General features: G+C 38.9%; 3 protein-coding genes across 5 annotated transcripts; all 3 read left to right on the forward strand.

The window, feature by feature from the left end:
- Positions 1-1,195: 1,195 nt before the first annotated feature.
- fam117aa (family with sequence similarity 117 member Aa) lies at positions 1,196-17,153 on the forward strand. Of its 3 annotated transcripts, none has more exons than XM_067381696.1 (8): positions 1,196-1,698; positions 6,267-6,415; positions 10,590-10,685; positions 12,304-12,423; positions 13,322-13,507; positions 13,593-13,719; positions 13,987-14,140; positions 16,317-17,153. In XM_067381696.1, exons 1-8 carry the CDS (start codon positions 1,581-1,583, stop codon positions 16,582-16,584), a joined length of 1,218 nt encoding a protein of 405 aa, XP_067237797.1. In that variant the 5' UTR covers positions 1,196-1,580; the 3' UTR covers positions 16,585-17,153. The 3 variants fall into 3 exon arrangements, with proteins under 3 accessions (XP_067237797.1, XP_067237798.1, XP_067237799.1); XM_067381697.1 differs by having other exon boundaries at positions 13,391-13,507; XM_067381698.1 differs by lacking the exons at positions 1,196-1,698; positions 6,267-6,415 and adding an exon at positions 9,821-10,036.
- A 2,302-nt stretch (positions 17,154-19,455) lies between these two features.
- Positions 19,456-33,020, forward strand: slc35b1 (solute carrier family 35 member B1). The gene is made up of 9 exons (XM_067381703.1): positions 19,456-20,103; positions 24,552-24,655; positions 24,817-24,947; positions 25,026-25,056; positions 27,300-27,460; positions 27,557-27,683; positions 30,414-30,520; positions 30,662-30,815; positions 32,269-33,020. The coding sequence occupies exons 1-9, from the start codon at positions 19,982-19,984 to the stop codon at positions 32,319-32,321; spliced, it is 990 nt and encodes a 329-aa protein (XP_067237804.1). The 5' UTR covers positions 19,456-19,981; the 3' UTR covers positions 32,322-33,020.
- Positions 33,021-35,908: 2,888 nt separating this feature from the next.
- On the forward strand, positions 35,909-39,948 carry ndufa4a (NDUFA4 mitochondrial complex associated a). Its single transcript, XM_067373047.1, has 4 exons — positions 35,909-36,068; positions 37,500-37,588; positions 38,102-38,162; positions 39,632-39,948. The coding sequence occupies exons 1-4, from the start codon at positions 36,027-36,029 to the stop codon at positions 39,686-39,688; spliced, it is 249 nt and encodes an 82-aa protein (XP_067229148.1). The 5' UTR covers positions 35,909-36,026; the 3' UTR covers positions 39,689-39,948.
- The last annotated feature ends 32,141 nt before the right edge of the window (positions 39,949-72,089 follow it).

Raw genomic sequence — 72,089 nt, forward strand, 5'->3', positions numbered from 1 at the left:
CTGAATGAGTTTGATGGTGCTCCGTGGCTAAAGCTAACATTACACACTGTTGGAGAGATTTATAAAGAAGTTGTGTTTATGCATTATACAGACTGCAAGTGTTTAAAATTGAAAATAGCAACGGCTCTTGTCTCCATGAATACAGTAAGAAACGATGGTAACTTGAACCACATTTAACAATTTACAAATATCACTAAAAATATCATGTTACCATGGATCATTTCAGTTATTATTGCTCCATCTGCCATTTTTTGCTGTTGTTCTTGCTTGCTTACCTAGTCTGATGATTCAGCTGTGCACAGATCCAGACATTAATACTGGCTGCCCTTGTGTAATGCCTTGAACATGGGCTGGCATATGCAAATATTGGGGGTGTACATATTAATGATCCCGACTGTTACGTAACAGTCGGTGTTATGTTGAGATTCGCCTGTTCTTCGGAGGTCTTTTAAACAAATCAAATTTACATAAGAAGGAGGAAACAATGGCGTTTGATACTCACTGTATGTCATTTCCATGTACTGAACTCTTGTTATTCAACTATGCCAATATAAATTCAATATTTAATTCTAGGGCACCTTTAAGGTAGTCATGTTGACTATTTTAACAAAGTTTTATGGACATTGAATGTGGTAATTTCTTAGCCTTCATTGGAGGACAAAAAAAAAACTCGGATTTGATCAAAAATATCTTAATTTGTGTTCTGAAGATGAACGAAGGTCTTACAGGTGTGGAACAACATGATGGTTGATTAAAAATTAAAATGACAGAATTTTCATTTTTGGGTGAACTAACCCTTTAAGTTAGCCATGAGACCTGTTAACCTACCACGTGTTGTTCTGCTCACTGCAAAGCCCAAATGACGTCCAGCACCCCCTCGCTTGACCTAATGGGTGTAGTTATGTTTAGCGATAGGGTTATGATAGGAGTAGGGTGTGGTTTGACAGTATAGCTCCACCCATTTCGTTCAGAGAGGTGGAGCTAGACGTCAAGCTCCACTAACCCACTGCTGGAGGAAGAACTCTAGAAAGTATGAATTTTAATGAAGTAGGCGGGGATAGTCGATTTTGAGACCCGCCCATAATAGATCGATGCTGCCAGCGACCAATAAGATGCGAGTAGTATTTTTCAGCAGCCAGTCAGAGTGGAAACATGTGTTTAGACGCTGTGCAGTGCTCTGAATCCGACACGAGCGTGTAGGTTGGCTGTTGTCAGATTTTGCACTGAAGAATTGGCAGCAGCCCATACAATGTAGTTCTGCTCCTCAGCTATAAGTTTACTAGGCCAAGTGGAATGAACCGTTAAGGACGGTGCATAAAAGTTTGTTTTTTCACACCGACAAAAACAACGTCTTTTGTTGAAGTAATTAGTTTAGCAAGACTTCACTATCATCACAAAAGAAAGTAGCTGACTAGCTAGCGAGTGTGCTAAATCAAAATATTTCCAAAAAAAACTTTAGTTTTTTGACGGCTAAGCTGGACGTAAACCTTTGCTGGAGTATCAGCTTTAGGTAAACGCTGGAGTTTGCGAGATTCGTCAACTTTTTAAAGACTTTTTAAAGCACTAAAGCGACTGTGGGAATGTCGTGTCGGAGTGGAGTGGCCCGGGTGGGTAATCAAGGACTGCAGCCCCTCCGAGCCACGGTCCCGTTTCAGCTGCAGAACCGAACAGCACCGCGCTGCAAAGACACCAAAACAGGTAAAAACCACAAGAAACACACAAAAGCGATTTATAAATCCATCCTGTTTAATTAGTAATATGCTCAACTGTCCTATGCACTCTCACTCAGCTCCTTTGGTAGGTATTATCATCATAAAAATAACACAAAATAAAAATGTGAATGTGAATGGATAATCTGCAGAGGTCCTGTGGTTTAGTTGCTCTCAAGGCTTCAGTCCAACAGTGTTCAAGAAGTTTCCCAGTGCACTGAACGACCCCCACCTTATTCCCTACATGTTTTGTGGCCAAGATGGTCACAAAGCATGGCATGGGATTGAATAAACAAAGCAGGTCTGTGGTATCAAGACACTTTTGATGTCTATTTTGGATGTTATTGTTGGCCAGCAATATTTTATGAACTCTAATCACTGTTTTGGCACAAACTGTGTGTTTGTGTGTGTGTGTGTGTGTGTGTGTGTGTGTGTGTGTGTGTGTGTGTGTGTGTGTGTGTGTGTGTGTGTCCAGTACTCGGGAGGTCTGTTTTTCTTCACCTTAGATATCTGTAGTCAGCATAAGGAAAAACAAATTACAACTGTCACATTCCTGTGATCTGCTGTTACACACCGGCATGCAAATTTGGAAACTGTTCTTGCATTGTTTTGTGTTGCTCAGGAATTCAATTAAATTGAACTTTTAATTGTAGCTTCTTTAGTATCATATATCTGGGTCCTAAAACCTTTTCAAGCCCTCTTGGTGGTAGTTTTAGATAACAACAATTGTTAGACCAGTGTTGAAGGGTTTTCTATGATTGGCTATACTGAACAATAGGTCTATGTTTTTAGTAAACTTTGGTCTTAGTGTGACATTTTTCATAGGTGTCAGGCTGTCTCGGGTATTTTACATCAACATTTCATCAACTAGGTGAGAATTCTTTGAAAGTCTTGCCTTTAGTTTTAGGACAATGTGTGAATCACAAAGGGTCTTTGATTCAACTAGATCTTCACAATGCACAAGGCTGGTGTAGAGGAGTAGGTCTTCCACACAACAATCTACAGACAGAGATAGAATGACCAAAATAACTTTTATTTGTTATGATTTACCAAGGCGGTAAACAACAAATCCCTCTGGTCTCTTAGCATTTGTGCTCTTGCTTATTGAGTCACGTGCACTAGCCCACGCAGAACGAGGCAGAAAGCTCCACAGAACTGGAACAGCAGTCATTCAAGAAGTTCTACACACCCCCTCCTCACAGCTTGCGTGTTCATTAAATCTTAAGACTCACTGGCATTGCTTTCAGCTACCAATATGAGTATAGTATTCTCAGCTTGAAGTCCTTTTGTGCAATATTCAGCAGTTCTTCCCCAAAAATGAATGCTGAATGTGATTTTAAAAAAAAAAATCTTTTTTTTTTCTTCATGGTCTATTCTCATGTGTAATCTGTTTATTAAAGGACATAAACATGTTCTTAAGCTTATTTAACCATCACTGAATTTAGCACAATATCATAGCATGTGTTTTTATGCTTTGGGTACACAAAGGAGCACAAGCAGTGGCCAGAGGTTGTGTTTATATCCTTATTACATTCGCTGTAAATGTAGTCCATGTGCCAGGATGTGTATTTTTATATCCTGCCCACAGTGCTTGTAGAAGAAGAGTATGATTTTGAACTATGCAGCTCATTGGCAGTGTTCATCAGAACTGTGAAACATACATTTTTGCAAATTAAGTACATTGTTACCTCATTCTCATTACGGAAATGCAAAAAAAGAGAACTATATTTGAAGTATTTATACATTATTATGGTAGAAATTTTTTGGACTGTGTTAATTTATGTTGATTTAAAATGTCCAGATACATTATTAGAATTAATGGGAAGGGAAAAAAAAAAAAAAAAAAAAAAAAATTTATATATATAATTTAGGGCTGTGAATCTTTGGGTAGAAAGCAAAACATTTCGATTCAAGATTCATATGTGTTCAATTCGATTGAAAAACGATTTTTGCAATTTCAGAATGATTCGATTCGAGACGATTCCCATAAAAATTCAATTTGATACGATGATATGTATATATATACGATTTATATGTATTCATTAGGGTTATTGAAATGCTTCCTCTATTGTCTTAGTCAGGGTGCGAATTACACAGCGGCCTTCAGGAGGTCCGAGAGTAAGGGCAAAAAACATTTTTGTTCAATTGTTAATGTAAGTTCATGTTAGTTCTTAACGATGCGACATAACTTTATTTTAATAGCCTAAAAATTGGCATTTGTAAGAGCTGTGAGGGCTCGACTGACGCGCACAACGTCTCCCATCAATTTGCGCATGTAGTAATTTAAAGTTTATATATTTTAAAGCACTGAATCGCGATTAATCCGAATTTTGGCATTTTACATCGATTATCGGCCTAAATAAATGATTCACGATTCAAAAAACATGTTTCAAGATCGATGCATCGAGAAAACAAGTGAATCATAACACCCCTACATATATATATAATCTGAAAGCTAAATAACTAAGCTTTCCATTGATGTATGGTTTTTTAGGACAATATTTGGCCGAGATACTATTTGAAACTATTGAGCTATCTGAAAATCTGGAGTCTGAGGGTGCAAAAAAATCGAAATATTGAGAAAATCGCCTTTAAAGTTGTCCAAATGAAGTCCTTTGCAACACATATCTACTCACAAAAATACATTTGATATATTTATGGTAGGAAATTTACAAAATATCTTCATGGAACATGATCTTTACTTAATATCCTAATGATTTTTGGCATAAAAGAAAAATTGATAGTTTTGACCCATACAGTGTGTTGTTGGCTATTGCTACAAATATACCCGTGTGAATTGGTTTTGTGGTTCATGGTCACATATGTATATATATTATTATATATTAGTATTACATTACTATTTCTTGCATTACAGTCAAGTGAGAATCAAGTGGAAATGTGCTTAATATGCAAAAAGTCTTAATTTGCCAAAAAAGAGGCTTCTATTTATTTATACAAAAGTATATTCCTATGAGATTCACTTATACATGTATTCTTGCTTAATATCAGACTAACCATACCTCAAACCTTACAGTGTCACAATCTTCTGTACATAGTCACCCAACCTGCTTGATACCACACCCTCAAACTCAGTGACAAAATACACTTGTACTAGACAAGTCTGCCTTGTTTAACACCCATGAGTAAACTTCCACCATCAAAAGTCTCCCAAACCTACTCCAAAGACCCCAGGGGCTGGGAGGAGGTGAATGGTTTAAGGAAGGACCTGACAGGGTCGGAGATCAGGTGTACCGTTATTAGTTTCTATGACATGATCAATACACAGAAGAAAATGATCCCATGTACATGTGAATATGATCCTTTGGAGTATATTGGGGAAGAGCCTAATAACAACCTTGTCTACAGTGTGTTGAAGTAAGCACCAGGATGTTCAGCATCCGTTACAACAACAGTGTCTATTTATAATGAGTCTTTCATGATTGGAATGTGTCTCAGTGTGATGTACAAGTGGCTGAAAGTGCCAACTCATGGGCAAAATGTGAAAGGATTATAACACACAAACAAACATAATCAGAAACACAATTAATGTCAGAGCTGTAGCACAGCTGTTAGCACATGGGGCGCCTGATCTCATTCGCCTCATTTCTGGCTCAGTATGGTAAATCAGGCTTTAGTAATTCAGTTTCTGTTAAAATGTAGCTCCTTTTGTCAGTTCAGTCTACTGAATTTAAAATGAGTAGACCATCTCATTCATCATACTTTTTTTTTATATTATGCATCATACTGTTTGCATTAAAAAGAGACAACGCAAAAAGTCTGAAAATGTCAAATTAAGCACATTTCCCACATGATTCTTACTACCATAATGCAAATATAGTAAATAGTAATGAAATGCAAATAAGATATTATTATATTATTCAAATTAAGTATTTATACATTTAATATATACACTGAGCAAGTGGGAGATAGCAAAGACTATAGAATAACACAAGACGTGTCACTCGTATTGTTTTGAATGGGAGAAAGTGTAACGCGCAATATGGCGGAATAAGTCCCGCCTTCTAAATAAGAGCCAATCGCCGACTGGTAAAGTCATCGCGTCACTTCAGCGGCCGTTAGAATCACCGGTTTCTATAGAAACACTCAGACGCGCGCCTCCGAAGAGACACACATTTAGGTCTGCGCATGCGCTTTAGCTTGATCCAGCCTGAAAAAAATATAGTTTTTTTGTCATGATTCGAGCGTTTAGAAACTAAATTTATGAGTCGGTTGTTGTTGTTAGATTTAATTGGTGATTTCAAATATCAAATTTAATCGTAAGGTTGACGAACAGTTTTGGAGAATCTGATGTTTCCCCATTCAAAGAGATAGGAGCTGCATGATGCCCAGGATGCCCGAGAGACGTTTCAAAGATGGCCGCCGAGTGAAATGACTTGTTTTAAAGGGACTTTGGAGATAGTATTCCATGCTATGTGCTTTTTTTTTAAAAATGGTTGAATTCCATTTATTTAAAAAATAACAACAACAACAACAGCAAAACTATCTTACAGTCTTCATTCTCTCTCTCTCTCTGTGTCCCCTGTCCTGTCTCTGTAGCCGAGTGTAAGACAAAGGGCCGCCCGCCGAAGCCAACCTTAAGACGCACCTTGTCTCTCGACACTTTGGTGGGACCGTACCTACAGGGCAACTGGCCTAGAGAACCAGAGTGTCAGCCCATTACCTGCGTCAATGACAAGGCCACACAGGTGAGAACCTCTGGTGTCATCTTTCCCACATAAACAGTTAAATTTTCAGGATTGGGAGGACTATTCCTTTAACCCAGTCTGTGATGTGAAAAGCAAACAAAGGAGATCCTGTCTGACCATATGGAGTGAGGTCTTTAATACTCAGTGGGGAGTAAAACAAACTGTTGTTTTGATCTGCCCTGTGTTACACGCATACAGAATTATGCACAGTTGTTTTAACACTTGTGTTGTTTACAAAGTATATTTCTCAAATTGCTGTGGGATGGCGTGTTTAAGACAGCTGAAGTCAAGCGGTTGCTAATGAAAGATCTTGGCTTTGGGGAGAAAGAGTTTGGCTGTTAATGGAAGGAGTTTAGGAAAACCCAACTGGGAATGGTGGCCATATTGTTTTTTCCAAATGGGTTCCATATGGGTTCCTGGAGCACTGCTCCAACATGCCTGCTGGGGTTGGCCACATTCAGTCAAACACAAAAGGTGAAAGTCTCTTTGCTAGGGCTGTTCATTTTGATTTCATTTGGTTACGGTTTGATTCTGATTTGATTCATTTTGAATTGTTTAGATTAATTTGGAAACAATCTAACGATCAAAAGTTTGGGGTCAATAAGATTTGTTTTTTAAAGAAATTAGTACCTTTATTCAGCACTGACACATTAAAGTGAGAGTAACAACTTTTATAATGGTACTTTAAAAGCTGTTTAGTTTAACTTTCTATTCATCACAGAATCTTTAATGCAGCACAACTACATAAGAAATGTTTCTTGAGCACCAAATCAACATATTAGAATGATTTCTGAAGGATCATGTGACACTGAAGACTGGAGTAATGATGCTGAAAATACAGCTTTGCATCACAGGAATAAATGACATTTTAAAATTTTATCAAAATTGAAAAGAGCTATTTTAAATTGTAATAATATTTCACAATATTACTGTTATTACTGTATTTTTACTTATCTTAACTTCAAGCTTCTGAATGTTAGTGTATTTTAGTTATAATATTCATTTTGCTAACATATGAAAGAAATTCTGCGTTAATGCCATAAACTACAGTGAATTAGCGATGCACGATAATGGTTAAGCTGATAATAACGATTATTTTTCTCAAATTATAATCACAATTATTAATCCTGATTATTGCCATTTGAGGGATTTCATGAGCATGGTTTCATTCATAAGCATGGTTTATTTGACCTCTAATAGTTTCTTGATTTATTATATTTAGACAAATTTTATAAATCATATGAATTAAAACAAATCTCTACATTATGAAAACTTCTATCAAAACAAGAATCTTCTTTCAACAGATAAAAAATCCTAATTATTACTTCCAATAGAGTTCATGACGTAGAAGGTTTGATTGCAGATTTAGTCGCACCAACGAACACAAACTGGCTGAACACTTTCCTTTAAGCAGAGTATTGCAATGGAGATCAAACTCCAACAAACATGTTTGCTGGAGTTTTCAGATCATCATCACATTTTCTCAATGGAGAGCACATGGTTGCCAGTTTGGGAAGAATAAGTAAAACACTGGGCAGAAAAATGTATCTATTTAAGAGAAAAGATCAGATTGGGTTATTTAAACTCATGAAAGCTTGTGGAGGCTTGTTACCAATGCAAGATGCTCCAAATGTCAAATGGGGAAAAAAAAAAACTTTCAGGATGAACTACCTGTGGGCAAATATCATGACGATTATAATTAATTAATCGTGAGAAGCAATAATCGCGATTTATTTTTTTAAAAGAACTGGCTCATAAGAGTCATTTGTTTTTGGGACTAGAGATGTGTAGATGTAACATTTTGCATCAGACCACCTCGTTGCTTTGCTGTTTTCTGAGAGCAGTGTCTGTTTGGATGGTCGTCGCTTCCTTATAGATGCTGCATCCAGGCTGACTGTGTCTCTCAGCAGGAGATCTGCTGTGCTTGCACTGATGACCGGTCATCCAAAAAAAGGTTTTGTTTAACATGACCTTCATAGTGACCGTCCCCCTCTACCCCTGCCACACACACACAATGCACAAGCAGATAACCCCCATTCACACACTACTTTCATATATTCACTTTGCCATCATTGAAAAACAAATGCAGCTCACTTTTTAGTGGATATTCAACAATTATCAATTGTACAGTCTTAAAGCATTAGTTCACCAAAAAATGAAAATTATCCCATGATTTACTCACTCTCAAGCCATTTTAGGTGTCTTTCAGACAAACACAATTGGAGATGTATTTAAAAATATCCTGGCTTTTCCAAGTTTTATAATGATAGTGAATGGAGCGCTGTGTTTGGAAGCCCAAAAAAATTGCATCCATCTATAATAAAAGTAATCCATATGGCTTTAGTGGGTTAATAAAGGCCTTCTGAAGCAAAGCAACGGGTTTTTGAAAGAAAAATGTCTGTATTGAAAACTTTATTAACTATAATAACTAGCTTCCGGCAGACGGCCGTACGCATCAATTTGCGGAGGAAGAGTACGCTCTGACCCGACGTATGATATAACGACGAACATAGAAGCACAGAGGACAGAATTAGAAGTCTAAAATTAGATTTTTTTTTTTACAGAGAAATGTCGGAGGATTTCAATATAAGAAAAGAGGAGCTTGAGTTTGTTGCCCAGCCCTGTTTTTTTTAAAACCGCGAGAGGCATCTAAGCTTACGATACTCCAATGTTATAAGTCAGGTCTTCCACCGTTACTCGATGCGTACAGCCGTTTGCCAGAAGGTAGTTATTATATTATGTAAAGTTTTCAATATGGATATTTTTCTTACAGAAACCCCCCGCTTTGCTTCAGAAGGCCTTTATTAAGCCCCTGGAGCCATATGGATTACTCTTATGATGGATGGATGCAGTTTTTTGGGCTTTCAAATACAGCACCCCATTCACTACCATTATAAAGGTTGGAAGAGCAAGGATATTTTTAAATATATCTCTGATTGTGTTTGCCCGAAAGAATATAGTCATATATTATGTTCATAGGATGGCTTGAGGGTGAGTAAATCATGGGATAATTTTAATTTTTGGGTGAACTACCCCTTTAAAACAGTCGACTCTGCCCAACCCCCCATTTGAATGGCCGTCCTATCCACTTGAGTGCAGATGGGGACTTCTGAAACTTTAGCCAGCATCTAGCATGCTGCGCATACAGACCCTCGAACTGAATGTCCGTTTATAGGCCTAATCCCACGGCAGCCTGATGTGGGCGGGCGGGCAAGCGGGTGTCCAGGCAGAAAAGAATCAGGGCTGAATTTAAATTTAAATCGACTCGCATCCCTGCCCCCACTCAGCCATGTGAAACCTCCAGCCACTGAGCGGACGCGCTTAGTCCCGATCTCGCACCCTGGGGGCCGGAGGTGATGACATGTTTTAATATGGCTTGCTCAAACTGCGTGTTGTTACATTAGCATCCCAACCGCACAAGATATTTGTGACAGAGACAGGAAGAGAGGGACAGAGACATAGGAGGAGGACCTTTTTTGGGTTACAATAAGCTCTGAGATGGAGCTAAGTGATTGGGTCACTTGGAGAAAAATCATTCAGTGTTCTGCGATACAGTGTGCAAGTGTGCACTAGGTGGGCTCTCACTTCTTTCCAGAGTCAGCTCAGCAGGAGATCATGACGGTATGCACGCGTCTGTCTTGGTTTTTTTCTTCCACATCTATGAAATGTGGTGCAGCGGAGTCGGTGGTTTCTTATCGTGCACAGCTGTGTGTGTTGAGCGTATATGTGTGTTCCAGGTGTGTCACACATTCTGTCCCGTATTCAAATACGCTTAGTGAGGCGCGGAAGCAACTTTCAGTTCCATTTGTGAAATACAGAAAAACATGTCAACACTTGGTGAAAGGTGCGCACCATTCTCAGGAACGGATGCTTTCGCTCGAACTGGTGCATGAAAGAACAGCATCGCTTTGCATTGTGTTCGTCTCCTTTAAAGGAGGGTGTGTTATAAGCTGTCTTGTGTTCAGTGGAAAGGTCTGGGTTACTTTATGCAAAGTCGGAGGGTGTTTGGGATAGTTGGTATTCGGAGAGGGGAGGTTCAGTTTTGATTATCCTGAATGAGCTGAAGCTTTGATGTCTCGCTGAGAAACCATTGTTGGTGTGAGCAATTGAATATCAGTCACTTTAAAATAAAGACACTGTGGAAGTCAAATAAACACTTTCTGTCTTTTCTTAGACTCCCAGTTCCTGGATAGAGGAGACACGGGGGCGGAGAGGAGGCGGCGGTCACAAGCGCTCCGCATCATGGGGTAGCGCTGAACACCTCCGAGAGGTGAGTACTTGATGTTTGGTGGAAAATGTCGTTTGCTATTTGAGACAAAAAGTAGTCTCAAATAGCAAACAACTTAAGTAGAACTGTCGATTGGCCTGCATTCAGATCTCAGGATAATTTTATTTCTTATTAAAACGTTATAATTGTTTAAATCTATTAATTCCAAAGATTCGCAGCTGGGATATACTGTCAAATTTGCCCTTCCAGTCTCTATAAAATGATTTTAAAAAATCCTTGTACAGTAATTTCAAATAACTGTTAAAAAAGTAGGTAGATAACAAGAAAATTACAGTATATATATATATATATATATATATATATATATATATATATATATATATATATATATATATATATACATAACATTATATTATAAATAAAAAGAAAATAATTAAGAGATGAAGTACCATTGTATTTGTATCCAGATATTGGCATTATGACATGATTATATAATATTTAAAAAGTTTAAAATTCAATTCTCACCAAAAAAAAACAAAAAAAAACTGTATTGTGATATATGCACTACTGTTCAAAAGCCTCACATTGGTAAGAAGCCTCTTACGCACACCAAGGCCGGATTATTTATTTTTATTTAATGTAACTGGTTTCTATTTTAATATACTTTAAAATGCAATTTATTCCTGTGATGTCAAAGGTGAATTTTCAGCATCATTACTCCAGTCTTCAGTGTCACATGATCCTTCAGAAATCATTCTAATATGATGATTTGCTGCTCAAGAAACATTTATTATTATTATCAATTTTGAAAACCGTTGTGCTGCTTAATATTTTTGTGGAAACTGATTTTTTGATGAAACTGAATCTTTTGATGTATAGAAAGTTCAAAGGAACAGCATTTATTTTAAAATCAAAATTATTTGCATTTATTAGAAATCCTTTGTAGCTCTAATCTGCTAAATGTGACTATAAGACATGAGGATATTATGAACATTAATATGATTTTTTGTATATTGTGAAAAGTGGTATACAAATACATTTAACTTGCCTTTTTTTTCATAAATGTATTTTACTGTCACTTTTGATCAATTGAATAAATGCATCTTTAAATAAAAGTATTAATTTCTTTCAGGGGAAAAAAAAAAATTCATACTGACTCCAAACTTTCAAATGGTGTGTACCACTATGTTATATATAAATATTTAAATTGCTGTTAAAAGATTTTGGTCATGCCACCCACATCAATTTCACTATTACTGAGAAAAATAACTGGAACTACTTGAACGCCATCAATGGACTGCTTCAGAGGCGGTCTGATAATAATAACTTAGAAACTTTAATGATCTTTGAATAGACCAAATAACAAGCACTAACAACCCAATTATAAACTATTATTATTTAGATCTATTATTCAAATTAATCCGAGCCACTAAACATTTTCAGGAACCATTTTGTGCTAATTGTAATTCTAGCCTCTTGTTTTACTTCTGTTGTACCTCAGCTGCTTTTTACAAGTATATCCACAGAGAATCCCCTACTTTTGAACAGAATTAAATATAACCTTTGCTATAGGTCAATATAAAGGTCATAGCAGTTAGGTTTCCCCTCTCTTCTGCACATCATAAGTTTATGTCTGATACATCATGTTTCTCACCTTTAGGTTGCTAAACTTCGACAATCCTTACAAAAACGCTCCAGACATGCACCTCCTGCCATGGACTGTGACCACACGCAACAACACATACACAACAGCCAAACGCACACACCTGGAAGTACACAGGTAAACATGAATGTACATACAAACCTGATCAATTTCAGAATGTATCTTGTCCAGCTTGTTTACAGTAGTGACATCAACAGAACAGTTAAGGGCATTTATAAAGGTTGTCGTGTTTATGAGCTGAGCCTCTCTAATGTGCCCACATCTCACTAGCAACAGCGATTTAAAAACAGAGCAGCTTTACTTAGATGGTGTCAGTGAGCTACAGCCATTGATATGGCGAACACACACACACACACACACACACACACACACACACACACACACACACACACACACACACACACACACACACACACATTATATAGAAGTGGCTCTCTTTGTACTCTAGTAGACTAAAATAGAGGTGAGAATATGCACAAACCTGTTAGCATTATATTCATGTTTATTATATTACATATACATGCAGGTTAATCTTATGTGTTCAGGTTACATTTAACTGCAAAACCAAAAGATTTATTGATCTAATTGCATATATAATAATATATAATGAATTGCATTTTCAAATGTATTCAAATTGAAAACAGTTATTTTTAAACAGTTATAAAAATTTCACAATTTAGCTGTTTTTGCTGTTTGTTGGATCAAATAAATAAACACACACACACACACACACACCCATATATATATATAGTAAGTAATAAGTAAAGTAAGTAATGAGAAAAGGGGGTAAATGTGATTAATTGTCATGAAAATATTGTCCTAGTGGAAAAATCTTAGTAGTCTTTTCATTTTGTTCATGCAAAATGTATTCATTAATTGTATTAATTGCATTAAATGTATTCATTAATTAATTCTTAATTTTGGGATGAAATAAGACCAGACGTTTTCTATGAACCCCAAGAGATATTAAAATTTGTAGCTTTTCTTTGTCACTTGTACACATTTTGTTTTATAGGTCTCTCTGATTTTCATGTGTGTGTGTGTGTGTGTGTGTGTGTGTGTGTGTGTGTGTGTGTGTATACAGACGATGCCTCTCATTCCGCTGAGCCGATTGGCCCCCAGACTGAGACGCAGTGTGGAAGGACTGAACCTGGAGCTGGAGGGAGTCTTTGTGTCTGAAACGGCAAAGGAACAGCACAAAGTTAGTGTGTGTTTGTATGTACTTGTGTTTCTGACCTACAATTTCAGCTCAAAATCATCTGTTACCATCATCTGTGCGTTTTTAGATTCTCGACGTACCAGATGGTCACAGAGCCCCTGTCCCAGCTCAGAGGTACAGCAGCGCTTCACAGAGTGACCCTTCTCCTGCCCAGCTGTCCCCCTCACACTCTCCCTGCACCATTACAGACGCCGGTCAGTCACTCTCATTGGTTGATTCAACCAGCGATGTGTCCAATAGTAATAGTAAATGTTATATCCAAAATATATAGGTCTACTTTTTTTTTTAATGTTCCATGTGAAACAAGACGTGTGTTCATAGACTAACAATTAAAAAAAAAAATAGCACTGAATTTTATTATTTTATCAACACATGGCAGTAAGTCTGTGTGAAATTGTTAATTGTGTAATATATGTTTGGCTGATGATTCTCTTTATTGGTCTATATGTGATTGTGTTTAGATATGGTTGTATGCGGGCCGCTCTGTCCTCCTTCCTCTCCTCCTCTATGTATGTCTGAGCCGCCATCATCATCTCCTCGCCCAAACAAGACGTACGTCTTCCAGAGAGAACCTCCGGAGGGCTGCGAGAGAGTACGTGTGTCTGAAGAGGCCATGTAAGTTCAGCTCTGGTTTGTGTAAAAAAAAAAAAAAAAAAAAAATGAAGCAGGCATCTCAATCGAACACATTAATATAGTGTTATTAATAGTGTTAAGAAAATTATAAAAGTCTATTCAATATTCTTGTCTGCTGCTATAATTTAAATTACATTATCTTGATTTCTCAGCAAATATTTATAATCTGGGAAGATTATTAAATTAACATTCATTTAATCAGTGTCCCTGCCGATCCTTAAGAATTCTTAAATTCAGTTGTATCAAATTTAAGGCCATAAAAGTCATAAATATCTCAAAGGGTTAGTTCACCCAGAAATGAAATTTTTTGTCATTAAGTACTCATCCTCATTTCGTTCCACATCTGTAAGTCCTTCGTTCATCTTCAGAACACAAATTAAGATATTTTTGATGAAGTCTGAGAGGTTTCTGTCTCTCCATAGAGATCCAACAAAACTCCAAGGTTCAGAAAGCTAGGAAAGACCTCATTTAAAGTTCTCCATGTGACTCCAGTTGCTTAAACTCAATTTTATGAAGCAACGTGAGTGCTCTGTTCCTGCGAAAAAACATAATTTTCCATTTTTTTTTACAAAATAATATTATCCAAAGCGTGTTCACACAACAATGCCAGTTCTCGTGTGAACACAACACACATGCGTCGTGATGCTCTTGTGACACCCGCACATGTGCGTTGAGTTGACGCATGCGTCTTCAAGCTCTTGAAGCGTTGCACATCAATATTTTTGTGAGTGAATTGCACGATTAATCGCATGCTATTCTCACGCGCATTTCTTCAGTAAAGCCGGTTCCTTGATTACCGCTAAATCGCCATCACCTGCTTTCAAATGAAGCGGCATTTAATAAACAGAGCCGTAGTTCACTGATAAGACACGCAATATCGCGTTCATATCGCAGATGAATCGCCTGCGATAATGAACGCGATATTGCGTGGCTTGTCTGTGAACTACGGCTCTGTCTATTAAAAGGCGCTCCGTTTAAAAACAGGTGATGGCGATTTAGCGGTAATCAGGGAACCGGCTTTACTGACGAAATGCGCGTGAGAATAGCATGCGATTAATCGTGCAGCCCTAGTGAATTGGTAAATTATGTTGTTTTTTGCATAAACAGAGCACTAAAGTTGCTTCATAAAATTGAGTTTAAGCCACTGGAGTCACATGGAGTACTTTAAATGATGTCTTTCCTATCTTTCTGGACCTTGGAGTTGTAGTTTTGTTGGATCTCTATGGAGAGACAGAAACCTCTCAGATTTCATCAAAAATATCTTAATTTGTGTTCTGAAGATGAACAAAGGTCTTACAGATGTGGAACGAAATGAGGGTGAGTAATTAATGACTGAATTTTTATTTTTGGGTGAACTAACCCTTTATAAACTTTATAAGAAATGTAATCATCTTAAGAGGTCTTAAGTTTGGGGACAGAAAAACATAAACAGCGATATGGCTTAATGTGATAATCTTTACAAGGTGATGATCATGATTTAATTGCGAGCACTGCATGTTTCAAAGTAAAAATGCGGCACTGTTGCACGTTCTACAGGCTCACGCTTTCAAAGCAGTTCACAGTCAGTGAATACCTTGCATTTATTTCAAGCGATTGCTTAATGATCTACTGTAAGTGAATAACGGCATTGTTTACCTTATGGTTTTTACATCATACCTGCAAACTGGCCACATTTCTAAAGTAGCTGCATATACTGGGGTCACCAGGGTTTCCGCTATATTTCAGCTGTTCCATAAGCTCCACCTACTGTCAGAGACTGAAACTGCATTTTCATTCAGCCAGTGGATCGAAAAGGGGCAAATGTGCATTCTAAAAATCTAAACGATTAGATTATAATTTTGACTCATCCCTTTTTTTAAAAAATGTTTAAAGGCTAAAATGTGAGGTTTATCATTTTATAAAGCTTTTTGTTTTTGTCAAAACCTGTATTATTTGAACTGTAAAGTTGTTTAAATCATGTTAGCGTTTTAAATGGATCTTGCTCTACCCAGTCTGTACTCACTTTATTTGTGCAGGTCTTTAAAAAGCCTTGCATTTGACTTTAAAAACCCTGAAGATACACTGTTAATTTGCATATCATGCAGTTATTTTCATAAAATCAATAATTTGATCAATCGATCCTAATATTAACTATTCTCAAAACGTCCATTCTTTTCAGTCTTGCCTGTCATGGAAATGCCCCTCTTCAGCCTTCCTGTCCTGACCCTAACAAGGTGAATTTCACGCCTCACGGTGGCTCCGCCTTCTGCCCTGTCAGTCTCCTCAAGCCCCTCCTCCCATCAATGGACCTGTTATTTCGTGGCCTGTCCGTTTCACCCGTCACTGGCTGTTCGGCTCAAAGTGCCGCCCCCTGTCAGACACCGGGACATGCTGTGGGTGGTTATTTGAGCGGTCCCCTCCCAGACCCTACCAGCACCTCTCTGTGAATGGGGGACATTCACAACAAAAAGAAAGAAAAACAAAAGAAAGTTGTGCCTTTGTTCCTATCATCAGAGACTTTGGCATTAAAGCGTCTCTAAGAGAAGTAACTTTTTCACAGCGCATGCCATCCACCCGGTAAATGATTTGTTTTGATCGGCACAGAGATTAAAAAGATCATGATGGAAGAACAAAATGGAGAACTTTTCATCAACCAATACGATGGTAGACTCTCTCCAACATGATTTGCTGGGGACTTTTTGTCCTGAGGATACTCCACTTGGCACTTGTGATCATTTTGTTTCACATTATAGCATTTACCTATTGGTATAATATCTATAAAACTATATTGATGACTATTCATCATCTGTGTAAGAATATATTTTTAACTCTGTCAGAACAGAAAATGGTCATTCAGAACATTCATTATCATATTTTGTCTATCCGACAGACTATCAAACATATGTGTTTCAAGCCTGACCCACTCCATGACAATTTTACAGAGCTGTGGATCAGTTTCTTAAGTCAGTATTTAAAGGATTAGTTCACTTTCAAATTAAAATTTCCTGATAATTTACTCACCCCCATGTCATCCAAGATGTCCATGTCTTTCTTTCTTCAGTCGAAAAGAAATTAAGGTTTTTGATGAAAACTTTCCAGGATTATTCTCCTTATAGTGGACTTCAATGGAGCCCAAACGGTTGAAGGTCAAAATTACAGTTTCAGTGCAGCTTCAAAGGGCTTTAAACGATACCAGACGAGGAATAAGGGTCTTATCTAGAGAAACAACCGGTCATTTTCTTAAAAAAAAAAATAAATTATATATATATATATATATAAGTATAATAAAGTATAAGTTTTAACCATAAATGCTCATCTTGAACTAGCTCTCTTCTTCTTCTTCTCTATTATAATCCCGGCAGTGTAGATGCTGCTAAGTGTAATTAGGTCAGGTCAAAGTTTGAACTAATTGTCATATACTTGCACTAGCATATTGTATATGACAATTTAGTTCAAACTTTGACCTGTGGAGGGCAGTAATACACTTAGCAGCATCTACACTGCCATTGTTTTTGTTTTTTTTAGAAAATGACCGATTGTTTCTCTAGATAAGACCCTTATTCCTCGTCTGGTATCGTTTAAAGCCCTTTGAAGCTGCACTGAAACTGTAATTTTGACCGTTTTGAGTCCATTGAAGTCCACTATAAGGAGAATAATCCTGGAATGTTTTCATCAAAAACCTTAATTTATTTTCGACTGAAGAAAGAAAGACATGAACATCTTGGATGTCATGAGGGTGAGTAAATTATCAGGAATATATTATTTGAAAGTGAACTAATCCTTTAACAGACAACATGAAAGAGACACTCATAGTCCAGAGAGTCTCTCATCAGCTGGTGGCATTTCATCTTGACAACTGATGTTTTTGAAGGCTGGGTTTGTTTTGAATACGGTCTAGCATTTCTATCTAGTAGTTAAGAATCTATGCTTTTACACATGATTTGAACTGAACTGTAGGTGTTCAATGAATGCCAACAAATGTTCAGAGAGGGAGTAATAGGGTGAATCTTACAAAGCTAGTCAAGAAAATCTCCCAGTCATATATTACCTCCAATCAAAATATGCATTGTCATGTTTTTAGGACAATTAAGCACATTTTTGTTACTGTATTAAAGTTTTAAAAACATACAAATATATACAAAATATAGGTCTTAAAATATACTATATAGTAGTAAATAATATCTTTTGAGGATGTATTGAAATATGATGGGGATATTTTCTTTATGCACTCTTTGAGATTCACCGAACCAGAGTAACTGTGTTTACAGTTGTGTTTTAATGAGGGAAAGGCTGAGGCCATTATTGCTTGTTTATTCTGAGGTCTTCATGTATTGTGGGACACTCACACTTAAAGTTGATTTAGACAAGAATAGGACCCCATCAAGGGTTTATTTTGCTATGTTTTACTTTGTGAATTTTACCACAGTGTTCATATTGTTCAGTTCATTTCACACACACTTTACAACAGGACACAAGCAAATTTGCTTGCATTCAGGTTCAATATGTGCACATCACAAGGAATGAAACTTCCAGCGAATGATTGTTTGCTGACACTGCACTGTTGTTATTATTATTATTATTATTATTATTATCCCATATTTTTACATGGATTGTGTCTCTGTGTCATCCATTTGGTTTTTTAAAGTTCTCGCTTGTTACCTTGTTCTTTAAGGGTGCTGTTTTAATGAAATTGTTACTGTTATTTTGTTGGGTACAGTACACCAAACCTTTTTTGTCTCATATATTGTAAATTGATGTTACTCAATTTTGGCTGCCATAAATGAGAAACGAGCTCAGAGAAATGAGAGTGTGTTTAATTATGCATTCTTGAGCACAATTATTACTAATTATTTATATGTTTACATTAAAATTAAATACCTCTTTAAATTGGAATTAGAATTCTAGTTAAAGGGTTGATATCATAGAGGTTGATATACTGTAATATTTGTATGAATGAGACGAACACGTGATGCTTGCAGACGAACTCGAAGCCCCGCCCTCTTAAAGATTCCAGCCCTGTGATTCGCTGCATTTCGGCAGCTTTTGCTTATTTGGACCAATTGAAGTAATACACATACCATTACGTAGAAACCTAACTGCTTATTTTCAAGAAAGGCCCCACAGATTTATTTACAGGGAGTTGTATTTAATGCCCAAATTAAAGTAGCAGGCAGATTCTTGCACAATCATATACAAAAATAGAGATTGAGCAAAAAAGCCCTATGATGGGAAGGAAATCACCGCGGTTTAGCAAAAAAACGCCATGCACTTGGCTTAATAGTGTATTTTAAATTTGTTTTGATTACAGGCATATCAGCGGAGTCCATGGATTTCCTCGGGTCCTTCTCCTCTAGTGTCATTTGACGCGTCAAATGAAAACATTTATTAGAGACTGCCCAACAGTAATTATTCTCTATAATCACTACATGTCAACAACTCAGCACCTCGAGTCCAGCATTAGCTTCCTCGCAACATCTGGAAACAAAAGCCGCGTTTTTAAACTCGTTCGTCATTTCAGGATGCGGCTATTTGAACACAGCTAGCGTTAGCGCGCGCTGCATTCACATTACTAGTCTGTAAATAAATAAAATAAAACATAATACGACTGGACGTGTAACATCGTTGCTATTGTGAGTCGCTTTAAGACTACAGATGTAACGTTAATTTCAGAAGAAGGAGAGCCTCATCATCATTATCATCATCAGTTCAGGGGAGAGGGGGATCTAGAGTCGCGTCATCATTTCCGGGCTACCGATCGCCGGTAGAGTGGATCGGGACGCAGAAGTGCGGGGTACGGGGAGCGGAGCGGTGTCCGTGTCCATACCGAGACTGCTGGACGATAGCATGGCTGCCGGAAAGGCAACGAGCAAACCGTCTCTCTGGCAGAACGAGCGGCTCCGGTTCATCGTCTGTTTCTGCGGGGTGTTCGTGTGTTACTTTTACTATGGGATACTGCAGGAGACCATGTGAGTATAAAACAGCATTGCATTTGAACACCCTACATGGCTTTTAGTTACATAAGAAATTAAAAACCTTTAAATCATCAGTTGCTGTTACTGCTGCACTGAATCAGTCTCTGTCCATGTGGTTGTAATAGCCAGCAGAGAGTGGAAACGAGCCTTGAGCTATTTCACCTTGCTGGTTGACACTCTCTGCATTCTTACAGTATATAAGACAGTATAATATACTATGGTAAAGCCTGATAACAGTTCGCTTGTTGCCAGCCTCGTTCAGAGGCTCTGATTTATCGCACACAGTTGTTTTATTGTTCCCTGTGTGTGGCAAGCTGTTTTCACATGTATTCCTTCCTTCTCAACCTATTTGACTCCAAGGTTCCTCCTTTGTCCAAGACAGTAGTTGATGAGCTGATATGTACTTTTTTTTTTTGTTTTTTTTTAGCATTTAATTTATATTTTGTTAATGTAACTCATTTAAATAATTTCAGGTCTTACTTCAATTCACATTTATTTGGATAGCGCTTTTCACCATACGTATCCTTTCAAAGCAGCTTTACAGAGAATGCATGACAACATTACAATTTAGAGAATGCAGTTAGCAAATAATGTAGTAATTTAGGCAATTAATTTACAATCACTGTTAGCAGATTAATTGAAGGTAGAAGCAATGAGCTCCTGGAAAAAGGAATTACATATTAACAATAATTAGCATATATAGAAATTTGGGAATGTGCATGTTGATCCAGATGTGTCATCTGAGGTCCTCATCTGAGGTCTTCTTAAGAGGCTGGATCCAAACTGAAGCTGAAGTCCTCTCTACTCACACAGAAAAGCAAATGGAGAATAATTAGCGTAGCTGCTGTTCATAACATTAAGCAAAGATAGTAATGTGCAAGTGATCTGGTATGAGATGCATTATGTGAATGCTTGGCTAAAGAGATGCGTCTTTAATCTAGATTTAGATTATTTTGTCCCACCTGGAAGTTTGCTGAGGTGCCAGCAGGCACCGACTGTCCCTGCTTGAGAACCGCTGCTTTAAAATTGTAGTGTTAGTGTAATTACTTGTAGGTAATCTAAGAGTCTCTTTTGCAGTTTCACTAGCAACTATTCATTAGATAATGGTTGACTTCTGTCGGGAACTTCAGACTAGTGTGTTAGTAATTATTCATTAGCTGCTAGTACTAGTATTTATTCCAGTTTTAGGTACTAGTATCCATCCCGGTCACTGTGATTTTGCCAAGTAAGTCATGTTCCTGGATCAACATCTTTGTTGATCCTGGAACAACATTCCAATCGACCAATCAGATTTGAGGGACAAGTTTACCATTTATATCAAGATTAGTCTTGCAGGTGCTTCCACAACAGTGTTATTCAACTGGAATGTTGTTTCAGGATCAACAAAGGTACTAGGTACCTTTTATACAATAGGTACTAGTATTCATCCCCATTGTTAGCTTCTATTAAAAGTTCACCACATTTGAATAAGAAACAATTTTGAGTCTATAAAACAGGTCAAAACTCCACAAAGTACAACAAGCTTGTCAATGAGAACACTAGTTTGAACAGCATACACACCAGGGCATTTGACTCGCACATTTTTTTTACATTGCTTGCAATCGTAATGCAAGCGTAAATTAAGCCTTAAAATAAAATGGTTATTGAGCCATTTCTGTCATATACAATAAAAGATTCTGCACAGTGACAGGAAATAAAAATGAGCACAAAAAAGCTGACTACCTTACACAACACCGAAAGTGGACTTGCGCTGTAGAGTAGAGCAGACGAAAGGTGTGTCCCAATTCGTGTACTTATGCACTATTCTACGACGTTTTTAAGTATAAATAGTGCGAGTAGTGTGTTCACACAGAAAATTCCAAAAAGAAGAGTACCCGGATGATGCACTAAAATAACGGAAAAAACGAAGTGTGGAATGTTGGACACTTCATGCACTCAACTGTCGCAGCTTTAATTACGTATTGGAGGGGGAGGGGCTATCAGACTTTGATGTAAAATGACAAAATAACCTTATAAAATTCACACACTACACGGATGAGTACATAGTGCATAAGTGTATAGTGTCGTTTGGGATGCAACTTAATTCTTTCTATGCATGCTGCAACGGTCACAGTAACTAAGAATAAGTACTAGTGTGTAATGGTTAGTTGGCCTGAAATGCATACCAGTGACAGTTGGAATATACAGGTGCTGGTCATATAATTAGAATATCATCAAAAAGTTTATTTATTTCACTAATTCCATTCAAAAAGTGAAACTTGTATATTATATTCATTCATTACACACAGACTGATATATTTCAAATGTTTATTTCTTTTAATTTTGATGATTATAACTGACAACTAAGGAAAATCCCAAATTCAGTATCTCAGAAAATTAGAATATTGTGAAAAGTTTCAATATTGAAGACAGCTGGTGCCACACTCTAATCAGCTAATTAACTCAAACACCTGCAAAGGCCTTTAAATGGTCTCTCAGTCTAGTTCTGTAGGCTACACAATCATGGGGAAGACTGCTGACTTGACAGTTGTCCAAAAGACGACCATTGACACCTTGCACAAGGAGGGCAAGACACAAAAGGTCATTGCAAAAGAGGCTGGCTGTTCACAGAGCTCTGTGTCCAAGCACATTAATAGAGAGGCAAAGGGAAGGAAAGGATGTGGTAGATAAAAAGTGTACAAGCAATAGTGATAACTGCACCCTGGAGAGGATTGTGAAACAAAACCCATTCAAAAATGTGGGGGAGATTCACAAAGAGTGGACTGCAGCTGGAGTCAGTGCTTCAAGAACCACTACGCACAGACGTATGCAAGACGGGTTTCAGCTGTCGCATTCCTTGTCAAGCCACTTTTGAACAACCGACAGCGTCAGAAGCGTCTAAAGACAAAAAGGACTGGACTGCTGCTGAGCGGTCCAAAGTTATGTTCTCTGATTAAAGTAATTTTTACATTTCCTTTGGATATCAGGGTCCCAGAGTCTGGAGGAAGAGAGGAGAGGTACACAATCCACGTTGCTTGAGGTCCAGTGTAAAGTTTCCACAGTCAGTGATGGTTTGGGGTGCCATGTCATCTGCTGGTGTTGGTCCACTGTGTTTTCTGAGGTCCAAGGTCAACGCAGCCGTATACCAGGAAGATTTAGAGCACTTCATGCTTCCTGCTGCTGCTGACCAACTTTATGGAGATGCAGATTTCATTTTCCAACAAGACTTGGCACCTGCACACAGTGCCAAAGCTACCATTATCTGGTTTAAGGACCATGGTATCCCTGTTCTTAATTGGCCAGCAAACTCGCCTGCAGTAATTCAGGCAAAAGGAGCCTCAACTAAGCATTGAGTGCTGTACACGCTCATACTTTTCATGTTCATACTTTTCAGTTGGCCAAGATTTCTAAAAATCCTTTCTTTGCATTGGTCTTAAGTAATATTCTAATTTTCTGAGATACTGAATTTGGGATTTTCCTTAGTTGTCAGTTATAATCATCAAAATTAAAAGAAATAAACATTTGAAATATATCAGTCTGTGTGTAATGAATAAATATAATATACAAGTTTCACTTTTTGAATTGAATTAGTGAAATAAATCAACTTTTTGATGATATTCTAATTATATGACCAGCACTTGTATTCTAGCTGAAACACCGATATCACAGCCAAAACAATGTCAGAAAACTCAAATGTTCAAATTAAATGACAGATCGATAGTATTTCTGTTTGGCTAAAAAATTGCAGGCTGCCCCCTTCTCTAAACTGACCATCCCAAACTGTGAGAGATAGATCATTAATCAATAATTAAGATCTGATATATAACAAAATTTAATTCTGAAAACCTTTCATTTAAAGACAGGAACACACCAAGCCGATGGTCGGCCGTTTTTGTTCATCTGCCGATGTGAACCAGTCGGCTGAAGTTGGTCCTCGTTGGCTTTTTTTTTTTTTTTTTTGGCCGATTCCACATGTAGAATTGGCATCGGTCAGTTTACTGGTGTAAACCTTACTGGTGTACATCTTGATACAAAAACAATGACACTGACATATTTTAAGATATCTCAGTGCAAGTTGCTTTCAGTTAAAATAAACTCAAACATGACTAGGCTTAAGCCTTGTCTGTGAAACCAGGGGTATGTCTTTTTCCTTTTTGATTCCTGGGGTGATCTAGTTAGTAAATGTAAATAAGTGGAGATTTTCTTTTTTTCTAATTATTTTGCCATGTTTTTAACCATTTTACATCTACACTGTACATTTCAAAACCTCTCAGATGATTTGACCTCTCAATGTCATGAAGACTATTTGTTTATCAAGCACTAAAATTAGTCACTGCAGTAAACAACAGTTTCTTCCCCAGCCACTGATGGTTATTTTTACCGCCAGTGATCATTAAGTATCCTTGTTCCAAACAGTTGTTCCCTTCAATCCCACAATACCTCTGTCTTCTTTTTTCGTCCAGCACACGAGGGGACTACAGTCACGCGGGGAAGAAGGAGAAGTTCCGCTACGCCACCACCCTAGTCTTCATTCAGTGCATCATCAATGCCGCGTTCGCCAGACTCTGTGAGTCAAACCTTCGGATGTTCTGATTGCACGTGTGGAGATTATGTGTGACATAATAAATGGGTGGTATCACATTATGGCACCCCTTTTTTGCCTATATGTGTTGCTGCATGTGTTTGAATCCGAAGTAATTCTGCATTCTCTCTATTTTATGTTTGTAGTAATTCAGTTTTTTGAGAGCTCAAAGCAGGACCACACGAGAAGCTGGCTCTATGGCGTGTGTTCTCTGTCTTACCTGGGCGCCATGGTGTCCAGTAACTCCGCCCTGCAGTATGTCAACTACCCCACACAGGTCAGCACAGCTCTTTACTCTTGTATCTCTATATCTCTCCCTCACAACATCATCCTCATGAGTCTTTGTTCTTTCTAGGTGTTGGGAAAATCCTGTAAACCAATTCCAGGTAAGAGGACAGCTTCTTTATCTGTTTAGAGCACACAAACAAAGCTCTCATGTTTCAGTCAAGAATGTAGAACATGCTGGTCTTGTTTTACTGTAGTTCATGTTCAAAACGCACGACTTCAGGGGTATGCGGTTTCATTTGGGGTCAGTAAGAAGTGTGGGGTCAGCAGGATTTTTATTTTTTTTATTTTTTTAAGAAAAAAATGACATTCAGCTGGAGGCATTAAATTGATCAAATGTGACAGTAAATATATGTATAATGTTGCAAAATATTTCTATTTCAAATAAATGCTATTCTTTAGAACTTTTTATTCATCAACGGATCCTGAAAAAATATTAATTAGTTTTCAACATTGATAATGATAAAAAAAAAAAAATGTTGCTTGAGCAGCAAATCATCATATTAGAATGATTTCTGAAGGATCATGTGACACTGAAGACAGGAGTAATGATGCTGAAAATACAATTACATAATGGAAAAAAATACAATTTAATAATATGCATCCTTGGCAAGCATTAAAGACTTATTTTAAAAGCTTTAAAAAAATCTTACCAGCCCCTAACGTTTGAACGATAGTGTTTGAGAGTAAACAGCGGGCCCAAAATGTATTTGGACACTTAAATAATAAACAAGTGTCATTGCAATAGATAAAATTTAGAAATTTCTAAATAGGAATTTACAAATGATAGCACAAGCATACTTTTAAAGTCCCCCTTTAGTCAATAATTTTATCCCTTAAAACTCATCTTTGATCATCAAAAGGACACATTTATACATTTCTTCCTGTGAAAAATTTCTTCATGCCTTAATATAGCTTGAATGTAACTACACCCTTGCTTCATCTATTATATGCGGTTCTATAAATATGCTAATTAGCTCCGCCTCCACTCACTCGCACAAGCTCAGAGATCCACTCGGTCAACTTAAGCCGCACATACACTTAATGATTTGTAAGGCCGATTATGAATGTAAATTGATACTTATGACTTATCGTGCTCAAATGCGTCCAGTCAGAGCCAGTTGCGTTCAGTCTGCGATTACAGTACGGTGTTCAAATTCCATGTGTAAGTATTTAAATCTGCTTCAGTTGCTGGAAACAATCGCTAGTATGTTGAGCACAGTCTTAGAATGCTTTAGCTAGTCGTTAAATGTGTGTCCAGCTTTACTGAAGTAAATGCTGCACAGTGGTATTGGTACCGCTTTTTACAATGTCAGACACATGAATGACACATTATCAAACAGCTGGTAATAATGTGTTGCTAATGTTACACAAACAAACCGTGTTCCCGTTCGTGAGTCAGACAGCTGCCTTATAAAAATCTGTATCCTTAGAAATGCTTTGAACACCTTAGAACGTCAGTGTAGAAAGATATAGTTCATCATAACATCGTAATGTACATCATACACCCACTATATTGCTAAATCTACCCGATTTTTCATATCAACAGAAAAATATATCGGGATAACCTGGCTTCTTGAGATTCCCCTGCTTCAGAGGGCTCATGGTTAATGATGTCCTAAAGCTCGCCGGCACGTTAATGTGGTTGTTTACAAGGTAGTTTGTGACTTCACAAACACCAGCAACTTCAAACCACGTTTTTGAAACCGTCTTTAAATCACTGCAGTTTTAAATAGAAAATTCTCAGTAATGGTGTTTACTTATGAATTTGTACATGGTTTGTCTAAAAGCACCACATATACATATAAACAACAATAAAAACTTAATTTTCACCACAGGGGGACTTTTAAGCAAAACAAATAATAAAAAATGAATACAAAAAAATAGAAATGTGGACATTTACTGGTTGTCAAACATAATAGAAAGTCCAGAGTTAATGGGGGAGAAACCCTTGAAGTTGTTTAAAAGTAATTTACAAAACAGCTAAACAAGTGAGATTCTGAGAAATAGTTTCACAGCATTTGTTTGCGAAAGCCATTTGGTTTGATATTTTGTCCAATTAAATGAAATTCAGACATTAAGGCTTCCATGTCCTAACACTTCTTGGCCCAGTGTAGCTGTCATTTTCATGTCATCTGGATGTATTTTTTTTGGAGGACAAAATTTATGCTCGCCTCACATGTTCAAAGATATTCCCATATGGCAATTTTTTTTGGCTTATGTTTGTTGGCCATATGGCAAACTATTCTCTTTGTTTCATGCACATCCACACAACAGAAACCTCTTCAGATTGATGGTATTGGTCACGTCTTCCCATTGTGCTTGTGTCCCTCTTGCTTCACAGTGATGATTCTGGGTGTCACGATCCTGAGAAAGAAATATCCCATGGCGAAGTATCTGTGTGTGTTTCTAATCGTCACTGGGGTCGCCCTCTTCCTCTACAAACCCAACAAAGGCTCCAGCGCATCAGATGAACACACGTTTGGCTTTGGAGAGATGCTGCTGGTTGGGCTCTGTTTGAATCTGTTCCATTCTCTGCCTCGAATAACATTTCTAGTCCTCTGTGTGAAGATGATCTGATGTGTGTTTCTTTGATCGTAGCTGCTCTCTCTGACTCTGGATGGGCTGACAGGTGTAGCTCAGGACCATATGAGGGCGCGGCACCAGACGGGAGCCAATCACATGATGCTGAACGTCAACCTGTGGTCCACACTGGTCCTTGGAGTAGGTGAGTTGTTAAAAATAGGGTCCTGTTAAAATGTAGGTGCATGGGTCCTTTTTAGTGAAGGTTCTGTTATTAAAGGTTAAAGACAATTGAATAAATGATTATCACTTTGGATTGTAGGAACATGTTAATAATACTGTCCCCTCAGTCTGTGCGATATATTTCAATATTCACAATGTATTGTGATTTGTTTTGCTGGAAATAAATGATTAAAGGTGCTGAAGAACATGTTTTAAAAATATGTAATATAAGTGTAAGGTGTCCCCTGAATGTGTCTGTGAAGTTTCAGCTCAACATACCCCATAGTTATTTTTTAATAATTTTAACTGCCTATCATTTATAAATGAGCCGATTCAGGGTACGCGGCCCCTTTAAATCTCGTGCTCCACGCCCCAAGAGCTCGCGCTTGCCTTAAACAACATAAAAAAGTTCACACTGCCAATATAACCCTCAAAATGGATCTTTACAAAGTGTTCATCATGCAACATGTCTAATCGTGTAAGTATGGTATTTATTTGGATGTTTACATTTGATTCTGAATGAGTTTGAGGCTGTGCTCCGTGGCTAAAGCTAACATTACACACTGTTGGAGAGATTTATAAAGAATGAAGTTGTGTTTATGAATTAATTATACAGACTGCAAGTGTTTAAAAAATGAAAATAACGACAGCTCTTGTCTCCGTGAATACAGTAATAAACGATGGTAACTTTAACCACATTTAACAATACATTAGCAACATGCTAACGAAACATTTAGAAAGACAATTCACAAATATCACTAAAAATATCATGATATCATGAATCATGTCAGTTATTATCGCTCCATCTGCCATTTTTTCGCTATTGTTCTTGCTTGCTTACCTAGTCTGATGATTCAGCTGTGCACAGATCCAGACGTTAATACTGGCTGCCCTTGTGTAATGCCTTTAATATGTACGCCCCAATATTTGCATATGCCAGCTCATGTTCATGATCCCGACTGTTATGTAACAGTCGGTGTTATGTTGAGATTTGCCTGTTCTTCGGAGGTCTTTTAAACAAATGAGATTTACATAAGGAGGAAACAATGGAGTTTGATACTCACTGTATGTCATTTCCATGTACTGAACTCTTGTTATTCAACTATGCCGAGGTAAATTCAATTTTTGAATCTAGGGCACCTTTAAACTACATCATGAATAATATTACTCTGATTTTAATGCACATCATTTTTGGCCATTACGTTACTGTGTCATTAGATGAATTTATCCTTGTCTCTGAATCAGACTAAGGTGTTAGTTCACCCAAAAATGAAAATTCTGTCATTAATTACTCACCCTCATGTCATAGAAAACAACATAATTACCACATTCAAAGTACAGAAAAGTAGTAAAGACATTGTTAAAATAGTCATCGTGACTACAGTGGTTCAACAATAATTTTATGAAGCGACGAGAATAAATTTTGTGCGCAAAAACAAAACAAAAATGACTTTATATAACAATTTCTTGCTGTCTATAGGGGATAAAAAAAAGCTTTCAGATTTCATCAAAAATCTTAATTTGTGTTCCGAAGAAGAATAAAGGTCTTAATGATGTGGAACGACATGAGGGTGAGTAATTAATTTCGGTGAACTAACATCTAGTGGTGAGGTTGTGAACTGCAACTAACGACGAACACCCCTTGCACCCTTTCCTTTCGGAGAAGCTACGGTGGCCGTCTGGCCGACACAACACAATGTCGTCATCTGAGACAGCAGATAGCCGTGTGAAGCAATGAGGTTTCTTCTGACTTCTAACAAAGAACGCCTCTGCTTCTAATAAACCAGACAACTACTACTACTTCATGCATATTCAATGTAGTGACGATGCAAGCTGCCTCTAAAAAATGAGGAAGATTAAATATCGTTATCGTGTCTGAAAGCCTGCCATAATTATTTTTAACTAGATTTTTACTACATTATTGCCTTAAACATTTAGAGTCTACTTGGCAACAATGATTGTTTGGTTGAAATTATATTGCCTCATCACCTTTTTCAGAGCAAGTGATTTTAGTACACTGTCGTCTTATTTCCTCCTAGTTTTTTGTACTACTTGATGGTTTCTAAATAGTAGTCTAGTATTTCCAACAGACCAGGGCTCATTGTCAGTATATCTTCCTCCAGCAGGGGGAGCTCTGGCTCTATGCTTAGCCTCTGTGTTGTTATTATTTCAGGGTTGACAGAAGCAACCCTGCTGATCTCCAGCAGCTGTTCGGTCTGTCTGCCTCAGCTCTGAAAGGCATCTGTTCCTCACTTTTAATCTTTAATCTCATCACACATGCAGCAAACTTCCTTCCTTCCAAACCTCTCATTATAAAACCAGAGCCGTCCTGTGGTGCTCTCTGAAGTTATCAGAAATAATGAATAGTTTTTGTCAAGTTTCTCTTTTAACTAGGCAAATGCAAAATGATACAGAGTCGAGAATTACACTCAGCAAGCCCTAATGCGAGTAAAAATTGGCTTTGGAGAGTAGTTACTTTCCAACCTCATGGACGCATAATAAACACTTTAAAAAAAATGTATATATACCTCTTCTATCTATATCATATATATATATAATATATATATATATATATATATATATATATATATATATATATATATATATATATATATATATATATATATATATATATATATCTCTACACACACACACACACAATCTACTAAAATAACATCTCTCACTTATTCTCCTTTTTCTTTTTTCTGCATAGCTGTGCTGTGGTCAGGGGAGGTGTGGGAGTTTTTGACATTTACTGACCGCTATCCTGGCATTATCTATAATATCCTCCTGTTTGGTATCACTAGCGCTCTTGGACAGGTGGGTTTATTGTTTGTATACAACAGATCAGCACCATCATTCATTCACTCACTCACATAAGTAATAATAATAATAATAGTAAATAATAGTTAGAAAAAAATCAAGGGTTAAAACATTTATTCTCCTCCTTTCTTCAACTAGACCTTCATCTTTATGACTGTGGTGTATTTTGGACCGCTCACCTGTTCCATCATCACAACAACACGGAAGTTCTTCACCATTCTGGGATCCGTGCTGCTCTTTGGGAATGTCATCAGCACTATGCAGTGGTTTGGCACTATTCTCGTCTTCCTTGGTGAGTGAAACTATCTTATCTGTCTTGTATATATCTATAAATTTATAAATAATACACTACCATTCAAAAGTTTGTTTTTTAATTGAAGTATCTAATGCTCACCAAGGCTGCATTTTAGAGCTGCACGGCTAATTGTTAAAAGATTGCAATCTTGATTCAAACATCCACACGATCTTATTCCTAAATGACAATGATTTGCCTGTGTCTATTAAACCTTCACAATCACACCGGAACACTGAAATCTGCATCGGTGCTGCCTCTGAGCCAGAGAAAGCAGTTGTCATGTATAGATGTGGTCTCTTCAACCACATAGTATCATTATTCCTGTCTTACAATAATTCAATTGATCACAGAAGTACTGAGACAAAAGTTTATAGTTCGGATATAAACACTCATGTCTACAGATATGATTAAAATAGACGAAATCACCTTTTGAAAGTAAATTGGCTCTTAAAAATAACAGTTGTATCGATTACATCATTATGCCACCAGGTGGTGTTAAGTTACTTATAAAAATGTATTTGTCATTGAATCATTCATTTAACAGATTCGTTCAAAAACGCTGATTCATCCAGTATTGGTGATTGAATCATTCATTCAAAATGTTTTTTTTTTTTAAATAAATCATTCAGACTAATTAAACATTTTTAAATAAACTGCAGCAATTTAACATTTAGTCAGAACCTAGTAAATTACATTTTTTATTTAGTTGTCTATTCAGAATCGCGATCTCTATTTGAAAAAACAAATTGTGATTCTCAGTATCTTGCAGCTTTAACATTTATTTGAACAAAAATCCAGTAAAAACAGTATTATTGAGAAAAATGTTCTATTTGAATATATTTTAAAATGTAATTTATTCCTGTGATCAAAGCTGTATTTTCAGCATCATTACTCCAGTCTTTAATGTCACATGATCCTTCAGAAATCATTCTAATATGATGATTTGCTATTTATTATCAATGTTGAAAACAGTTGTGCTGCTTAATATTTTTGTGGAAACTGTGATACATTTTTTTTGAGGATTTTTTGTGGAATACAGTTCAAAAGAACAGCGTTTATTTGAAAAAAAATCTATTATAACAACGTAAAAGTCTTTGATCAAACATCTGTCACTTTTGATCAATTTAACGCATGTAGTATCAAGCAATTATTAATTTATTTTTAATCCTACTGACCCCAAACATTTGAACAGTAGTTCAATTTTAGTTCATTTAAAAAAATAAAGTACTTCATACGTAGGTACATTTTTATACGTGTTTACAAAATTAATTTAAAGAATTTAATAATTTTAGATCAAACAAAATTGCCCAGACTTTTTACTGGTCATGTACATCTGAGCTTGTTAAAGTTGAGTTGTGTGTTGAGAAGTACTAATAATCAGTCCAGAGCTGTGTGGCCATAATGAGCAGATGTATAATAAGCTCAACCATGACTCTGCTCTGTCTTTCAGGCCTTGGACTGGATGCCAAATTTGGAAAGTCTCCTAAGAAGACGATACACTAAAGACTGGAACTGTGTGTGCGTGTGTGCGTGTGTGTGCGTGTGTGTGCGTGTGTGTGCGTGTGTGTGCGCGCGCATGCGTACATGTATGCCTGCGTTTGAACACTTGAGACAAACATAGAAATTTATTCTCTAAACACTTTACCACACTAATTCCATCAGTGGTGTACTTCAGAGATGATGTTTTATTACTCGAAATGTTGTTATAATGCTGATGTTCTGAACATTTAATTATGGGATATATTCCCATCATCTCTCAAAATGGTATCCATGGTAACAGAAGAACAGTGCAAATGTGTGTCTGCGCCTAATCATAATCTGTCATGCTCATAAGGCGAAATCAAAAAGAGAAATGTTGGATAAAGGTAAAGATCCTATTTAAAACTGTAGTCTAAAAAAAAATGCACACACTGATTGTACTTCCTGGAAGACTCCCTCCAGCGAGGCAACCACAGAATTTTTTAGCTACCCCGATTCGTACTTTTGACAAATGTATAGATACACACGTCCAAGTCATTTGAGAAATGTGGATTCAGGCGGGTGGATTTTGCCTTAATTTTAGTCTTAATTTTGGCAACGTCTGATTATTGTCATTGCATTCCCTAGGAAGTGTGTGTGTGTGTGTAGTGTTTACTTTGTGTATGTAATGCACAGACACCTGTATAGATGAATTATTTGTCAAAACATGGCTTTTTCATACCAGATGTCATATTTATATTCATGTGTCTTGTTTGAAGTCCGTTTAGAAAGTTTTTTTTTTTTTTTACAAAAAAAAAAATAATAATCATCTGCATTATACTGTCCATATTTTAGAATAAAAAAGTAATTTTATAGATTCATTCTACTCTGCATCTCTGCGAATGGATCTGATTGGAATCATAACGGGTGTTTAAATAAAAGGGAAACTCAATCAGGTTTCGAGAAGATGCTGTTGACCAGCTGTCATCAGGGAACGTCTGCCAAAAACGCCGCTCGTGTCTGCCAGCATCATGTTCTCGCTCTGTTCGGGGAGACAAAAACAACCAAATGACATTAAACACACACCCTGGACATGAATGGATTTGTGGTTTGTGTTTTCAATCGCACCTCTTAAAGTGGCCGTCTTGTTGCAGTAGGTATAGTTGGTACAAAACACATCAGAGAGAACGCATTGACTTGAATGGACTGGAGCTGAAGATGCAGTTTAACTGGATGAAATGTACCTGACGAGAGTGTCATCCACCTCTCATAATCGTGATCGCAATAGAGAACAGTCACCGTTTGCTTAACAGGAACTCCGAGGAAAGGTTAATGTGCAATTCAAAGCAGAAAATGAAATTGGAGGGAAACAAACACGGCCGGATGTCAGGAAGGCAATCTGATTAAAAGAGCCAGCAGAGGAGAGCTGGCAGTGCAGCAAAACTACATTTCCACACTCACCGTTTGAAAAAGCTGCCCTGAGGGTGTCCTGGCTAAAACGATGATGAAGTGCTTTTCTCCTTTTTCTCTTTCTCTCTGTTATTTGAATCTCATGCTCATTTTAAGCTGAGCACTTTTAGGCTATGTAAATGGAATTTTAAAGGTGGTTTTATTAACGCATGTCATGAATATAAAGAAGCGAAAGCAATAGTGATACATAGTAATGATAGTAGTTCTGAAAGCTGTGGTAGTTCAAAGTAAGGTGCAGAAATCTGTGACGATGCTGCCTTTTTTCAGGAAAAGTGCATATTACCAGTCTTTCATAAACACATATCCATGTGTCCACTAACATTTGTATTTTGGAAGGTCAGCATCTGTTGTTGACTTGTTTATAACTGCAATTAAAATAGCTTTGTGTAATGTTATTATATTGAGTTAGGCTACTGCAGTATATAAACCAATACCTATTTTGGTCTTTTTAATTTAAAGGAGCTTCTCGTTCACAGTTGCACTAAATAAACATTAGTTAGTATAAAAAAATGTAAAACTTCTTTTGGGGAGACATTACAGGCAAAAACATTGTTTTTTCAGGCATCTGTCAGTTTTGAGATTTTGCACTTTTTGGCTTTTCATAAAGTGTTTTTTTTTTCAGACTGGTGGAAAGAAAACATCCAAAATAGCACTTTATCTATTTGCGTCTATAGATTTCAATTACAGTAAATATCTTTAAAGGCCGTTTTCTCAAAATGAGTTTTTTTCTCCTGCTCTGAGTCAGAAATCTCCACTACAGCAGAACTTACATACACCAAACTTTATAAATTTATCCCTATCTATAGTCTGAAGGTTTTTACAGAGGGATTTGTTGATATATAATTTGCCTGATTTTATACAATATTTTATTCCTAAAAAAAATGGTGAAAATATATATTTTTTTTTTCTGGCTGTTTTTAGTATTATCTGATTTATGGAGTGATAAAAAGAGATTTCCTCTGTAAAAACCTTTAAATTTAATATATCCAAAAAAATTAAATGAGAATTTTGAACCTGACATCCTCCAATATTCAGATTTTTGTTCTAGACGTTTATGCAAATTAGCGCATATTTAATTAGATAACGCCTAATTTGCATATTTAAACATAACATTTTAGAAAACTTGTAATACAAAAAATGTTTGCAATTTTTAATGTAATCAATCACATGGGGTAGTATGGTGATATCTATTAGTTTTTTTTTGTTTTTTTTTTACCCTATTCACCTGTGGTGTCTCACCCTAAAAATGCAGAACCTTTTTTAAAACTTTTTTTCTTCTATTGATGGCGGGTTTATGTTTGCAAATCTGTTAAAAACTATATTTTTTTAATTTAGTTAGTGCCTGTAATTTGCAGTCAACATTGTCTCTTGTCTAGTGTATTATATTTACAGGCAAAATAGTAGTATTAATAAGCAAAATAATAATACTACAACGCAAAATGGGCTTAGCTTTATTTACAATAGACTATAATAACACTAATTTAAACATAGTTTTATCACTGACCTTATTTTATTATTATCTTTCATCTTTGTGATGAAATATGACCTAGACATGTTCTTGACAGGTAACAATAACACAACTCGTTTATTGTCCAGAAATCTCAAATGAGCAACTCATGTGAAATATATTATTTAAAAAGTTATCAGAGAACGAATGAAAACTATTTACAGATAAGATATATCGCACGACAAAGAAAGTTAAAGTTAAATTTGTCCATTTAAAATTATATTTCTCATTAGTAATAAAAATACTCTTACGACCTAGAACGACCTTCTCTTTCTCCTTTACTACTGTCACTTTACTGCGAACAAGTACACTATCCTATAAAGTCCTTAAATGTTCTTTCTTATCTGGGATCAGATACATACAATCGCTGCAGATAACACTACAGTGTGCGTGCAAACTCGCAAACTGACCCTAGATCAGACTCAGCGACCAGTAGTATGAGCACGTCCGCGCCTTCCAATGGGTAGCCACAGCACCGCCTTTACAAAATACCTCAGCGTATAATCATATTATCGTTCATTTGTGATTTTTATTAATATTAACTGATTATTAACATTTCAATTATTACACTGTAACACGTATTTATTAACTGAAATGATGACAAAGTTCGTCTAACTATAAAATAACAAATCAGGCAAACTCAATAAGATACCCGCGGACGGTGTCCTTTTCTCTCAGTGGAAGCGATACTGCTGGAGTTCTCTAACTGCCCTCGCGCAATTCCTTCATTTCTATACATTTTTGGGAGATTTTAAATCATCTCATCAATCACAATGCTGGGCACGGTCAGCCGGCAACTCAGAAGCCATCCTGCCGTAAGTGATTGATGATTTCTGGACGATTTTATTCCGTAAAAGACGATGGCAAGCACGAGTTGTGCAAACGGTTTCGCTAGCCTGTTAGCGTCCCTGCTGCGGAATTGCTAGACATGTCACCAGTCCGGATATTTATACAGCTCAATAAACACAAATTAATCCTAAATATGTATTTAAATTAGGCGAAAAATCCTAGAAATATCAGGAATTTTAAAATTGTGGTTCCCAGGCATGGAAAAGAAATGGAAGTTAGTAAAACATGGAAATAGATGTTTTAAAATATTTAATTTTTGTTGCAGTCTCAATAAAATTGTCCTTATAAACGCTTATCAAATAATCTAAAAAGACTTGAGAAGTAAAAATTAATCTCTGTCAGAAAGTATAAAAATCCAAAAGGAATTGTGTGTTTACGTTTTAATAATTTAGTATCTTTTATTGAATAAATATTAATGTCATCAGTTGCAGATGTTGAACACTCTACATTTAATAACATTAAAATCAAAATATGTTTCAATCGGGTATAAAATATCAAATTAATATATTTTAAAGCTCACTAAATGATAATATTGCGTTGCCATAACTACACAAACTTGTCAAAGTATCAAACCAGTCACGACCGTCACAAGTAAACACACTATACCATTGTAATGGACCAGCCATATATGTTCATTCCGAGTATTTATGTGAATAATTAGATGAACTTTAAATTTTCTTTAAGTGAAATGCCATTAAAATGTTTTATTTGTTTGTGCGCAGAAGAGATCTGTCGCCTGAGTGTCACGTGACACCATTGGCTCTCTGCACTGGAGCTCAAGGACAAGCGTGTTAAACTGAGGACAGACTGAGCAGTGTGGCCTAATACACTTTCACTTTTAAACTATTCATTTGGTATTCTCAGTATTTTTGTTAGTCGACCGACCCCATAGTTTAACTTCACGACTGTTGTTTTTATGTCTTTGCTCGGAATGATGTCCTAACCACTTGCAGCTTCTGAAGGCTGTGAGAAGATATTTGCAATGTAAAGTTTTGAAGCTCAGGGATTTTAAGAGAAACTCTGATCTATTATTTGTGATATTTAAGGCTTTTGTGTTGTAATGAAGCAACATTTGTGGACAGTTTTATTTCAGTCAGTCATTACTGTTTAATCTAGATCTGTGGTTCTCACCTGGAGGACATTGTACATTATCAGTATCATAAAAACAATTGCATCAGTAGTATCATGAAATATCATATCGGTATCATTTTTATGATACTGATATAAGTGATATACAATGTAAAATTTGCATCCTAATGCAAAACCAGTTGTGAACCGCCAGACTAGATGGTCATGATTTCCATGATTTCAAAGTTTAATACATCACCTTCAAGTCATTTGACTTGAAGTTACAGTTGTTTTATGTATTTTTTTGTTGTTGTTTTTGTTCACCATAGTTGATCCCACTCTTTATTTTCATTGGCGGTGGATGCACCATGTCTCTGACATATCTGGCTCGCTTGGCCATGCGCAACCCTGATGTCTGGTAAGCATCTGTTCTACAGAAGATACAAGTCCATTAATCATCTGTCTCTCACAATGGATACAAAAACATAACTGAAAGGCCTTATTCTTTAATTAATTGAGGAGCGATTGCTATTAAGATCAAACACTGTGTCTACACCAGACATGAGCGGCGCAGTGCGGCAGAAGCAGATAGTATCCATTATAATCAGTGATGCTATCTACACTGGATGCGACGTGACACCAATTTCTGACGATAAACCGATGCCCAGTTCTATTTCTGACATACTTAAAGCACTTGCACTACTTCTGACACAAAGAGCAAATGGATTTGCAGCGGTCACTTTGTCGCATCCAGTCTGACGGCTTCAAGCTTTTAAGGCGCAGTGTGACATTAATTTGTGATTCTTAATACCTTGACCCAATCAGTTGTGAGAGAACAACAGTGCTGCTCAGATGTTCATGCCAACTCTTTTATTTAGTTTTATCATGCATGCCTTTTTTATTTGTGCACTCATTTGCTTCATATCCACAGCTGGGACAAAAAGAACAACCCAGAGCCCTGGAATAAACTGGGGCCCACTGATCAGTACAAGGTATGATACATGTGCCATGATCATTTAAACTCTGTTGTCAGGATGCATTTTGCTTTTCAGCATATTACATGCCCTGTTTTTTGTTGTTGTTGTTTGTTCCATGTGTTTAAAGAAATGTTCTGGGGTCAAGCCAAGCTCAGCATCTATAGAATTCTCTTGAATACCACAGAAAATAATTTGGATTTGTCCTTCAGTTTGAAACAATTTCATTCACAGTAAAGCACTTTGAATGGAAGCCTATGGAACGAGCCAAATCAGGGCTCAACTCATATATTTTTAAGTGACAGTAATGTTAATGTGCCACAATATAACATTCTCAATTAGGCATGAGGAAACTGAGCTTATCAATAATGACAATTCAGGAAACCACAATAATAATAATATAAAAATTATATAATTATGTATACATTGCATTAAACTGCAGACTTTGCTATTTTAACTTGGATTTGGTGCTTCCAGAGTGTTCATTTTGGAGCCTGTATAGAACTATTCATGATCTTCGATCAGGCCACATCACATTGTTGCATTTAAATATTGTTTTCACAGTTGCACACAGTAATTTAGTCGCACTGTAGAGCCCTGCTTTGCATTAGGATAAACATCCGGTTTCAAAGGCAAGGCTTAGATTAAGCAAGGATATTAGGCTTAGTTCAGTTGGGGCACTGACATATTTTAAGATATTTCAGTGCAAGCAGCTTTCAGTTAAATGGCTTGAACATGCATTTTATTCTGGGACTAGCCTTAAGCCGTGTCTGTGAAACCGGGGGGTGAATGTTCTAAAAAAAAAAAAACGTTAACATGACAGTAGCATGATAATGTTTTGCAATGGTGAACCTGCTAAATATGTTTTAGAGCTTTACAGCTAAAACAGCACATTTTTGTATTGAAGAATCATTAACAACTGTGCATTTCTATGTTTAGACCTTCTGGAATGCCTTGCTCCATAGACTTGCATTGTAACCTCATTACCGTAAACATGATTTTGGCTTGGTTTTAATGAACTGAGGGGACAAGTCAAAATTGTAGTCCGTGATAATCGATAAAACTTTTTAATTTGATTCAGAACATTCTATTTAGCACTTTTCAAGATGTTTAGCACCCAGTAATCGACAGAAATGTTGAGTTTGAAATCTAACTGACCAGCGTATGTGGTGTTAGTAAAGTGCTTAAACACGCCGTTGTTGTTGTAGCGCCTAAGGGGATCCTATTAAAAGATGTGACTGAAGGACCGTATCAGGACCTAATCTCAGCTCTTAATGAGTTTAATTCATTAAGCGCTTCATAAACTCATTTTATGTGTGCTGATAGTTGGTACAAATCTAATCAAGCTTGTGTCTTAATGTGTATTTGATGTGGAGTAGAGTTCAAGTTCAATACTTAAACAGGCAGCTGACTTAATGGATTTTGCAGAGTGCATGTTGTTAAACTGCTTATTTTGTATTCTCACTTTTCTGTTTTTCCATTTCAAGTTCTATGCAGTGAACATGGACTACAGCAAGCTGAAGAAGGACCGTCCTGACTACTAAACGTATCCAGAGAATCCAGACACCCAGTGTTGGACCAAAGGCTTAAAAATCAAACTAAAGAACAACAAGATGTCCACACTCTTTTCCTCAACGGCCCTTGTTCCTATATTAATTTATGCAAAGAGACTAAATTGCACAAATGATGTCTTTGCTTATTTGGATCCTTTTTAACATCTATGATGTCTTGTGTATTTTCTTCCCATACTTTTTAGTCAGAGACGATTAATAAAGAGTTTTCTCCCACATACATTGAAAAACCAGTTGATGAGTCGTGATTATGTTGGTGTTTGTATGAATTTCAGAACAAGCTTCTCCATGCTGACCAGAAGAAAGCTGCTTGGTTTGAAACTGACTGAGCTGTGCTCCATACATTTCTACGCTTTTAACAGTGGATAATATTGTCAATTTTACTTAAGTTGGATTATTTTAATAACAATAATTGTACAAATGTCAATTTAATAATTTAAGTCAACATCACTACTTCGAGCAACCATGTAGCACAGTGGTTCTCATCTACATTTACATTTATGCATTTGGCAGACGCTTTTATCCAAAGCGACTTACATTGCATTATACTATACATTTGTATCTGAGTATGTGCAATCCCTGGGATCGAACCCATGACCTTTGGCATTGCTAGTGCCACGCTCTAACCACTGAGCTACAGGAAAGCTACAGCTCCAGGGCCTAGTAAGGCACCTCGGCAACCTTCCAAGAGAGCGTCTGCTGTATGTTGGCGTCAAGGTTTTTTTTGGGGTTTTTTTTCCTTTTTTTCTTTAGCTGAGAGTAGTGAGGTAACATGGAGAAATGTTGCCTTTGCCCATGTCCATGTTATTTAGCTGTTACTAAACTCATGAGGCATACATCGGCACTATGATGAAACTGATTCAGATTTTTGCTGTCTATTTGAGAAAAGTCATTGCATTTTGTTTCACCTAATAATTTGTTCCCTTTCGATACTTCACTCGTACTGCGTATGGGGAAAGGTCTCCCTTTTTCCCCGCTGCTGAAGCCTTTTTCAATAACGCAGTGTAACTGCACCGTCATTGGTTCACTCATAGACAAGTTGTTGAACCAATGGCGGCGCGGCATAGCTGCGCGGCCTATGGCGACAAAGCGCGCGAATATTCCCGCCGAAATGGGCGGGGTATAGGGCTATATAAGCAGGCGTTTCGCCATAGGATTTCAGTGTTTTCTCCTTCAGCGACGACATCTACTTCTCTTCGCTGATCTCCGCCTGAAGCCGAAGAAGCTCGCCGCCTTCTGCTCTCGCCGCCGTCTGAAGAGGCTCCCGCAGCGGACTCGCCTGGACTCGCCGGTGGAAGAAAGCGCCGGCGCCCTCGCGGACTGCAGCTTCTAGCGCCGTCGCCGAGCCGCCGCCTCCCGCTTCCCGCTTCCGGCCGCTTCCTGTGCGTCCCCTGCCGCCATCCGGCGCGCCGCCTGAGAGCTTCATCCGCGGCTTAAACGCCGCTCTAAAGAGCGATTTCCAGCGGTTTTCACCGCTTTAAGAGCTTCCGCGGCCCTCGCCGCTCTCGAAACCACCCAATTGCCGTTTTCACGGCAGCGGCGTCTCACGATGCCCCGCCACTCATGTGGTACTTGCAGGGGCCCCCTGCACGACTACGATGGACACAGCGAGTGTGTCGCTTGCCTGGGCAAGCCCCACGCAGACGGCGCGCTCGCTGGAGACTCATGCCCGCACTGCGAGTGCGCGCGGAGTCTCGCTTCCCTGCGCTCGCGGGTCGCCTTCTTCACTGAGGGCGATCTCGCCGCTCGCGCCCTCCCGTCTCCTTCCTCCCGCGGTCCGGCGAGGAAAAGACAGCGGGGGTAGAGCGACTCAGCGCCAGGAGTTGAGCGAGCTCACGCCGGCCCAGCCCCCGCGTGCCTCGCCCTCTCCTCCCAGGGAACTCTCTCCAGTTCTGTTCTCTCGCCCTGAGCAGCGTCCCTCCGCAGAAGCGAGTGACCTCGTCTCATTCGGGGGAACAGACGACGAACAAGACGACTCCATGTCTCTTGCGGCTTCCGAAGCGGAAGGATGGGCTGGCGAGCCGGAAGACCCCCGCTCCACCGCCTCCCTTGGAACCCATCGAGCATGGCCAGGGCATGGATGCCGAGCTCTTCCGCATCCTGTCTAGAGCCGTTGAAGAGCTGGACCTCGAGTGGGCCCCTCCAGAGGAGCCGTCTCGCAGCCGCCTGGACGAATGGTTTCTGCCAGGCCGCCGCCAAGCACCTCGCCAGCGTTCAGCGCCCTTCTTTCCTGAGGTCCACGAAGAGCTGACGAAGTCGTGGCGCGCTCCTTACTCTGCCCGCCTCCACACTACGCACCGCTCCGCCCTCACCGCCGTCGACGGCGCCGAGGGAGAAGGGATACGAGCGCTTGCCACCCCTAGATGAAGCGGTGGCTGCTCACCTCTGTCCTCCCGCGGCTGTGGGTTGGAAGACGAAGAGGGCCCTTCCTTCCAAGCCCTGTCGGACCACCTCTACTCTGGCTGGACGGGCTTACACCTCGGCGGGCCAAGCTGCCTCTGCGCTCCACACCATGGCCATATTTCAAGCATTCCAGGCCAAACTCCTCCGCTCTCTGGATGAGTCTGGAATCGACGCGCCAGCCTTCAAAGATCTCCGCAGCGCCACGGATCTTGCCCTGCGAGCTACGAAGGCTACGGCCCAGGCCATCGGTCGTTCCATGGCCAGCCTGGTCGTGTTGGAGCGCCACCTGTGGCTCAACCTAACGGAGATCAAAGACCTAGACAAGACGGCCTTCTTAGACGCCCCGGTCTCGCCTTCTGGTCTCTTCGGGCCTGCAGTGGATGGCTTCACTGAGCGCTTTACTGCCGCGCAGAAATCGTCTCAGGCTATGAGGCATTTCTTGCCTAAGCGCTCCAGCTCCGCTTCTGCGTCTAGCCGCCCCAGGACTGCGCCGGCTCAGCAGAACAAACCAGCCCCACCTGCAACACAGGCAGCGCCGCCCCAGGAGCATCGCCAGCGCTCGCGCCCTGCGAAGCGCCCTCCCTTCCCGAGCGCCAGGGACCCCGGCCCAGGATTGTGCTGGACCCGGTGCCTCCGAGTCGTCCTGATTCGTCGGACAGGAAGAGGATGGGGGACCGTCCCGTTACGACCGGACCACCCCAAAAGCTCCCACGGGTAATTTCCCCTCCGCCTCGTTTATTTCCGGGCGTGGGAAACATACTCCAAGTGACAGCTGGGCCCACACCTGTTGCGCCCACTCCAAACGCCGTTTTCACGGCGGACAAATTTTTACCTCATCACAAAAAGAGCAAATTTCCTCTTCCACCCCTCGCGGTGTACGACCCTCTCAACGGCGGTCTGTCACCCAACATTATTCAACCCCTAGCCACTCGGGCCGAGGCCTGGCAGGCCATCCCCGATGTGTCAGAATGGGTCATGGGGATCGTAAACCAGGGCTACTCGCTCCAGTTTGCACGACGGCCCCCCGCTTCGCCGGGGTGCTTCAAACATCGGTCAATCCGGACGACGCTCATGTCCTCCGGGCCGAAGTCATGTCGTTGCTGGAAAAAGGAGCTGTGGAAATGGTTCCTCCGTCAGAGAGCGAGACAGGCTTTTACAGCCGCTACTTTCTGGTCCCCAAAATGGATGGCGGTCTCAGACCCATCCTAGACCTCAGGCTTTTGAATCACTCCCTCACGAGACGGAAGTTCAAAATGCTGACGCTGAAGCAGATCCTCGCGCACATTTGCCCCGAGGACTGGTTCTGCTCGCTGGACCTGAAGGATGCGTATTTTCACATCCAGATAGCCCCCGTCACAGACGATTCTTGAGATTCGCATACGAAGGGGTGGCATACCAATATACGGTCCTGCCCTTCGGGCTGTCTCTGGCTCCCGCACTTTCACCAAGTGCATGGACGCGACGCTTTCCCCTCTGAGACAGATGGGAATCCGGGTTCTGAATTATCTCGACGACTGGCTCATCTTAGCCCGTTCGCGGGCCGAGCTGGAACGCCACAGATCCGTGCTCCTCAGCCATCTACAATGCCTGGGTCTCAGGGTCAACTTAGCCAAGAGCTCGCTATGCCCCACTCAACGAATCTCGTTTCTGGGAGCAGTTTTCGACTCGGTCCGTATGACGGCAGTAGTCTCGCCAGAGCGCGCCCTGGCAATTCAGCAGCTCACGGCATCTGTCACGAACAAAGCCTATCTCCCTCTGAAGTTTTTCCAGAGGCTGCTAGGGCTGATGGCTTCCGCCTCCCCGGTGCTGCAGCTAGGCCTTCTTCGGATGCGGCCTCTTCAGTACTGGTTGAAGTTCCGGGTTCCTCCCAGCGCATGGCGGCACGGCCGCCTATGTCTCAAGGTCAATCGGGCCTGTCTTCTAGCCCTGAAACCTTGGATGGATCCAGTATGGTTCCAACGCGGAGTCCCTTGAGGCGGTCTCACGGAGGACGGTGCTCTCAGCAGACGCCTCCAACTTGGGCTGGGGCGCTGTGTGCGAGGGCAGACCGGCCTTCGGCTCGTGGAGCACGAGGAAAGCCATTTACACATCAACTGTCTAGAGATGCTAGCAGTGATGAAAGCCCTTCAGTTCTTTCCAGGCTTACTTGACGGGACGTCATGTTCTAGTTCGGTCAGACAGTATGACGGTGGTGTCATACCTGAACCACCAAGGCGGTCTTTCGTCCAGCCGCTTATGCGCTCTGGCGAAACGTCTGCTGGAATGGGCTCTTCCGAGGCTTCAGTCGCTCAGAGCGACTCATGTTCCTGGCAGGAACAATCTGGGTGCGGACATGTTGTCACGGAGCAACATCCCCTCCGACGAGTGGATGCTCTACCCCCAAGTGGTCCTCACGATCTGGGAGTTCTTCGGGAAGGCAGAGGTAGACCTCTTCGCCTCAGAAGACAACTCTCATTGCCCAACATTTTTCTCGAAGGAGAAGTAGATGCTCTGGCCCACACATGGCCCAGCACGCTCCTTTATGCTTTCCCTCCGATCGCACTGATCCCCCAGGTCATCAGGCGTATCAGAGAAGACCAGCACAGAGTCCTTCTGGTGGCCCCGCTCTGGAGGAACCAGGTTTGGTCCTCAGAGCTATTCAGGCTCTCTCTAAGAGCCCCGTGGCCGATTCCCCTGAGACGGGACCTCCTCTCTCAGGCAAACAGAACAATCTGGCACCCACAGCCGCAGCTCTGGGCTCTGCACCTCTGGTCCCTCGATGGGAGCCGACTAGCCTCCCCGAGGACGTCCTAAATACCATTTCTCCAGGCTAGAGCCCCATCTACGAGCGCCTCTACGACCAGAAGTGGTCAGTCTTTGTTGATTGGTGTTCAACACGCAACATAGACCCTGTGGAGAGTGACGTATCTTCCATACTGTCTTTCCTCCAAGAACGCTTGGAAATGGGCGCTCCCCTTCCACGCTTAAGGTTTACGTAGCAGCCATTGCAGCGTTCACGCTCCTATTGCTGGCCAATCGGTGGGACGAAACGGGCTCGTGATCCGTTTTTGAGAGGTGCTAGGCGTTTGAATCCTCCTCGCCCTCTCACTATTCCCTCCTGGGACCTCTCGTTGGTCCTCAGGGCCTTGAAAGAGCCCCATTTGAACCAATGGGTTCAGCCGACCTCAGGCCCCTAACGCTAAAAACCGCTCTGCTACTAGCACTAGCATCGGTAAAGCGTGTTGGCGATTTGCAGGCCCTCTCCGTGAACCCTGCGTGCCTCGAATTCGGGCCTGGTGACTCTAAGGTCGTTCTGAAACCTAGGCATGGCTACGTCCCTAAAGTGCTCTCAACTCCGTTTAGAGCTCAGGTCATCTCGCTCTCTGCTCTTCCTCCCTCGGCGGACGAACCAGAGCTGCAGCTACTCTGCCCAGTCAGGGCATTGAGGACCTACATAGACCGATCACAGTCTTTCAGACAGTCAGATCAGCTCTTTGTTTGTTTTGGCGGCCGCACCAAAGGGTCTCCGGTCTCGAAACAACGCATTTCCCGTTGGATAGTGGATGCTATTAACCTGTGCTACTCCTCACTGGGCACTAATTGCCCCATAGGAGTCAGGGCCCACTCCACTAGAGGAATGGCTTCCTCGTGGGCTTGGTCCAACGGAGTTTCCATCCAAGACATCTGTGAGGCGGCCGGCTGGTCTTCGCCGTCCACCTTTGTCAGGTTCTATCACCTCGATGTCCCGACCTTACAAGCTCGGGTCCTGTCGGTGTGATTAGCGGCTTCCAACAGGTCCCGCTTCACGCCACCATAGGAAGTATCTTCCTTCAGTGTAACCATGGGTTCGGTTAGGCTTTGCCTCCGCTTGTCCTTTTTGCCCCCCTCTGGGTGGCCAAATGCAAGCTATATCGTTCCCAGCCGTGGCACGGCGTGGTTGAATTCGTTCCCCATACGCAGTACGAGTGAAGTATCGAAGGGAACGTGCTCGGTTACTAACGTAACCTCGGTTCCCTGAGATACGGAACGAGTACTGCGTCACTTGCCGTGCCACGAGGCTGCGGCTCAGGGTCGTCGCTTCAGTCGATTGACACTGAAATCCTATGGCGAAACGCCTGCTTATATAGCCCTATACCCCGCCCATTTCGGCGGGAATATTCGCGCGCTTTGTCGCCATAGGCCGCGCAGCTATGCCGCGCCGCCATTGGTTCAACAACTTGTCTATGAGTGAACCAATGACGGTGCAGTTACACTGCGTTATTGAAAAAGGCTTCAGCAGCGGGGAAAAAGGGAGACCTTTCCCCATACGCAGTACTCGTTCCGTATCTCAGGGAACCGAGGTTACGTTAGTAACCGAGTACGTTATATGCTATATGGTGCATATTGGTGACAGTTGTTTAAATGGTTAGTTCACCCAAAAATGAAATTTTTGTCCTTAAGTACTCACCCTCATCTCCTCCCAAACCCATAAGACTTAAGTTTGTCTTCGGAACACAAATTAAGATATTTTTGATGAAATCCGGGGATATCTGATCCACACATTGAGGGCTCACCACTTTTGAGGTCCAGAAATGTACTAAAGATACTGTAAAAACAGTCGACGTGACTACAGTGGTTCAACTTTAATATTATGAAGTGACGAGAATACTTTAAGTGAGCAAAAACGACTTTATTCAACAAATTCGTCTGTCCCCTGTCGTACTGCTATTTTCGTTGCAGAGCTTCAGTGTTTACGTCCAAACGGCGGCACGCTATTGGCCGGCTCTGGTCACGTGAGCAATATGATGCGTGTAATACTGACAGCAGTATGACGGGACAAACTAATTTGTTGAATAAAGTCTTTTTTTCTTTTTTTCTTTCTTTTTTATTTTATTTTTTTTTTTTGCGCACAAAAAGTATTCTCACACTTAATAACAGTAAGGTTGAACCACTGCAGTCACGTCGATGGTTTTAACAATGCCTTTAGTACCTTTCTGGACCTCAAAAGGTGCAACGTCGTTGCTGCCTATATGTGTGGATCAGATACCCTCGTATTTCATCAAAAAAAATTTAATTTATATTTAATTTGTTTCAAAGACAAACGAAGGTCTTACGGGTTTGGGACGACACTATAGCCTACTTAATGACAGATTTCATTTTTGGGTGAACTAACCCTTTAAACCCCCTGAAAGTATAATTAGAAAGTCATTTCTTTAAAGTTGCCATAGTCTTTTGCGCTAGTTATTGATTATGACGGTACATCCATTTTTTAAATAAATAAATAAATAATCTGCATATAAAAATCATATATAACAAATAATGTAATATTCCACACTTTTTTATGGTGTCTTTAAAATAATTAGTCTCACTGCTGCTTTCCTGCATGAAAAAAAAAAAAACTGTATCACTGTTTCTGACACTTTTCCACGTACCTATAAATGTGATTCCACAATCAAATTCCCAGAAGAAGATTCCATAAAACACCCCCAGAATTAAACTTTGGATGCCCTGTGTGTTGCAGCAGCAGCTAATTGAGAGTGTAAGTGAAAATCAAGACTTCCTCCTCTCCTCTCTACGCTCCACGCTCCCTGACTTGAACGATGGTAATCAACACTCCTCTATTTTCCTGGCTGATGGCAAAACATTGCAGCTGCACCATAGTGCCCTCTAGCAGATGAAAGGAAGAAGACAACAACTGGTAACTAGAATTACTGGAATGGCTTTGGATTGTTCCAGAGGAAGATATGTAAGAGGGAGTCTCTGATGAGATCTATGATTTTGATATCCATGTTTTTCTCCATGCAAGGAGGAAGATATGCAAGTGGGAAAAAGCAATGTGGATTGTGAGAATGCTATGGATTCTTATAGGGCATACAGGGCTAATACCTTCAACTCAACTGGCCAGATTTCTATCTAATATATCGACTAAAGAAAGATTCAGAACAAATGTAGGCCTAATTTCAAATTCTGTATATGATCTATTTTCCCCCTCTTGCATTATTTTGCTGAATATTTGGGAAATATGTTCAACAATAGTAGCCTACTAGATTTTGCATTCTTTCTTTCAACATTGTTTATTTAACATGGTTTGTTTATAGTTTTGATATATTGGTCATTTGCCTTAGGAAATGTGTCTTATAGGCTATTTGGGGGAAATGTGTACGAGTTTTATGTGCAGGAAATTAATTTACAAACTCAAAGAGTGGAGAGTTATGTCCTTTTGGGGTGTATTTTAATTTCAAACCATATATAGACCTATATATATAGCCTATCTAGAGAGCGAGAGAGAAATTATTCTCTCCATCACACTGAAACGATGTAGGCTAACTTTAGTTTCATTGCAAGCTTTGCCGTTCAGTAGCCTATGTTCTTTTAAATCCGGTATCCTGAACGGAACAAGTTGCTTTTAGCTGTTTCTTTCTCTCTAATATAATTTTTTCCATGCTTGATGACTTTGGTAAATGTCATTGGGGCGCGCACATCTCTTCCCTCAGACAGGAGAAAGCGTTCGAGGAGATGAGCGGCAAAATGTCAAGGAGACCTTCGCGTGCCAGCGGCTTTAAAACTTCACCCGCCTTCGCAAAGGTTATTTCACATTTTCGCTGATAATGAAAGAATTGTTACGATGGCTGTTGAGATGGGAGACTGTTCCCACCTAGTGATTTAAAAGACGAGCTGAAAATCAGAAAAGTTAATCATTGTCAGCCGTTTTTCTAACTTTATTATTATTATTATTATTATTATTATTTTTAGGATTGACAGGCGTAGAGCGTTTCTTATTGGCTAAAAATAAGTTTGTTTGTTTGTTCAGATGCTTATTAGGAGAAGAAAGATTTAATTTAATTGTGACCCCTCCTGAAAGTAACATAACAATGATTTAAACTGTAGGTGTGTAAAAAAAGAAGCCAGTCTGCCAACTAGGTGTATATTTTAAATCACTGAAGCTTCACTCCATGCTATTCCTGTACCCATTTCCTGTAGAGACATGATTGGTCATATTTGAGTGACAGCAGTGCTGTATTCAGGAGTGATGACTATAAAACAGACTGATGTTTGGTGGATCAGGCTGTCCGTCACCTCAGGGGTCAGTCTCACAAATCAGTCATCCATCTTCCTGACCTCTGACCTCCCCGTGGGTGTGGGACTTTGTGTCAGATCGAACTGCAGGTAGAATATAATGAGTGTGTGAGGGGAGAAAGTGTCAGAGTGCTGAAGAAGATCTACCGCAGGTCAGATGGGGGATCAGCGTGGTCTGTAACAGAAACAGTCACACACACTGAGAGAGAATTATTAGCTCTCTGTCAAAACTTCTTTTAAATGATTTTCATGGTGCCACACACACTGGCCTCTATCAACAGAAGTGCTGTCTGCAATTTGCGATATCTGGAAATGGAAGAAATGGAAAGTTTAGAGGAACCAATGTAGGTGTGTACCAAAACTACAGTACCAAAACTATATATATATATATATATATATATATATATATATATATGTATATATATATATATATATATATATATATATATATATATATATATATATATATATATATATATATATATATATATATATATATATATATATATATATACAGAGTGTTCAGTGTAAATGAGTACACCCCCTTTGAAAAGTAACATTTTAAACAATATCTCAAAAAAGATTTTCCAAAATGCTGACAAGACTAAGTTTAATATAACATCTGTTTAACTTATAACATGAAAGTAAGGTTAATGATATAACTTAGAGAACTAAAAATTCAGTTTTACTCAAATTAGGGTGATGCAAAAATGAGTACACCCCACTGAAAGTCTCTGGAGCAAAGCCAAATTTTAGGCTACAAATGTTTAATTTAACAAGAATTCAACCACAGGTGAGTCGAATGATTCATTACACAGGTGTCCAGCAGACAGTTGACTATAAAAGGGTGTTAAAACCCCCTTTCCATTTCATGCTGTCAGCAATGGCACCACATGGAAGAGAAATGTCACAAGACCTGAGAAAGAAAATAATTTCTTTACACCAGAAAGGTGAAGGCTAGAAAAAGCTCAGCAAAGCTTTACTTATCAGTCAGAATACTCTAGCAAAAGTGGTACAACAATTTAAAAAAGTTGGAACTGCAACCATCTCACTGAGACGTCCAGGTCGTCCACGGAAGTTAACACCTCGACAGGAGCGTCTTCTGATGAGAAGGGTTGAAGAAAATCAGCATGCAAGTTCACTGCAGTTATCTAAAGAAGTAGAAAGCCAAACTGGGGTGACTATTTCGCATGACACAATATGACGTACGCTGTAGAGGAATGGCATGCATGGGTGCCATCCACGAAAGAAGCCTCACCTAAAGCCCAGGCACAAAAAAGCCCGTCTAGAGTTTGCCAAGGCCCATGCTGACAAAGATGAAGACTACTGGGACTCTATACTCTGAGTGATGAGACCAAGATAAATGTTTTTGGAACTGATGGCTTCAAAACTGTATTGCGTCACAAAGGTGAGGAATACAAAGAAAAATGTATGGTGCCTACAGTGAATCATGGTGGTGGCAGTGTGCTTATGTGGGGCTGGCTGTTGGATTTCTGAAGAAGAACAGGGTGAAAGTGATTCAGTGGCTCCTGATCTGAACCCAATCGAACACCTATGGGGAATTCTGAAGAGACAAGTTGAGCATCACTCTCCATCCAGCATCCAGTCTCTGAAAGAGGTCATTCTTGAAGAATGGAAAAAGATAGATGTCGCCAACTCGTTCATTCCATGCCTTGAAGATTAAAAATCATGCTGTCATTAAAAATCATGGACGCCATTAAAAATCATGGAGGCCATACAAAGTACTAGATGTAGTAGTTTTTGTTGTGGGGTGTACTCATTTTTGCATCACCCAAATTTGAGTAAAACTGAAAAATGTGTAATCTAAGTTATATTATTAACATTACTTTCATGTTATAAGTTAAACAGATGTTATATAAAAATTAGTCTTGTCAACATTTTAGAAATTGTTTTTTTTTTGTGTTCATTGAGATATTGTTTAAAAGTGCTTTTTGAAGTCTGGTATGATTCAATATATATGTTTCATGTATTTGTTTTGTTGGGAAGATGAATGCAATCAGGCATATCAATTTTGCTTTGCAGATGATAAAGAATCAGGTGAAAAAAAATCTCATAGACTTACACTGAAGAAGGCACCAAAGCCATATCTACAGACCAGAATGTCACATATCACATGACTTGAGCCAACAAGCAGCCACCTAGCAACCATCCAGAATACCCCTGCAACTGCATCATCACCCTGGCAACCACCCACAACACTCTAGTATTAATGCATCACATTTTGCACAGGTAAGCATTCTTCACATTTTCTTCAGAGAGTATCAAAATCGAATTATTATTTACTGCTTAGACAGACAGTTTTTTCCCCCCAGTGATATGATAAAATGTTAGTCGTGGATGAATATGGACACAATTTACTCAGACATTGGCAAACATATGTAGAGTACATTTGCAAAAATCTGAGACTTTACCATTAGACTTAAAATCCTATTTTTATACACTGTAATTGTCAAAATTAGCATGAATTTAACAACTTAATGCCTTTTATATTGAGTAATTTCAAATTGCACTCGCAGAATAAGCCTAGCTGCACACTGTGTCATTTTTAGAGGGAACACATCAGTCTCATTAAATGTTTGTTTACTAGTTTCCCTTCCATTGTCTTCCTTAGCATTTTATTTTAGTCTGTACTTGTATATTTATTGAGCTTAGGGTGAGATGATTCTGATTGTCTTGATGAGAGAATGGAGGATTGATGGGTAAATATTGTATGTTTCTCAGAGAAAGTGGTGTGATTGCTTTCGTTTTCTCATCTCACAACAGAACTTTTATTATATTGCCTGGAACGTTATCTTAGAATAAACATCAGCTATAAGTGTAGCATTAATTAAAAAAAAAAAAAAAATCTGATTGATCAAATGACAAGTTTAATAGTCTTTGTATCCACCAAATGCTCTCTCAAGCTTGAGAGGTGCAGTTCATTAAACAAACATCAGCATCAACTATGTTTACTACCCATAATTAGTTGTGAAATGATGATATTATCTCTTATCCATCCTAGATGTGCTTTTAATTTAGGCATACTTGTGCTGGATGAGTCCGACGTCCAACTATGTTTACTCCTCACAGTTTTTAGAAATTGTTAATGTGAACAAAACCAAACCTAAGTAATGTAATCAACACGATTTCCCTTTAGTTTAAGGATGTTAAAACATCTGTTCCTGAAAGACACATTTAATTGGGTTTTGTCATTTTAACTTGAAAGTGTCTTGGGGCAAGTTCCTCTCCAACGTTCTGATGATTGGCACTATATTTATAATTGACAAGAACAAAATTAATTTATTTATACACTCATTATACATCAGTGTTTCTAGAGAAAAAATATTGCATGAACCATTTGCAAAATATCAGTGTTGTTGGTCCCCCTTTTGCTGCCAAAACAGCCCTGACCCGTAGAGACGTGGACTCCTCTAGATCCCTGAAGGTGTGCTGTGGTATCTGCTCCAAGATGTTAGCAGCAGATCCTCTAAGTCCTGTAAGTTTTGAGGTGAGACCTCCATGGATCGGACTTGTTTGTTCAGCACATCCCACAGATGCTCGATTGGATTGAGATCTGGGGAATTTGGTGGCCAAGTCAACACCTCAAACTCGGTGTTGTGCTCCTCAAAACATTCCTGAACCATTTTTGCTTTGTGGCAGAGCACATTATCCTGCTGAAAGAGGCCACAGCCACCTGGGAATGCCGTTTCCATGAAAGGGTGTACATGGTCTGCAACATTGCTTAGGTAGGTGGTATGTGTCAAAGTAACCTCCACATGGATGGCAAGACCCAAGGTTTCCCAGCAGAACATTGCTATATCTGCCGGCTTGCCTTCTTTTCATAGTGCATCCGGGTACCATGCGTTTCCTTGGTAAGCAGTGTACACGCAGACAGCAAAATACCCAGAGTTAAATCAACTCTGCTCAGAGATCATATGGTCCCTCTCTATATAGAGTTAAAATAACACTGAAGCAGAGTTAAAGTTAATGATATAATATGCTGTTTGTGGAGTTGTTTAATCAGTTAGAGAGATTTAATGTCTTTTATCTTCAGTTGATTCAGGCTGTGGCTGTGGCTAATCCAGGCTTATTATGCTTGTTAACATCAGGTGTTCATCACTAATGCTCAATCATAACTTAATCACTTCATTATCTCATTAACTTTAACTCTGCTTCAGTGTTACTTCAACACTATATAAAGAGGGACCATATGTAATCTGAGCAGAGTTGATTAAACTCTGGGGATTTTGCTGTGTACCTGCCATCCACATGATTTAAAAGAAAACGTGATTCATCAGACCAGACCTTCTCCCATTGCTCCGTGGTCCAGTTCTGATGCTCACGTGCCCACTGTTGGCATTTTCGGTGGTGGACAGGGATCAGCATGGGCACCCTGACTGTTCTGTGGCTATTCAGCCACATACGCAAACTGAACCAGCATTAACTTCTTGAGCAACTTGAGCTACAGTAGCTCGTCTGTTGGATCGGACCACGTGCATCAATGAGCCTTGGCCGCCCATGACCCTGTCGCCGGTTCACCACTGTTCCTTCCTTGGACCACTTTTGATAGATACTGACCACTGCAGACTGAGAACACCCCACAAGAGCTGCAGTTTTGGAGATGCTCTGACCCAGTCATCTAGCCATCACAATTTGGCCCTTGTCAAACTGACTCAAATCCATACGCTTGCCCATTTTTCCTGCTTCTAACTTAAGGAGAAAATGTTCACTTGCTGCCTAAGATATCACACCTATTAACAGGTGCCGTGATGAAGAGATAATCAGTGTCATTCACTTACTCACCTGTCAGTGCTCATAATGTTATGCCTGATCGGTGTATATACATACACATATATATTTCCAGTAATCACAAATGACAAGAAAAGTCATGGAAATTCATTGGTCAATAGGTGCGGGAATCCTGAAACAGGCAAGGGAGGCAATGTCTCCTGAGAAAATAACTGATATTAAAAATAAAAAAAAGAACGCAAATATTACAAAATGTGACATTAAAAAGTGTAAAAGTCACTCATTTTTATAAAGTAACGGTGTCTAACAGCGACACCCACAGGTGAAGTTACAGCAGGAGGCTTGACTCTTCTGTCCCCATTGACTTAAAACAGACACCCTAATGCGTGCAGTGGGGGAAAGTCACGTGAGAGGAGACAATGCCTCTGTCTGCGCTTTGATTGGACATGATCAGTTATGATTGGATGTGATTGGTTTACGCAATAAATCCCGGAAATTAAAGGTACATCTTTGTGTCTGTGACCAGTTTGTCTTGAAGCTTGATGACTGCTGGAAATAAGTTGACTGTTAAAAATGTATTGTTTAAATTGTTACTGCCCTTAGTTATTATTTTGGAAAACACTAACTTGGTGAAATTTATGCTTGGTTTTAATAAATAGAACATTACGTAATTATTGCAAAAATTACAAAAACACCACCGATTTGTGTAGATACCAAACAACATCAGTATTTTTACATTACAGTTAGCCACATGCTGGTTAAAACGTGTATGCTTTTCCTCTTGTTGTAGTTTGTCACAGTGAGTCTGAATTTAATTTTATATCATTACTTTTGACATGACCTTTCATGACCTAACCTGCTGTCCAGTAGCCTTACATTACTAAGGCCAATCAGATACCTCGCCTGACACATGCTCAGTGGTGCTGACAGGTGGAGTAGATTGTCGTCGGGGAATGGCCCTGTTTTGATTGGATTATGAGCCGAGTGTGCTTGTGACTGATTGGATTAAAGCGAGCACTTAAAGTTGATTGGGTTACAGTGATGGATGGCCTCAAATGTTGACAGCACCTATCTCTGTTTCTGGCACACGGTTTCTGCCTATGTGTATTTCTAGAGATCATGTGTAGAAAAGAACATCAAATGCCAGACGTATTAGAAAATAAGGAGATGGCATGTCTGATGTGATATTTTGAGGGACAGTACTTCTTTGCTGAATGTAGACAACATTAATTCATAGAAATGTGATTCTCTTTGTCCCCCTCCCTCCATCTCTCACACACTCCTACAAAGGTCATCCGTGTCCCTGCAGTTTAGAGCTGCATTGGGTGCTGCGTGATCTCAGGATCAAATCCATATTAATAGCTGTGAGGTGGTGCAGTACATTAGCCTGCAGACATTAGCCTGAGAATGATATCAGAGTTCAGTGTGTGTGTGTGTGTGAAGACACTGTGAGCGAGCTGAACTTAAACAGGGCACTGCAAAATAGAGATTCTGAGTTTTTGTAACTAGAGATTGAACAATATAACATAGATTTAATGTTTTTAAGAGTCTAATAACTGATATGCAGGTCCATTTTTTTTTTTTACTGTTTTTCTAATTCAAAGATAATGATTAAACTATAATGAAAATCATCTTTAAATATTTTAATAATAATCATCATTGTTTGTATAATGCTACATTTCTGTAACACCACTGTAACATATGCATTAAAGGGTTAAATGAAGGGTTAAAATGAAAATGTTGTCATTAATTACTGTCGTTCCAAAGACTTTCGTTCATCTTCTGAACACAAGTGAAGATATTGTTGATGAAATCTGACAGCACTCAATTCAAATGGATTAGTTTTACAATCTCTATATGAACTTTTTGAAGCATCAAAGTTCTAGTTGTGTAGCTGTCCGAGAGAAAGAAAGCTCTCAGATCACATTTGTGTTTTGAAGATGAACGAAGGTCTTACAGGTTTGTAAACGACATGAGGGTGAGTAATTAATGACAGAATTTTCATTTTTGGGTGAACTAACTCTTTAATAGCCTAATTGTTATGAAAAAAGTGAAGAAAAAAAAATTAGGGAAACAACATATTAAATTAATGAACCAGTGAACACTATTGTTTCTGTTGAACACACCGTGGTTTAATGATAATGATGACTTGCAGTGTTGGTGAAAGTTACTTTTAAAAGTAATGCATTACAGTATTATGTTACTCTCTAAAAAATAACTAATTGCATTACTTAGTTACTTTTTATGGAAATTAATGTGTGACATGACCTTTGAGTTACTTTTTCTCACCTGGGCTGGGCTTGTTTGTTTTTAGTAACAACAAAAAAGTTCTATTTTTGGCAAATGTAAAGGTCCTTTCACATCAAAAGTGAAATAAATAAGCCTCAGGCTGAAGGAAATGAAAATTCACGCCTGTACAGAGGGCGGAAAGGCCCAGTTCAAAAAACCTTTCAGCTGTGCTGCCATTCAAAGTTCAACACACTTACTTGCAATATTTATTTATTTTATTTTTTTAAATGAAACACAAATGTGATGTTTATCTAAAGTCATTTTTGCTTATTCATATGGTTAAAGTGGATCATTGAAGGTCAGCTGAAAGACATTGGTTAATAAACTGAGATTAAACACAAATGAATCTGTTTTTTTTTTTGTTTTTTTTGCAAGTGAAATGAGTAAATGCCTGCTCTCGTTTAGTCTAGAACTACAAGAACCGTCATGTTCACACATCGCCTCTTCACTTACGATTTCTCTCAACATAGGGACAGGAGATCTGTCAGTCAATAAATGGAAAAACAAAGTAACTTGAATTACTCATTTGAAAAGGTAACTCGTATTTTGATGTGACTTTAAAAGTAATGCATTAATTTAGTAGTTACTTGAAAAAAGTAATCTGATTACATAACTGGAGTACTTGTAATGCATTGCCCCCAACATTGTTGGCGTGTTATTCAAACCTGGGGTACGTTTCCCACACAACGACGTAACTCACTGCTTAACTGATGCATCAGTGGAGAAACAAACGAACTAGTCACGACTGTTTCCCGAAAACGTAGTAACTTCGTTGCACATGATCCGTCATTCGAACCACATTAGTTCAACAATATAGTTAATGACGTCACACAGGTGGCTTTCTAGATCAAATTAATTATTGCTGTAAATAATGAACATAGCATCTGAAGACTACTTCAATATTTTTGTTCTCCATTGTTTTGCTTTATTTCCAGATGTTCAGTCGCAAGTTCCCTCTTACTAGGCTTACTAACTAGAGCACGTACGCACATGCGCACCCTTCAAAAATGCAGCTTTAATTCTCTTTACAAACTAAAAGACACAGAATGGATTTTGTATATATTTGGAATGAAAGATATGTACTGCATGTTGCTTGCTTGTTTTGCTCGAGTATGATTTATGTAAGTCCACATGTCATACTAACAAGAAAATATGCTTCTAACCACAGGTTGAGAGCTGGATGTTCCAAACATACAACTTTGTTTGGTGTTGTTGGATTTTCAGTGGAACTATGGTTTCGGGAAACACTAAATCATTGAACTATGCTGGTAACGATGGAACTTGTGACCGTATTTGCCTAGCAATGTTTTTGGGAAATGGTATTTTTTTGGAGACACACCAGAGGTTTATCAGTTGACCCAATATTTAAGAACCAATAACTGATTAAAGGGTAAGTTTACCCAAAAATGAAAATTCTGTCATTAATTACTCACCCTCATGTCGTTCTACACCCGTAAGACTTTCGTTCATGTTTAGAACACAAATTAAGATATTTTTGATGAAATCTGAGTGCTTACAGCTACAAAACTAACACTTTGACGCATCAAAAAGTTCATAAAGAGATCTTAAAACTAAACCATATGAATTGATCGGTTTAGTCCAAATTTTCTGAAGAGACGTGATTGCTTTTTATGATGAACAGATTTAATTTAAGTTTTTTTTTTTCACATTCATTTTATAACACAGTTCTGTTACTTTTTTTTTTTTTGTCAACAACTTGTGTTTATTCTGATTTCTCCTAAGGGATTTTAGCAGAAATCTCTGAGACACAATTGATGCCTAATTTAGAGCTCCATTAAGTCTCTGGAGCTATGAAAGAGCCAACTCTGAGCAATAAAAATCTACTCTGGGCTAATAATGTTAATTACTGATGAAATATGCTATTCAATGATTCATGAAGGTGCGGGCAAGCAACAAACTAAACAGGTTTAAAATTGAATATGAATAAATAAAACTCAATAAACTAATTAAAATAATATGGCATGAGTGAACAAACACATTCATCAGATAATTTCTGTGAATAGCTCTGTGGAATAAGATGCTTGTATGCGTGCGAATACACCTCTCCACAGACATCTGGACAGACAGATGAGTTAAACAGGGTTAAATTTCTCTGTATTTGTCAGTCTGTTCCCAGATTAAAATCAACGGACTGTGTGGAAAAAAGGTACAATAATCCACACCAGCATCCTTCCAACTAACTTGGCATCTTTGCTGTTTTTGTTGATTGAAACCCCTCCATCTCTTTTTCTTCTTCTTCACAGACAGAAGCAGGAAAAAGCAGGTCAAAATTTAAATAGCTCAAAATAGAACATCTGGCTGGGGCTCTGTCGCTCAGCTGTGTGTAATGAAATATGGAAATGGGGGGGTTACTCTTCAAAGAGCGCTCGAGCCCCTCCGCGGCACACGGCCCCACCATGGGCTCGTGGCAGCCCCACCTCCCCGTCCGTGCTGCAGCGTGCCGAGCGTCCAGGTGCCTCTGTGCTGGCACCGCCAGTTCGTTAGTGCCTCCAGGCTGGCAGAGCCGGCAGCTGGCATCATTAAACTTCAAACCAAGCCGTGGTACCGCCGTGCCAGACCCGGACCACCCGTTTGGCTAGTGCTGCCAGCAGCTGATTAGCGTCATGCTATAGCAGTCCCAACCCACCACCGCTCACCTGAATACGGTGCACACACTAACAAACTCACAGCTCACCTGAAATTGCAGAGGATTTGTGATGTTAAGGTGGCGTGAACACATGTCTCACATTATATTTAGTGACCATGATAGTCTCTGTTTCACTCCAGCTCCCTTCCTGTTCGATATAATAGGGGTAGTTTGACCAATATCGCCCCTTATATCCTAATACATCCACAGTGGACATTATTGAGTGCACTCGTTCAATCCCATAATGCAGTACAATAACAAGTGTGCAACCGATGTACAACCTAGCCACTAGAGAAGACATGCACTGTGAAGGTTGCGCCGGATGAATTCCAGTGGATGATTGCGTCCCCAGCCTTCGCTCACTCATTTTCGTTCACTCCCTTAAAGTGGATTATATTGGCCTAAGTGGAGTTATGTAGGGAATAGTGAATCAGGGTATGGGGGTGATTTTAGATACATCTACTACAGTCTTCATTTTTTCACTCTCATTCCAAACCTGTATGACTTTATTTATTATGTGGGGATATTTTGAATAATGTAGCCTACTGGTAAAACAACCGTAAAAATATCTTACAAGTACTTCAAACGACTTCTGAAGTGATATGATCTTCCCTTACAGAAAGCTGTTATCCATTAAAAATAAATAATTGAATCATTGACTTGAAAACTAAATCAATTTTATTCTTGAACGAATCATTCATCTTGGTCTTTCCTCACGGATGTCAAGTTGTTTAGTAGCTACATAAATGGCCTATTTAATTTTCTTCAAAGCTACTAGACCTCATTTTATGTATCATTTTATGATACATTTAAATGGATAGTTCACCCAAAAATGAAAATTATCCCATGATTTACTCACCCTCAAGCCATCCTAGGTGTATATCTTATTTCAGATGAACACAATCTGATAACTGCATCCATCCATAAAAAGTAATCCATACGACTCCAGTGAGTTAATAAAGGCCTTCTGAAGTGAAGTGATGCATTTTTGTAAGAAAAATATCCATATTTAAAACTTTATAAATTCAAATAACTAGCTTCCAGTGGACGACCGTACGCAGAATGCACAAGTCGATTTGCGTTGGAAGAGTATCCTTTGACCTGACGCACAACGTAATGGCGAACGCAGAGGCGCAGAGGAGAGAGCAAAACAAATCACCAGTCATGGATTATAAGTCTAAAACGATAGCTTTTTTTAAAGAGAAATTTTGGAGGATTTCGATATAAGATTAGAGGAGCTTGAGTTTGTTGCACAGCCCTATTTGTTTGAACCGCGAGAGGAATCTAAGCTTACGATACTCCTACATCCTGCGTCATACATCGCTTCAGAGGATTACTCTTTTGGCACAAATCGTCTTGCGCATTCTGCGTACGGTCATCCACTGGAAGCTAGTTATTTGAATTTATAAAGTTTTAAATATGGATATTTTTCTTATGAAAATGCATCCCTTCACTTCAGAAGGCCTTTATTAACCCTCTGGAGTCATATGGATTACTTTTTTATGGATGGATGCATTATTTTTTACTTCAAAATGCGGCCCCTCATTCACAAACCTTGGAGGACTAAGGATATTTTTGAATAGATCTCTGATTGTGTTTGTCTGAAAGAAAATAGTCATAGGATGGCTTGAGGGTGAGTAAATCATGGGATAATTTTCATTTTTAGGTGAACTATCCTTTTAAGGGTGGTTCATGCCATTTTTCCATTTCATTTTTCATTGCTTTCCCAGTATTTTTCTACCAAACATGCGCTAGACAGATGTGTTCGAATATTGTTTCTTGCATGTTTTGCAGCATCTCGCGAATGACATGAGGCTTTAAAAACATGGTGAAAAAGTTTAATTTTTTTGAATCCACTACGTCATTTTCAAACACAAAAACGTGTTCTGTGTAAATGGCCTCTTAAGGTGCTCTTTTGGAGCACGATATTCACCCCTCATTCACTTTTAAAACAAGCAGCAACCAGAATATTCTCCAAAAATGCATGTTCTGTGTTCCAGAGAAAAAATAAACGTCATACAGGTTTAGAATGACTTGCAGGTGAATAAATGATGTCTGAATTTTAAATTTTTTGGCTTAACATATCCTTTAACTTGATTGACCCTCTTGCTTTTCCTGCTCTTTCTACTCTCTCCGTGTTGGCTGGCGTTCACGCTGACTTCATAGTTACTCCCTGAGCGTGTAATTAAGTCGTGAATGATAACGGTTCAATTATTTGCCCAAACGTGTCTCTATGGATTCATTACACACTCACTGATGATGGAGAGTCCCCTGACTCTTTTCACAGAGAGGAAAGAAGGAAAAAAGAGAGATGACGATCTTGACGGCTTTGTAATTATGGCATCATTTTCTCTCTCTAAATCAGATAGGTGTGATATTTTTTGTGAGAATGGTGTGTCAATAGAATGACTGATCTGTTGACATTTGAAGGTAAATGAGGAGAATGGCATTTAAGGGTTGGTGAGAAACGTCATGATTTTGATATAAAAAATAAATTAAAATGCTCTTTTCCAAAGCATTATCAAAAAGCCAAATACATTTTTTCTCTATGTTAATACTTTATGGCAAATTAAATAACTAAAATCGATAAACTTATTAATTATACACTCTAAAAATGTTTGGTTAAAGGGATAGTTCACCCAAAAATGAAAATTTGATGTTTATCTGATTACCCCCAGGGCATCCAAGATGTAGGTGACTTTGTTTCTTCAGTAGAACACAAATTATGATTTTTAACTCCAACCGTTGCTGTCTGTCAGTCAAATTATGCTAGTGGATGGGAACTTCTACACTGTAAAAAAAAATCCTGTTGTTTCTATGGAAAAATACCGGCAGCTGTGGTTACCAGAACAATACTGTAAAAATGACATCAAACCGTAAACATACTTACGGAGTTACATGTGAATTTTACATTTTAAATATGTATATTTAACATTGGATTTCAGTACACTGTAAAAAAAATCCCAGTAAAATTTACGGTAAAATTACATATTTCATTAACTGATATAATGTTAATTTACCAACCTAATGAAGTACTAATATCTGTTTTGTATCTTTATAATGCACTGACAGACACCAAACACAGTGGTGATAAGAGTCACATGATGAATCAAAGTTCATCACAAGCAGCTTTTCCACAATCTGAGGAGGACAATACTAACATATAGAAGGTGCACACAGTGTCATTCACACACACACTAAACACCATCATGGTAACATGCATGAAATTTTAAAATGCAATAAACATTAATTTAACAACATTAGATGTAACATAAAACCCTAATGTACATAACTGATTAGAAAAAAATGAGAAAAACTAAGAAGAAACAGAGTTATTTCAACAAAAATATATCAAATGTGAAGTGTCACGCAGGGAATTGTGGGAATGTCAATTTACGGTTTTTCACTGTAAATTTTACAATGAATTGTTATTTTTCACTTTCAAAAACTGTGAATTTAACGGTATTTTACCGTAAAATTACATTAAATGTACCGTTAGATCTATTACAGTTATTCACCGTATATAGTACGGAAACGTTCTGTAAACTAATTAACAGTTTTTCACCGCAGCATTTTTACAGTCTTTTACTGTTAAAATCACGGTAATTTTTTACAGTGTACAATAACAGTAAATAAAACTTGCTTAGACAAATCCAAATTAAACCCTGCGGCTCGTGACGACACATTGATGTCCTAAGACACGAAGCGATCGGTTTGTGCGAGAAACCGAATAGTATTTATATAATTTTTTACCTCTAATACACCACTATGTCCAACGGCATTCATCACTCGATTCGTTTGGTCTGATCGCGCTCTGACAGCGGCAGTGATGTCTCGCTCTCATTGAAGTATAAGCGCGAGACATCAGACCATACGAATCGAGTGATGAATGTTGTTTTCAAAAAAATTTTCATTTTTGGGTGAACTATCCCTTTAAAAACAACCCAAGTTGGGTTGAAAATGGACAAACCCAGCAATTGGGTTGTTTTAACCCAGTGGTTGGGTTAAATGTTTGCCCAACGTGCTGGGTAGTTTTATTTAACCCAACTACTGATTAAAAATGACTATATGGCTGGCTTAAAATGAATCCAAAATAGGTGAGAAATTAAAAATCAGACACATAATTACTAGAGGCAACAATAAAAATCAAAAGGTGTACATTTATTAATAAGCAATTTAATAAATGTTTATTGTTTATTATTCATTATCTTATTAATAAATGCTCATTTATTAAACATATTAATAAATGTTAATTTCCAGAATATTTTGGGTTCATTTTAAGCAAGCAATACAGTAATTTTTATACAACAGTTGAGTTAAATAAAACTACCCAGCACGATGGGCAAACATTTAACCCAACCACTGGGTTAAAACAACCCAGTTGCTGGGTTTGTCCATTTTCAACCCAACTTGGGTTGTTTTTAACCCAGCATTTTTTAGAGTGTAATAACAATAACAATGCAAACATAATAATAATACAATAAAGATTCTGATAATATTCAGCAAGAGCAAATGGATGTTCAGGTGCCTATAGTTGGCCTTATGATGTTCTGTAAGTGTTCATTGCAGTGTTCAAATCAATACGTTGAGAATTGAAAACAAAGAACCCCTGAAAATGCATATTAAATCTAGATTTTACAGGATTAATTTTGCCTGATACGTGAAAGCCTGGTCTCCAACTGTTTCTCTGGACCCCTGGGAAGAAGTCTGGTGCTGACCTCCCATCATGCTTTGCATCATGCCTTTGACTGTTGTCATGGTGATATGGCCCTACTGCCGAAGCCAGTGGTCATTCTGAGTCTCGCAGGCTGTCATTCCACACAGTGGGAGACTTCGAGCTGGCTGAATCAGTCCATGCTCGAGAATCGTGAGTCCATTTTATCCAAAATGGCTGACTATCTGGTTTTATCGTCATAAAGGGGTTGAGGGTATTCTGCTCTTGGCTGCAAACCCACAGCGCTTATGAAGAAAGTGTCTACTGTTGCAGCCAAGACTGCAGTATGTCTATTTTATGGGACGGGTGAGGATTGCTTAATGTGCCATTGTGGATCCAGCGGGAGCCATGTTGAAGGACGCAAGGCGAAACGATACAGTTCCGTGGCTGTTGTGGAAGATCTTCCTTTAGTCATAACTCAGACATACTGGTAACGAGCGCGTGCTTATGAACACGTGTGATAAAAAACAAAAAAACTGGAACAGTTCTGAACCGAGATATTCCCTGACAGGAAATGAGACAGATGTAGGTCTCATGGACCCTTTAGAGTTGCCTAATTATTTATTTATTTATTTCTGTGTTTATTAAGGGCTTTATACTGCCTCCTGTGTCAGTGCTTGTTTTGTCCCCATAGAGGCAGCAGTCATTGATGTTCATTTGGCTGCTGTTGAACGCCCTCCCTCACATGTGTGGTATTAGCCGACATGAACGCGATCGTGAAAATCAACATGCGGTACGGTCTGCAGTAAGTTCAACAAATTAACAACATTAGGTCCTTTAGGACAGATCCATTCTCATGGATTAGAGTCATTTACTGGAATTGGACCAGTCACCCACAGGATGAGCAATACAGGAACTATCTAATCAACTTGTGTAGTGTAGAGGTTGTGAAATACTGCAGTGCAAAACGCACACAGAGCACCCAGATACACTGACAATTACATGATGCCTATAACCAAAGACTATAGAATAACACTTAAAGGGACTTTGCCTATAACACAGAGAAATGTAAAAAAAAAAATTCAAAAGGTTAGTGGAGTATTTATTTAGTTTTGTTTAGGTATCAACATTGTCTCAGATGTTTCACATTCCAGGATATTAATACAGACAATAGTTGTGAACAGGCACATAACTTGTAAAAACAAAGGTAAAGTGAATGTGAAATCATTTATTATTAATTTTATGTTTGCAGTAAGTTTTTATTTTAAAGAAATTTGTAATGTGTAATGTGACAGTAAAAACTATTGTCTCTCATTTGAATAAATGTTATTATGAACTTTCTATTTATCAAAAAATCCTTAAAAAATGTATCCCGTTTCCACAAATATTTTAGGCAGCAAGTTTTAAACATTGGAAATAATAAGAAATGTTTCTTGAGCAGCAAATCATCATATTAGAATGATTTCTGAAGGATCATGTGACACTGAAGACTGGAGTAATGATGCTGAAAATTCAGCGTTGCATCACAGGAATAAATTTACATTTTAATAAAGTTTCGCAATATTACTGTTTTTACTATATTATCATTCAAACAAATACAGCTTTGGTGAGCATTAGAGACTTCTTTCAAAAACAACAAGAAAAAATCTTACAGAACACAAACTTTTGAATGGGAGTAAAAACAATGAAAAGTTCTCACCTGACAAATTGGATATGACCTCATTTTTAGATCAATAGAGATCAATTTTAAATAGTTCAACCAAAAATGAAACTTTTGCCATCATTTACTTACCCTCATGTTGTTCCATACCTGAATAACTTACTATTCTTCCATGTAACACAAAAGGCAGAATGAAAGCCTCAGTCATCATTTACTTTCTCATCTCCTTTTGTGTTCCATAGAAGAAAGAATGTCATATGGGTTTGGATGAATATGATTTTCATTTCTGGATGAGCCCAAAGAATCCTTTAAAGAATCCCCTTTTCTGTAATTTATATTGGCTGTGGGCATCTTCTTTTCCATTTTAAGACCGTTCGATTTTGAAGATTTCACTTCCTTGTGCTATTTGTGACTACAAATCAATTTTACGCTTCTTAATTGCTCACGTGAGAATCTCTGTTGTCATTCATTCGGTCTTGACCCTCTCTGTAAGCAGTTAACCTGTGCTACTGTGAAGGGTCCAATTTGTGCAGGCCAGAATGGACCACAGGGACAGACCGCGGGGAGGAGCGGTGAGAATACATCAGAACCTCTGGACTCCATCTGTCACCATGAAGACAGCAGAGAGGGTGGAGGTTCGCGGGACAAGTGGATGACAGGTGGACCCACCTCACCAGATGCTGTGACATCAAACACCTGTGCCAATGCTGTGGACAAACTTTCTTTATCTCTTTCTGCTGCTCCATCAGTCCTTCAAGTCTGTTTAATGAGTGTATGTATATATACATATATATACATACATATATACCTTTTTATATATATATATATATATATATATATATATATATATATATATATATATATATATATATATATATATATATATATATATATATATATATATATATATATATATATATGTATATATCACCATCATTCATCTGTTCCACTGTGTTTCTGGTGTCACAGTTCATGGGATTGTTTGATTCCCATTTGATTGCATTTAACATTAAAGCCCATAGAGGGTGCTATTACACTGAGCGGAGAGTCTTCAAGGCATCCAATGGGACATTGAGACATGTGGCTACTTCCAGCGTCTTTTGCAAGGTTGTGGGGTGTAATGCATTATTATTCTTGACTGGTCCTCACAGGAATCAAAGCACAAGGCCTTTTATATTTTTATACACTGCCACCCCCTCAGTCTCCACGCTGGAACCAGCCCTGGACTCACGATTGCCACTGACCCATAGAAAAAGACAAACAGTGAGAGAGGGATAGAGAGAGGCAGAAGGAGAGAAAGCCCACATTACTGATTCCAATGAACAGGCCTTTTCCATTTAGTTGTAAATTGATACAAAGTCTGGACAAGAATTTTAAAAAACAGGCAATCACCCGTGCTTGATTAGTCTTTGTGTTGCCAATTATCCATTACAATCTTGCTTCTGTGCTGCAAACCGTCATCATAGGCTTGACTGCTTCATTCCCTTGTAGAAATATGGTCTGTATTGCAGTCAAGACAAAGCCATGTTTCTAGATAAGGGTTTTGGAGATAACAAGGCAAATTATTGGCAAATAGGTACTACTTGGCCCCCATGCTGTGTATTTTGCACATTTATTAATTTATTAATTCTAATGAACTCTTACTTAGTTCCTGAAAACATTAAGAAAGTCTGAAGTTTTCTCAGGTCAAGTCAGTCAAGTGTGCCCATCCCCATTTTAAACAGGGTTTACTGTGATGATGATTGCAAGACTTGCAGACGGTAGTTCAAACAAAAGACACAGTACACAGCAAATTATAGCAGCACATTGTATATACACTCACCGGCCACTTTATTTAGTGCACCTTGCTAGTACCAGATTGGACTCCCTTTTGCTTTCAGAGCAGCCTTAATTCTTCATGGCATAGATTCAACAAGGTGTTGGAAACATTCCTCAGAGATTTTGGTCCATATTAACCAAAATGTTAGCATCACACAGTTGTTGAAGATTTGTTGGCTGTAGATCCATGATGTGAATCTCCCGTTCCACCACAACACAAAGGTGCTCCATTGGACTGAAATCTGATGACCGTGGAGGCCATTTGAGTACAGTGAACTCAATGTCATGCTCAAAAAAACAGTTTGAGATGTTTTGAGCTTTGTGACATGGAGCGTAGCCATCAGAAGATGGGTAGACTGTGGTCATAAAGGGATGAACATGGTCAGCGACAATACTCAGGTAGGCTGTGGAATTTAAAGATGCTCAATTGATACTAAGGGGCCCAAAGTGTTCCGAGAAAATATCCCCTACACCATTATACAACCAGCATGAACAGTTGATACAAGCCACGATGGATCCATGCTTTTATGTTTGGTCCTCAGGGGGATTTCGCTGTATTCGTGGAGTGGGTGCTGGTGAACAAGGGATCTGCTTTCACAATCTGCCCCGTGGAGAATGACACCAAACCCACTCCAGACCCAAAGCCCAGCCAGCCACCTCCCCCACTCTGCATGGAGTGAATGCCTGAGCCCACCGCAGACGGAGAGCCCAAGCCTGCCTCTATGTATGAGCCAGATTAAAAGGACTGAACCAACCATTGCCGGAGCCTGGGCCCCATAGTGAGTCTGACCAGGTGTGTGAACCGGCAACATCATCCGTCCCCTTGGGACTGCTTGTGGAGTACGAGGACTTGGAGAAAAGCCCCACCCACACTCCCGTTGCTGAGAGTGAGCTGCAGGCTAGCCCCTAAAGTTTTTGAGGAAATGGGAGAGGATAATTCCTTAAACCTCCTGTCCCTGTTTGTCCCACCCAGCTCCATCTCTTGTGTCTCTTGTGTCTCCACTGGTCTTGCCCAGCTTGTTAATTAGTTCCTTGCACCTGTTTCTGTTCAGCTGATTACCACTTCTTTTGTATTTAAGCCCTTAGTTAGTGGTTATCATTCCTGTTCCTGTATTCTCCTGAATGTCAGTTTATTAAAGTCTGCGTGAACCGGAAGTTGCAAACGACTGTTCTCCAGTGTTGTGACGTATTTCCAAGTAAAACGGAATATTGAATAGAGGGCAGGGTTTTACTTTAACGCTCCTCCTCTCCATCTCTCGCGCTCCTCCTCTTCATATCTCGCTCATAGCAGACGAACGGTTGCAGAGGAGTGGTTTACGCATTTTCAACCCAAGCCGTCAAACTGACGTTATCAGAGAAGGAACGCCATTCCAGACCGGAAGTAACTTTTCAGATTTTGATTAAAGATTACCACGACAAACAATTTTTTTCTGTGTTTTAACTTGCACGGATTCATTGTTTACCACAAGACTAGTAACATGCACTAGTAAAGTTAATAGGGTCGATTTTGATTTCATGTGTACTTTAAAGAATATATATTGAATTATCCGTCATCTTGTTTACTGATCAGCATATTTTAACACATTAATTTTCATTCTGCATTTTTAACTTACTATCTCTAGACTTCAGTGTGTTTAACAAATAGAAATATTGTTCCATAAGAAAAAAAACAAGAAATATAGATTGTACTTACTTGTACTCCCATTTCTTATTGGTGTGGGGTTTGCGGAAAGATGAGAGGCGAGGAATAATTCATTCAGCCCTGAAACTTAAGAACAGTAGCCGGATATAATTAGACAACACTGTTCAAATTTGTGTATAAGAGACAATTACGTGAAACCTTAGCATTGGAGCAGACAAGTCATTAGGCCCAAGTTTTGAGGCGGTAATAATGAGCATTTTAAAAGCTCCCCCGATCATGTCATATTAAAACATAGCAATTCTCTCTTTCCTGTTTTTCTGTCACTGGGGTGAGGATACGTGTTAAGATAAATATTAGATAGTCTTGGCAATTACCCATGCTTTCATATTGGAATAACAAGCTCGCTGTGTTTATACATAAAATTTACCAAGACGTGAGTCCAGGTGCATGCTGGGTAGGCGCCAGGGGAATACAGAGTTTGAGCATTAGCCTTTTGCATGTCTGTCTCCTCCTCCGCAATGCAAAAAGTCATGTGTTACTTATGGTAAAGTGATAAAATAAAGTTAATGATGGCTGTATGAGAGATCCCGTGCAACAAATCAGTTACAAAGATAGTGACATATCAATGTGGTCTTAATCTTTAAAAAGATCAGATCAAAGGCCATAAACTTTCAATAAATATGAACATTACACTGACCACATTGTTTAATGATACCAGTCATGTTTCGTAGCCATTTGAAAATGTGGTCAGGTAGATGGATTTCTTCCCGAATGTGTAAAACACAGAAATGGAATGAAGACATAAATGGTTTAGGCTTTTGTATTATTTGAGGTAAAGGGCTTTTGTGCTGAAAGATAGGTGTAGAAAGTGTTGCAGGTGGGAAAAAAGTATTGTTGGGGGAAAAATTTTCATTTTCCACCTTGACAGCTTGTAATGGGATGGGCGATACCTTGAGAACAGGAACTAAACTCACAATCAGAGCCTGGAAATGGCCCTGGTCCGGTAACCGAGGCGATTACCACGGAACCTCTGACTTTCTTCACATGGTTTGTAGTGAAACGTTGTGGTCTGAATATCAATAGCCGTTCCGTGCTATTTCAAGCTTTTTAGTGGCTAGAAGGAATCCCTCATCATTCATCTCAAACGCAGGGGCGAACGAGGCGAGATTCCATTTTAACATAGGTGGAAAACAAGATTTAGGATCTTTCCCTGAGCTCTTTGATGACTCCACTAACGAAAAAGACCAGCTCAGTGCACTGTGCATTTCTTGTTTTTCCTTGCTGGTTAATGGCGGTTTAAGTGAGTTTCAACAATGCTGGTTTACCAAAGTTTACATTTACACATGAGCCTACAAATTATGCACATGACAGGCAATTTTGTCATATAGGCCAACATTCATAGTAAACATATACAGGTTTAAAGTATAAAATTAGTACACAACCTAGAGCAGAGGTGAAATGCAAAAAAGAAAAAAAACAACATTTACATATATATATATATATATTTTTATGTGTAAATATGTATGTGTGGGTGTGTCTGTATGTACAATATATATATATATATATATATATATATATATATATATATATATATATATATATATATATATATATATATATATATATATATATATATAAATAAATTGGAACAATTACAGACAACTATTTGAAAAATTACAAATATTTTTTTTGTGAATATTAAATTCTTTTTAATTCAATCTTGTTGTATTTCTCTTCTTTTTTTGCATTTTATTTCTGCTCTTGTGAACTTTTGTACAAGTCTTATGTAGACCCAAAGATTTCAAGGAATATTGCATCTTAAAGTAAAAAAGGGTGTTGAATGGGTTTACCCCTCCTGTCAGGAAGTTATCCTTAAAATGAATTCAGGGCGTGCCATTTCCAAGAGTTTTATCCTTCCGTTCTCCAATAAGAACTTTGGCGCATCTGGCGCAATAGTCGTGACAAATGTTCAAATTCTCCCATATCCACGTTTTATACAAGTTTAATTCCATTTCCAGATATTGCCTTCATTTGTCTTCCACATTGTCGTTTCTTTAACGGCAATTGACATTCCCACGAGATTCCTTTTCAGCCTGCTCACCTTCCCCATCTGATTCACATCTAATATTCACGCTGTTGATGGACATTCACCGATTGCGTGGGGACCATTATGCCTATCTTCTGATCATCTGTTATCTGTGCCTGAACATATTGGGTCATTGATTTTAGGAATTGTGGAGCTCCGTGCCATGTGTCAGAAAAGGAATCGGGGAGTTGGCGTTCTCCTGTAAGCTGTCATCCTTTACACCACAGCACTAAGTTTCATTCTTCTGTTATGTTCCATGTCTGTGTGGTTTAAAGGAATAGTTCACCCAAAAATGAAAATTCTGTCATAATTTACTCACCCTCATGTCGTCACAAACCCGTGTGACTTTCTTTCTTATGCAGAACACAAAAGAAGATATTTTGTAAAGTGTCTCTGTGTTTTTTCCATACAGTGAAAGTCGGTGGGTCCAATCTTGTGTGGACCTCATTGACTTTCATTATATGTACAAAAAATGCTGAAACATACTGTACTTCAAAATATCTTCTTTTGTGTTACACGGGAAGCGAAAGAAAGACATGAATAAAAAATAATGTTTTTTTTTGTTTTTTTTTTGAGCATCCTCCTATTTTTGAAACTTTATCTCTACATTATTCTGTACTTAACATTGCGTGGTTTAGAAATCAAGAGAGCAAATGAGCAAGAGCAAGAAATAGAGAGAAAACGAAGGAGGATGCTTTTTGACCCTGGTGATTTCAGGTCACTCAACATAAGTAACAAGAAGCGAACACGCAGCTCACCCACAAGAGGATTTACAGACATACACGAGTCTATCAGATAGAGAATACGGGGTGGGGGAAAAAATAGCAAAGTGCAGCAAGGTCATAGGAAAGCTGTTAATAATGCAATAAAACATGTACACGTACACCCGCTCGCACACAGCAAAGACAGGACCATCTGGTCTTGGACACGTCCTCTGTGGAGATTAATTGATGATGTGTAGCTGTAGTCTCAGCCCAGCGCTGGTGTTCAGTGTGGAGGGAAAGATGGAGGAGAGGTGGGGGTACTTCTGGAGAAGCTATGAATCAGTACATCTGTTAGGGAGATATGAACGATTGGAACACAAGCAACAGGAAAAGACCTGGGGCCACAAATGGATTCTTGTTAATGGATTGTGTATTTGTGTGGTCTTGTACAAGTGAAATTTTACTGCTCACATCAAACAAGCGGTCAGTCTGCTTTGTGTTCATTTTGGTCAGAGTGTATTCATGTGTGATTCATATTCATATGAAAAATGCCAGAAGTCAGAATACAAAGCATTGTGGGTTTCAGAATTGCGAAATCAAAGTTTTTTTGTAACAAGGAATTAATTTGGATGAATCTGTTGATGTTCTGAAGTGTTCATTTACTGTATGTTAGGGTGAAATCTCCTG

The sequence above is a fragment of the Chanodichthys erythropterus genome, chromosome 3 (genome assembly GCF_024489055.1).
Source record: "Chanodichthys erythropterus isolate Z2021 chromosome 3, ASM2448905v1, whole genome shotgun sequence".
Classification (NCBI taxonomy): Eukaryota; Metazoa; Chordata; class Actinopteri; order Cypriniformes; family Xenocyprididae; genus Chanodichthys; species Chanodichthys erythropterus.

Excerpts from the sequence above, each read along its gene's own strand:
- fam117aa (XM_067381696.1), top strand. The coding sequence starts at position 1,581 with ATGTCGTGTCGGAGTGGAGTGGCCCGGGTGGGTAATCAAGGACTGCAG. Across the intron at positions 1,699-6,266 it reads CTGCAAAGACACCAAAACAG|CCGAGTGTAAGACAAAGGGC; the intron begins GTAAAAACCACA and ends CTGTCTCTGTAG. Across the intron at positions 10,686-12,303 it reads GCGCTGAACACCTCCGAGAG|GTTGCTAAACTTCGACAATC; the intron begins GTGAGTACTTGA and ends TCTCACCTTTAG.
- ndufa4a (XM_067373047.1), top strand. The coding sequence starts at position 36,027 with ATGCTGGGCACGGTCAGCCGGCAACTCAGAAGCCATCCTGCC. Across the intron at positions 37,589-38,101 it reads ATGCGCAACCCTGATGTCTG|CTGGGACAAAAAGAACAACC; the intron begins GTAAGCATCTGT and ends TCATATCCACAG. Across the intron at positions 38,163-39,631 it reads GGCCCACTGATCAGTACAAG|TTCTATGCAGTGAACATGGA; the intron begins GTATGATACATG and ends TTCCATTTCAAG.
- slc35b1 (XM_067381703.1), top strand. The coding sequence starts at position 19,982 with ATGGCTGCCGGAAAGGCAACGAGCAAACCGTCTCTCTGGCAGAACGAG. Across the intron at positions 27,461-27,556 it reads GCTTTGGAGAGATGCTGCTG|CTGCTCTCTCTGACTCTGGA; the intron begins GTTGGGCTCTGT and ends CTTTGATCGTAG. Across the intron at positions 30,521-30,661 it reads TCACTAGCGCTCTTGGACAG|ACCTTCATCTTTATGACTGT; the intron begins GTGGGTTTATTG and ends TTCTTCAACTAG.